This window comes from Lethenteron reissneri, unplaced genomic scaffold (assembly GCF_015708825.2).
Source record: "Lethenteron reissneri isolate LAM-NWPU_2019-01 unplaced genomic scaffold, ASM1570882v1 scaffold_216, whole genome shotgun sequence".
NCBI classification, from domain to species: Eukaryota; Metazoa; Chordata; class Hyperoartia; order Petromyzontiformes; family Petromyzontidae; genus Lethenteron; species Lethenteron reissneri.
In genome coordinates, this window is record NW_026891738.1 from 1,260,964 (window position 1) to 1,333,052 (window position 72,089).

The 72,089-nt window shown below is 46.4% G+C and overlaps 1 protein-coding gene across 1 annotated transcript; it reads right to left on the bottom strand.

The window, feature by feature from the left end:
- Nucleotides 1-8,687: 8,687 nt before the first annotated feature.
- Nucleotides 8,688-35,376, bottom strand: LOC133339746 (interferon-induced very large GTPase 1-like). The gene is made up of 3 exons (XM_061547908.1): nt 35,333-35,376; nt 24,931-25,030; nt 8,688-22,454 (listed from the first exon to the last, which is right to left on the bottom strand). Exon 3 carries the CDS (start codon nt 22,449-22,451, stop codon nt 15,204-15,206), a length of 7,248 nt encoding a protein of 2,415 aa, XP_061403892.1. The 5' UTR covers nt 22,452-22,454; nt 24,931-25,030; nt 35,333-35,376; the 3' UTR covers nt 8,688-15,203.
- Nucleotides 35,377-72,089: the final 36,713 nt, after the last annotated feature.

Here is a 72,089-nt window from a genome sequence, read left to right on the forward strand (position 1 = left end):
TAAGTGAGTGAGTAGGTGACTGCATGGTTGATTGTCTTAGAGTGAATAAGTAACTGAGTTGTGATTGGGTTATTGGACGAGTGAGTGAGTAACTGAGTGGGTGAGTGGGTCAGTGAGTGGGTGACTCACTGGGTGACTGAGTGCTTTAGTGGGATGGTGAATAAGTTACTGAGTGGGGACCTCATTTGCCAGTAAAAATATGATAATTGGTTCTTTACCCTTCTATCTGGCAACAAAACTGACACCTTTTTGCAAGGAGTCATGTTTGCATAGACCGCAATACCTGCAGTCATAAATACAAACAAAAGACATAACTCTGATAATGTGCACTGTCCTTGAAGTTGATTGGTCCACACCCGAGACAGCTTTCCTTCCTTCGAGCCTAGTCTCATATGGGTTGGACCAGATGACGCCAAAAGGCGCCTTTTGGCGTCATCTGGTCCAACCCATATGAGACTAGGCTCGAAGGAAAGCTGTCTCGGGTGTGGACCAATCAACTTCAAGGACAGTGCACATTATCAGAGTTATGTCTTTTGTTTGTATTTATGACTGCAGGTATTGCGGTCTATGCAAACATGACTCCTTGCAAAAAGGTGTCAGTTTTGTTGCCAGATAGAAGGGTAAAGAACCAATTATCAAGTTACTGAGTGGTTGAGTAGGTTAGTGGATGGGTGAATGAGTGAGTGATTTGAGACTAAGTGGGTTAGTGGGTGAGTGAGTGAGAAACTGAGTGGGTGAGTGGGATAGTTGCTGGGTTAGTGAGTGAGTAGGTGACCGATTGGGTGAGTGGGTTTGTGGTTTCGTGAGTGAGGGGCCGAGTGGGTTAGTGAGCGAGTGAGTGGTTAACTGGATTGGTGACAGTGTGGGTGAGTGGGTTAGTGGGTGAGTAAGTGACTGAGTGGGTGAGTTAGTCTGTGGGTCAGTGGGAAAAGGAGTGAGTGACTGAGTGGGGGCTTGGATGGGTGGGAGGGTGAGTGAATTAGTGGGTGAGTGGGTTAATGAGTGGGTGATTTGATTAGTGGGTTAGTTGTTAAGTTGACGAGTGAGTGGGTTAGCGGGTGAGTGATTAGGTGAGTCGGTGACTGAGTTGGTGAGTGGGATGGTGAGTAAGTGACTGGGTGGGTGAGTGAAGCTGATTTCATCGACGCACGCGTGATCGCCAGCAAGTTCCTTCTGCAATTACAAAATAGCTTCAACATTGCAGCACGCTTTTGGGGGGTCTTAACACCCCGGTTAAGATTAAAAGCAAAAGTTGACAAAATAGAACCTGGGCCCGAGAAGACATTAAAAGGGGCCGATTGCCCTGCGTTAATATTTGTTGGTGTCTGTAATAAGGTACGGACTGATACGTGGTTGACAGGTATACGTATACACTACAGAATACACTACACTATACACTACACTATACACCACAGAATACACTACACTATATACTACTCCATTACTACCCTATACACTGCACTACTCTACACTACTATACAGTATACTATACACTGCACTATATACTACTCTATATACTACCGTATACACTGCACTGCTATACACTACTGTAGAGTATACTACACAATACACTATATACTATGCTAAACACTACACTATACACTACTATACACCACAGTACTATACACTATAAACTATTTATACTACACTGCTACACACTACACTATACATTACATTACTATACACTAGACTATTCACTACACTACATTTTACACTATTTACTACACTGTACACTACACTAATACACAACACTATTCACTACACTACTACACACTACACTATGTACTACATTATACACTCCGCTACAATACACCATACACTACACTACTACACACTACACTATACATGACACTAATATGCACTACACTACACAATACACGATGTACTACACTATACACTACACTATACCTGTCAACACATACGGTTTAACCCATATTTTTGTACAGAGAAATTGAGGTCCATACGTTGAGATTTATCAGGGGCATGCGGTGACCAACGGGGTCTGAGTTGTTCTCTAATGAGGTAGCCAGCACCGATAAGGGGTTGACAGGTATTGGGTAGTGGAGTGTACAGTGTAGTGTATAGTGTAGTGTATAGTAGTGTAGTGTATAGTAGTGCAGTGTAGAGTGTAGTGTATAGTAGTGTGCAGTGTAAAATAGTGGTGTAGTGTAAAATAGTCTATTGAATAGTGTAATGTATAGTTGTGTAGTGTATAGTAGTGTAGTGTATATTAGTGTAGTGTATAGTAGTGTAGTGTATAGTAGTGTAGCATATAGTAGTGTATTGTATAATGTAGTGTAATGTAGTTTATGGTAGTGTCTAGTAGTGTACAGTCGTGCAGTGTATAATGCATTGTATAGTAGTGTAGTGTATGGTAGTGTATAGTAGTTTAGTGTATAGTAGTGTAGTGTACAGTAGTGTAGTGTATGATAGTGTATAGGAGTGTAGTGTATAATGTATTCTATAGTAGTGTAGTGTATATTAGTGTTGTGTATGGAAGTGTATAGTCGTGTAGTGTATAGTGTAGTATATAGTAGTGTAGTGTATAATGTAGTGTATAGTGTAGTGTGTTTCTCCCTTGTGACGGGACTTTGTATGGTGACCAATAGGCTCTGAATTCCTAAACGATCGACAGCCATGACGCAATCCCCACCAAGGTCTCTTGACACCTCCCGGTCTCTCCCAACCGCTCGGCACCCCCACGGGGTCCCAGCGGTGGCGGGGACGGGATTCTGTGCCGCATCTGTCCAGACGACAGCGGCCACCACCACCCCCCCTCACCATCCCCTGCCGTGAGCGGTGGCAACGCACGGGATGAGTGGAACGCCTCTGCCGCTTGCGACTGAGGGACGTTCGGCGTTGGGTGGTCGATCGTTGTCTTTGTCAACTTCTCCTTTTGAGATTCTCGACTCTCTCTTTTTGTTTACTGAACCTCTCTCTCTCTAGTCGAATTTTGACTTCAAACTTTCGTGACTGCAGGAATTAATATTCTTGGTTCTTTTGGTAAAGTTACACAGATAGGTTCAAAATAAATGTTTACGCATAAACTACGATGATTCCATCGCTCGTCATCAGGTGGAGAAAAAAACAGACGACGACAACTTGCATTCCAATTGCGTTGCAATTGAAGCATCGAAGTTTTTTGTGTAAAAGTTTTGAACCTCTCTAAGTGACTTTACCGATAGACCCAAATAATTATTTCTCTCTGTAGTCGCTTGGACCCTGGAGCTCCACGTTTGTGTCCTGCACCATTGGTAGGCGTGGGGATCCTAGTGTGGAGAATGCGTGTCGTGGATTTGGAATTGTCATCGCTGTGGTTGTCGTTGTTGGCTGTTGTTTGTTTGTTGTTGTTTGCTGTTGTTTGTTTGTTGTTTGTTTGTTGTTACCTTGTTCCGCCGGTGCGACTGGCGGTAGAGCGACCAGCAGCAGCATCAGCCGGGCAGAAGCCATCGCGATCCGGGCTCGGTCCCCCATCGCCTCTCACTCTCCTCTCTCTCTACTCACTCACTGAGCTCCCATCACCCCCACAGGGTACACACAGAGGAGGAGGGCGGAGCTATAGGGAAAGAGGGCGGGCGAGTGATTGACAGGGGCGGGGCCGGTGCTGAAAGGGGGCGGGGCCAATGGCTAAGAGGGGCGGGGCAAGGAGAGCGGTGATGCTCGTTGTTGCAATTACTGGCGAAATGTCACGGCTACTCCAATTGTGTTGAACTAGTAACGAACATAGCATGTTCGGTTTCCGTGACAAACCTCACTAATCAGCTGTGTCAGGTGGGGGCGAGTTTAATGGCACGTTTATATTTACGCAATTTAACCTTCAAAAACCTATTTTATGGATTCTTGGAAATGTTGTTTGTACAAGTCACGCACGGTGCTTAACAGGAACAAATATGCTGCTCCATTAAATCCGAAACACACGCGATCACCCCCACAGTACAGTAGTTGCAATATCTGTACACACAGTGAGTGGTGCAGTTTGATTGATGTTGAATGGATGTGGCTCTGCTGTCCACTTGGTGGGTGGAGTCTTCCGCGCAGGAAAGTGTTATTCTCACTGAGCACCCACATTGATTGGATGATTGTGAGTATTCTTTCTCAATTTTCTTAACTTGAACAAAATCTATACCTTTGTAGTGATGCCGACACACATTAGTACTTTACTCAGAGCCATCAATGCGGATACAGCACTATCTTATCTTAATGAGATTTAAATAGCGCCTTTATCAAGGTGCTTTTGAGCGATTATGAATATTGTACATAGCGTAACAATAATTTGAAATTAATTATTGGGTTATTGTCCACGGTGTAGTTTTATGCAGCAAAGCAAAATCGATTGCTAAAGAAGGGTTTGGGATAGGCCTGGTCGAAGTTGGGGGTGCAACAGAAATCTTGGAGGGGCTGAGAGGTCATTAGTCAAATTTGCATTGGGAAGACAAAGGGGGGGGGGGGCTGAGAGGGGCCTGTAGCCAGGAGGGAGAATGGCGTCCACGGCGATGGAGTCTCCAGCACCGCCCACGACGTCCACGACGTCCATGCGGCATCCTATCTTCGACCAATCAACGTCTTCCTCCAACCAACAGTCGTCAACCGCCGCCCCCTACAGACGACCCTCGCTCCCGCCTTCTATGTTTGAATCTCTCCTCCAATCGCTTTGAATATCCACCGATTCTGATCAATCGCCGTCCTCCTCCAACCGACGGTCATCAAACGTCGACTCCTCATGTCACTCATAATAGTAAGGTTTGTCATGTAAACACAACATTGTGGATTTCAAAACCCCACAACATTGTGGGTTTGGTCTCCAACACACCAGTGTGCTGTACTACTGTTGAGGTGCAATTTATGACTCCGAGGCAGGTTGCTGTTAGGGGCTCACGCCACGTTTATTTAAGGGCTTACGCCAAGTTGTTCAGGGCTTACGCCAGGTGGATAGGCTTACGCCAAACCAGCACCCCCCTAGCCAATAACTCCCCAGGGGACAGGGTACTGGGATCCCTACACCCCGGCTAGCTCGGCTCTCCACCCTGCCCCGGCCCGGGACCACCCCCAACCTCAGCCGGTCGGGCGGAGTAGCCTCCCCTAGTCTCGTGTGAGGATCAACTACCCGAGTCCCCACTTCTACCCCCGATGAACCCCGGTTGCATCCCGGGTCCCCCTTTAAATACCCCCCTGGGGGCATGACGTCATCGTCCTCCACGGCCCGCGTGACGTCACGTCCCACGACGCCACTCTCTCCGAGGGCGCGCGTGACGTGTGTCACCCTCTACACCTCTACACTAGTAATGAATTGGCACGTTCTGTTTACGTTACAAACCTTACTAATTGGCTGTGTCGGATGATGGCGGGTTTAATGACACATTTATTTATTTACACAATCTAACCCAAAAAAATCCTGCATTATGGATGCTATTGGTTTGCAAAAGCTTCCTACCAGGTGTTAAACGTTCAAGTCACTGCTGGATGAGGGCCTCCCCATGCCGTGAGGGGGTCGTGGGGGTTGTTTGACCATACTTCACCACTCGGGGGGGGGAGCAGGAACGTGGCAGCATTAGCGCAGCGCAACAATACACGCACCCTCCTCGACTTGCGAACATGATTCGTCCCTAAGATGCTTTCGTACATCGAATAGTTCGTTAGCTTGTACGTGAGTGAGGTTGTTCGTAAGGCTGTGGATGCTGCTGAGCTGCCCCCTGCTGCTGACAACGTGGCCCTGAACAGTTTTTTTTTTAAATAAATACTCTGAATTGTAGAAATACCAGAGAAGTTACGTTATCCGTCATCCATGGGGAATGGAGGGTGCTGGGTAATCAAATGTGCCGGTTATCTGAGAGTTATATTTACGGCTCACCAATGTAATTTTGAAGAAAGAACAAAGCCTACATTTTTACTATGATGCTAGAAATTACGCACTATTTTACACAGGTACGGGAGGCCTTTGACTTGTTAACGGGTTCCATTCATGAGGCGCGTTCGTAAATCGAACTGCTCATAAGCCGGAACACAACATGCAATTTAAATACAGTACAGACAGGGGTATTAAATGTTTTTGTAATTTAACAAAAAAAATTAACATTGTTATCTAATAATTAAGAAGAAATAATGTACATTTGTTTGTGATGCTGTAATAAATACCGTATAGTAAATGCAACATAATATTAATTAACATGAATAAAATAAAATAAATGTTTAAAAAAATTATCGATTGAGAGTCGAAATGGCGTCGCCAGGTTGGTAACGCAGCGCGCTAACCGTTGCAATACCGCTCCCCAAACATACACACACACACATACGCACATACGTACACACATACACACACACATACACACATACACACGTGTGCAACAACAACAACCGCTATTCGCCACTAAGTGACGGTGACATCACCATGACGCTTGTGCCAGGCCATGTGCATCTTGAGGCCACATGAAGTGTCGAACGCCCGCCAGCAGGAGGTCACGGGGCAGACCCAGGTGCCACGGGTCGACTGACTGAGATGACTGGCTGATGCACCACCTGTGCCCTCTACTGTGCCAACTTGATGTGCTTTAGTCACCCGGTGCTCCGCTCGTTGTTGTGAGCATCGCTCATTCGCGCTCCGTTGTTGTTGGAGGGCGACTGCCTCCAACTGCCCAGTAGCAGGGTCTTTCACGAGGCTTCTGCACAGAGGCCGATCTTTACACCACTGGTACCAGTCATCGGCAAGTCCACTCAGCTCCACATCCTCCTGTACCACATCACTCCATCTCTTCTCTAGCCCGTGCCGCACCCGTTTAGCCCTCTCGATCCGGCCGAACAAAAGCTGTTAAGGCATGCGGTGGCTGGGCATGCGGGCTACATGGCCCAGCCAACGCAACCTTTCCTGCCGGAGGAGCTCACCGATGGGACTTTGCCCACATCTTTCAAAGATTTGTGAGCTCCTCACACAATACAGCCTGGTTAAAGCAAGGATGGATCGTAGGCAGGCCAGCCTAAATGTTTCCAACCGGTGATGATGTTCCATTCGGGGGGTCCACGTTTCGCAAGAGCAGAGAAAGGAGAGTATCCATCACAGGGGCATGGAGGTGGCATCGCTTCTTTTTGCAGATGACGTTGTCCTCTTTGCCCCGTCAGTCTGTGATCTCTAGCATGCACTTGAATGGTTGTATGTCGAGTGTAAAGCAGCTGGGATGAGGATCATTACCTCCAAATCTGGGTCATAGTTCACTCCCGGGAGACAGTGCTTTGGTCTCTCCAGGTGAGAGGGGAACAGCTGCCCTTAGTGGAGAAGTTTAAGTACCTCGGGGGCTCTTTCACGAGTGATGGTGAGTGGGAGCGTGATAGCGGCCGGCGGATTGGTGCAGCGCCCGCAGTGTTGCGGGCACTGTACCATTTTGTGGTAGTGAAGTGAGAGCTGAGTTCCCTAACAAATCTCGTGGTTTACAGGTCGATCTGCATTCCCACCCTCACCTATGGTCATGAGTAAGTAAGTAAGAAGTAAGTAAGAATATTTGATATTGCGCAGTCTTATAAGTCGAGTCCATCAGGAATGCGCATTGCTCACACGTTGAAGTAGGTTCTCTGAAACAACACTGTTTTGTGTCTGTTGCGGAATTGGCTCAGACTCGGGGATGGATCCGGAACATCATCTTTGGGTAATAGGTTTCTCCGCAGGGTTGCCAGGTTAACTATCCATGATCGGATGAGGAGCTTGCTAATCGGGGAGAGCCTCAGAGTCAAGTTGCTGCTCCTCTGAATTGAGAGGAGCCAGTTGAGGTGGTTCGGGCACCTGGTTAGGATGCCCTCCGATAGTCTCCCTCTAGTACTCTACCGGGCACGCCCCACATGGCGAAGACTCCGGGGGCATCCCCGGACACGCTTGCCGGACTGTCAAGCTAGAATACGTGTCTAGAAGTGTATAGTAATGTAGTGTATAGTGTAGTGTATAGTATAGTAGTGTATACTAGTGTATTGTTGTGCATATAAGTGTAGTGTATCGCAATATGTAGTGTAGTGTATAGTGTAGAGTATAGTGTAGTGTATATTGGCGCATGGTAGTTTAATGTATAGTAGTGGAGTGCATAGTAGTGCTGGAACCCATTGGCAGGGAAAGGGAGGTTTGGACTGCCAGACTCAACATGCTGCCGCCGCGAACCTCACCAGAACAAGCGGATTGAGAAATGAATGAACGAATACAAATTGATGCTGCTTATGTCTCCAATGAGTCGTTAATACTCGGTAACGGATAAGTATCATCCCGAGTCACCTGATTTAATTGCCTAAGAACTACGCAAAACCTCAGTGAACCATCGGCCTTCTTTACTACAACCACCAGTGGGCCTTAGTGGCTGGTGGAGGCAGAGGTAAAATCTACTCTCTGCATTTTTTTTCTCCTTGAAGAATTGTTCTAATAAATACACAATCATTGAGTTAGACTTATAAGTAATGCGGATTCTTAAACCTGACCGTGTGGATTATTTAAAAAGCAAGGCAATTGAACTCGAAAAACAATGCAAGTAGAATGCAACTCTTTGTGCGACCTTTTTTGCAAAACAGAACCCAACGTCCCTCACATTCATTGCCATGTGGTCACTATCTTGATCGTCTCATTTATTATTATTTTCCATTTTCCCTTGGTGTGTTTTGTATTTCGTGTTTGTCTTGTTCACCACTTTGAAAATCTGCTTTCATTAAAGCACAAAATAATTGAATCCTTTGATTTTTATAAATTTATTGATTAAAACCGAGAGTTATGACCCCATTAAAACATTGAATTGTGACTTTGAAAACATTATTTTAAACGGATGTTTTCTATCTAGTTGCACAGCCACTATATCATGCTCATGCTCCAGAACATACAAACAAGTATTAATTAATACAAATAACTGTGACCCCTTCAGCATTATAAACATTACACAATCCAGATTAGCTTAACAAAAAAAATGCGACATCCAAACAATCCTTAGTTCATTGGTTGTTGGAATACCAACCATATTATTTAAATCACATTCTTATTCCCAAATAATATAAGATACACAGAAAACAAATATCATATGGCAGATAGCAAAGCACTATGCCAACACTCCACTTCGCAAATATGACTTAAATATGTGAAATATATTCCTGTATTGTATGCAGATAGTATAATCTTTATGTATATATGAAGTTGCATGCAATCGAAAATAACAACTCAAATTCCAGAACAACTCCCAATTGCTCACGCACCTTATTTACAATGACCAAATTGGCAATGGACGCAAATAACTTAAATTTGTTAATGTAAAATATGAAGCTTCGTGTAAAATAATTATATGAAAAGTCAATCATTTGTGTTGTCTTTGGAAGCGGTTGGCAGTTGTAGAACTTGATCTTTCCTCTCGTCCACCCTTCTGAAGCATTCGTCAGCAATGATGCCACTTTTATTCGTTGCTTTTTATGAATCCATCCATGTCGTTTTATTCATCGCCTTCCATATCCCTTCAAAGTGAGGAATTCCTGCCACCTGTATTCCAAACAATGCCCAGATGATGAATGTGTTGTTCTACTTATTGATCTCAGCCTATTCGTTGGTATTTATAGGACCTCTGCATTTGTCGTTTTCCTGATCCGGCTTCCACTCAGCATTTACATTTTCAAGTTGTTTGCTTTTGGCCATTGATCTTTATGATATGTTCCACTTAATATGCAGTTTTTTCCTTTGTAAAACCATCTTCATGCTATGCGAATTGTGGTGTTAAAAATAATGTAGACCTTGCAATAACATACAATGGATCTGGAGGAAAGGAAGATGAGTAGGCAGCGTGGACAATATTTGCTAATACGCTTATAAGGATATCACCTAAAACCATTCTAATGTACAAGTCCTCCCCTCAAGTCATACAGCATATTGACTTCGATGCATAAACGAAGAAATTGTATTGATTGTATGCAAAACTGTTATTTTTTCTTCACATTTACCAACCTGTGCGATTATATGTCCACGTATTAAAATGTTGTTATCGTCATTATCATCAGTTACTGAACGTTCAGCATAAAAAAAGCAATAGCACTGCCATAAATACACATTTTTATAAATATAAAACAGATTATTTGTGATAACGGCACTTTTTCATAGCACAAACAGAGGTCAGAGAAATAGAGTGCATAAGGGTTGAAGACTAAGAAATGTGAGTTTTGTTTATTTAACTTGTAATGTGTAGGTGACTTGTAATGTGCAGTGATGTATCAACCGATTCCACCTTCATCAGTCTCTTGTGATCTACATGTATGCATTTGATATTTACGTCTTAGGCTCGATGTTGATCATTGTCCAACCTCTCTTAACTTCGACTGTGCCCTATAAAATGTGGTTAATAAGTTCCTCTGGTCTTATACAGATATTTCACAGCATGCTGCCAACCTTACTATCAATTGTCTACTTTGTATCATAACATAATTAATTGAATACACTTCCAAAATGAATAGGGTTACAATACACATCTCTCCAATATCTGTACCTCAATATGAACATTCAACGAATATTTTTTCACATCCCATCAGCGACACGACATTTTGGAAGCACATGATTTCAGCAACATTGATATTGTAGGGAGTCATATTGGCTGCCTGTTTGTGTTACTCAGTTTAACACGTAGGCCTTTGCGACCAATATCTTCCATAATAGAGGTTTTTTGGGTTAGATCGCGTAAATTTGTGTTACTATTTGCAAAGAAGTTGCTAAGTATTTATTATGTTGCTGATTTTATTGACTGGTTCTATTTGATGAGTTTCCTAACAGTGTCAAGAGCTTTCTTCTGTTTCTGTCGAGAAAAAAATAGTTGAATGACTTAAACAGATTTTGACCTTATTTTGTATTTGTTTACATTGGCAGTTCTGACAGGGCTGTTTAGTGTATGATTTAATATTCTTTCGTCTTCTCCATCAGGTCTCTTGGATTTCAAATTCCATGACTAATCACTTCGGCACATTCCCCCTTAGTCACCCAGGCCTGTTTTAACTCCCGAGCCTTGTTAATAACATGTTTTGGCCCCTTATTGTGATATTACATGGAATCATCCGTAACTTAATGTAGCGCTAACATTAGTCATGGTGATAACCTTATTCAAATCATTGCTTCATATTCTGCCTTGATCTGTCGGCTCTGTAGCTTGTCCAAGTCATATTTCGCTCTCGTGCTATTTTCCCTGCAATTATTTCTTAGTTTGTTCGTGACCATCATCATTATTAAGCCACCGTCACTTCCAATGTCTGCCCAGAGAAATATCCACTCTGTTTATTTGACTGAAAATGGTTCGACATTCGTGTATCGTCAGTCCAGTAGTGAAATGCACCACAACATGAATGCTACGTTGATCTTCTTGATGATTTGTGAGGGTGAATGGTGTTTATCAGTACAATGTTGTTTAATTTAATAAATTCTATGAGCCTTGTAAACCCAGCTAATTTGTGCGTCCCATGTGGTGCCTTTCCAGTCATTGGAAGTATTTGTTCCCATTATGGATTTACAGTACCCTGAGGCTTGCTGAAATTCGGTTGTATTTACTCAGATATGTGTTATAGGTGGGTCTGAACGTATAATTGGAGAGCAAACGAGGTAATTGTACGTAATGGTGATATCATTATTTTAATGGGAAAAATGGCATTCAGCAAGACATAATTGCTGCTGTAAAGGTAAATAAGCAGCAAAGAAGAAGTTACTGGTAAAGATGTTTCAACATTTACTTAAATGTTATATTTGGCAGATATCCATGCTGAGAACGAAATACTTGATAATATTGGAACCTCCTTTGCCAGTAGCAAAATATGATAATTGGTTTTTTACCCATTTATCTGGCCCCAAAACTGACACCTTTTATTTACAAGGAGTCATGTTTGCATTGACCACAATACCTGCGGTCGGAATGCAAACAAAAAACACAACTCTGATAATGTAGCACTGTCCTTGAAATTGATTGGTCCACAACCGAAACAGCTTTTCTTAAAGCCTAGTCTCACGTGGTTTTGGACCAGATGACGCCAAAAGGCGCAATATTGGAACCTTTTCAGCTTTGGAGTTGACTTCAAATGGCCATATTCTATCGCATGAAAATATATTATTACTCTAATGCTGAAGCAATTTTGAATGAACATAAAGGTCTGAAATTAACGATTGTGAGGCAAAATACCAGTCTTAGGCATTCATTAGAGGGGATGGACAGCTGATTAAAGTTCTAGAAGAGAGTACCCAGGGGAGAAGGCTTTGCCTCATGAAATAGGGGTCCGACACCAACATGAAGAAGAAAGCGCAAGGCTGGAGAGTATTTGTGGGAATTTGAAGCACAAACTTGCCATTAAAACATGCAATAATGGTTTTAGATTTCATTTTAAAATTGTAAAGTATAAACACAATTTAATATTAAGCAAGTATTTAGCTGATGTGTAATTTACCACTTCCATTAAAATTTATATTCTTAATTTTGTATTTACATTTGAAGTGCATCACAAACAAAATGCACGTTTAAACAAAACAAGAGTATAGAGGAATAAACACATTGGAAATGATTGTAGATATATCTTTACAGATTACTTAAAAATATGGATATATTAATTTTGCGCGAAAAAATTCACGTCTTAGGCAGATAACACTGTAACAATTTTTTTCCCCTGGGCAGTAAGTGTTATTTCCTAATTGGTTATGCGTCAAAGGTACAGAAAATGGCTATTATTCCCCACAAACTTTGCTTTTGTGACCAGGACATTGACATTTTAAATTTACCTATTTTCCAGAACATTCCAGATAGATTCAGTACTGAGTAAACTTGGAGATACTTCTAGAAAATGTTTGAACTTTCCAGTAATATAAATAGTATAAATAGAGGGGCTGTAAGCCTACCAGTTCAGTTTAGTTCCAGCTGCCTAAGTGGATACATATCTGCATTTTTCTGTGATGGCATCAAAAGGCTGCAAGCGTCCGGCAGACGCATTTTTCTATGTCTGCGGCCAATTTATCAAGACAAGAGCGACAAAGTACTCTGTGGAAGCATCTGCTAAGATGTGTGAGGCCTACAAGGCATATTTCGGCATGCCTGTCGGGGATCAAGACAAACCCTGCGCACCTCATTTCACCTGCGAGCAATGCAAAACAACTCGCAATTTTATGTTATGAAATTTGTTACAAAAAAATTAAATTGTAAAAGTTTTTTATTTGAAAATGTTTTACAATTTTCAATGTTATTGGAAAAATATATCATCCATGAAAAATGTTGGGAGAATCTCTTACACGTTAGTCATGTGTGAAATAAAAATTCTGTAGGATGGCATAGAGGAGAAAAGAGAGTCATGAAGTTCGCTATCCGAAGAATTTGGCGGGAACCCACTGACCACTCAAGCAACTGCTACTTCTGCATGGTGGACCATTCCAAACGTCGAACTGACAAGAATGCACCTGCTATCACGTATCCGGACCTTCCTTCATTACTCGCCCCGGTGCCGCACTGCCATGTGCTCCCCGTTCCCACTGCTCCAGAGAGAGCAGCCATCTTTAGAAGGGAGCAGCAAGTCAAAGAGCGAGAAAACCTTGTAGATCCAGATGACAATTTCAGGGGTGGAGCTGAGGAGAGAAACCTATACTAACCCAACCAAAAAGACCTCAACGACTTGATCAGAGATCTTGGTCTCACCAAGTCCAATGCCGAGCTTTTGACGTCTAGGCTCAAGCAGTGGAACTTGTTGGATGAAAGTGTGCAAGTTGCAGACCAGAGGAAACGTCACCAACCTTTTTGCAGCTTCTTCACCCGTCAAGATCGGCTCTGCTTCTGCCACAATGTGACCAGTCTGTTCGAGGCAATCGGAATCGCCTGTAACCAGAATGAGTGGCGCCTCTTCATTGACAGCTCATCCTGGAGCCTCAAATCTTTGCTGCTTCATAATGGTAACAAGTACCAGTCTCTTCTCCTGGCTCACTCGGTGCACCTCAAAGAGGATTACAACAGCATCAAGACCTTGCTGGACGTCTTGAAGTATGATGAGTATGGCTGGGAGGTCATCGGAGACTTCAAAATGGTGGCATTCCTGATGGGTCTCCAAGGCGGTATTACCACGTTTCCCTGCTATATTTGCCTTTGAGACAGCAGGGACACCAAGGCGCACTATCACAAGCGGGGCTGGCCACAGCAGACCGAGTTCTCTGTAGGGAATAACAACGTCAAATGGGAGCCACTGGTGAACCCGCGGAAGGTGCTGATGCCACCACTGCACATAAAATTGGGCCTTATGAAACAATTTGTTAGAGCCGTAGATAAGGAGTTGGCAGCCTTCAAGTACCTTCAAGACTTCTTCCCTAAGCTGTCTGAAGTCAAAGAACCACAGAAAAAGAAGATCCTGGAGTGCAATGAATTCCCCAAGAAGTAAGGAAAAAGCGGCTTGGAACAGCTTTGCCGCAGTGATTCGTGGATACCTGAGCAATCACAAGGTCGAAAACTATGTGGAGTTGGTTGAGACTCTGGTGAAGAACCACCACACAATGGGCTGTAGAATATCCCTCAAAATCCATATCCTTGATGCTCATCTTGATAAATTGAAGGAGAACATGGGAGCATACTCGGAGGAGCAAGGCGAGCGATTTCACCAGGATATATTGTACATTGAATGCTGCTACCAAGGACAGTATAACGAGAACATGATGGGAGACATTTGGGGGCTGATTCTTGAAAGTGATTTACAGTATAATCGTGAATCTCGAAAACTACTCACTTCTAAATCTTTGTAGTAATTTTTGTATTACTTTAGTATACAAACATGTCTATTTTTATTCATGTTGTTTTTTTCTGACTTTATGTGAACGAAAAGACACAAATTTGCCCGTTTTCTAATTGAAAATAGGTAATTTTCAAAATATCACTGTCCTGGTCACAAAAGCAAAATTTGTGGGGAATAATAGCCATTTTCTGTTCTTTATGAACCATATGCAATTTGGAAATAATACTTAATACCCAGGAACAAAAATTGTGTCACATAATGTGATCAGTTTATTATAACACCCACAATGCCTCAAGTTAAGTGTATGTACATATGCATGCATGTAACGATCGTTAAATGTCATGCCATTTTAGAGATGTTGCTGTTTGATGATGAATTGTGTTTGTTATTAAAAATATTAAAAATGAAAGACTGTAGAGTTTGAAACAGAGCCACATATTCATAAGTTAATCTGTGACATAGGGTGCTCAATTGTAGTTTCATTAATCAACCTACAGATTCTCTAAATCCTTAATAACATCATCTTCTTTAATAGATTCCCAATCTGATGGGACTTTTCCCTTGGCTGAAAATTTTAGGTTATAGCGCTTTTCTAAGTCTGACTTGAACTTGCAGACAAACCATTTCCAATATGGCTGTGTGGTTAAGTCTGGTGTTATGCTCCAACAAACATATTCTGGTCCGGCTGTACGATAATCCTTATATGGTATATTTCTGTCTGGAAGCACTAAGCTGCAGTTGCTGGCAACTAAACTCGTGCAGATGTCGGTGACAAAGTGATCAGTTCTATGCCACTTTCCTCCACTCACTGCACTGGGGCGGTGAATGGGAACACTGTGGTCTCCGTCATGATTGAACATCGTGTTTGTGCAGATAGCTTTACACATCGGGCACTGCACCCAGCACCCACATAGCTGCCGAAATAGTATTTCGTGAGGTTGGTTCTGAACGTTTTGTAAATCATTTAAGCATGCTGAAGAAAATGTATCTTTTAATCCTTCAACCACGGTTTTTAGTCCTTTTGTTAATTCTTCTTTAAGAAATCCAATATCCGTTATGTCGCTGCAGTCGCCTTGGTCCAAAGTGTGTCTTGGGAACTTGATGACGTCATCAAGTTGTGTGCAAAATGTATCCAGCCATGAAGATGCATCATACTCGTTTTTTTGTACAACTTCCGTTCCCTTATTGATTGCACGAGTAATTGCAGCTGTGGTATCCCCAAGACTTGACTTTAACATCTCGTGAATTATTTCATTATCTTTTCCCTTGCAATATTCTTCTACACATTCCGTAATGTATTTTTGAAAGTGTTCTTTTGGATGGTGAATATATTCATCAAATGCTTTAAAATCTTTCTTTTTCGCTAAATCTATGAGAATGTAGTTTTCTAATTTTGATCGATTTCCGTTGAATGCCGGAAATGTGGACTTCATCCTGCCTGCAATGTCAATGCAAACTTTATCATAAACTGTCTGTTCAATGGATGCTTTCAGTTTGTTACACAAAAAATCCACGAAAATAGTTGTGGACGTTGCGCCTTGGCAGCGGATTTTGAAGCTGTTGAAGTATTCTTCTTTCTTACTGGTGAAGTATACTAATGGATCGTTTTCCCTCTGGAAATTCTCATGCATTTCCTGAAATCGCCCCGTAACCTCTGCTAATATGTGGACAGATAAATCAATTTTGAACTTATCTGTGAGCCAAAATCTTCGATTGGTTTTTGAAAATTCCTGTATGTCTGAATTCATTACCTCTAAAATTTCACGTATGTAGGATGGGTTGAAATTGGTTTTATGTTTCTCCTGGGTGGTAATGCAGCTCCTGACTTTGTATTTTATGTCAGTAATTTTTATTTTTATTAACTCAGTATCCTCATCTTTGAAATGGTGACTCCGAGCTCCAAGCCATGTCGCGTTCATCATAATGTGTTCGTTTTGATTAACGTTAAGTTCTGTCCCTAAGTGATAGTTCAATATCACTGTTTCTAGGTGTTGAGTTTGATTCTCGTAAACGTCGTAAAGAAGGTTTTTAATTTCTTTTTTTACATCAAGCGTTGCAGGGCTGGTCATACCGTCTTTTATCACTTTAATCCACTCCTTCCAGATTTTATCAAAATCATTCTTCAATTCTTCGTCATTTACTGTATTTCCTCTCAATATTGAAGCCAAATCCTTGCTCTTTCTAATAAGTTGATCTTCATAACTTGATCTCTGCAGATCAAGATTTCGTTTTTTGTGTTTTTGAGCCATCAGGGCAGAGTAGTTTTTGTAAGCATCAAATACTAGCTCTTCTTTCAATGTTTCAAATCCTTTTTCGAATTTAACTTTCCATTGAACCAACAATTCTGCATCATCTGCGCTATTGAAATGTTCTTCCATTTTCTTTTTAATATCCTGATAGTTTGACAAAATTCTTCGTTCAATCTGTAATCGTGTCATTGTATCTGTATTGTTATCAATGCTGTTATAGAGTTTGTTTTCCTGCTGAAGAACATGACTCCTGAGTTCCCAAGTCCATTTTCCATACATTTCTTCCAGTTTGGTATAAGCTGCGATCTCTATTGTGTTCTTAAAGCTAAAAACGAAGTTTTCTGCGAGCAAAGCCGTCCATAGATTTTTAATGCGTGATTTGAATTCTGATATCTTCAAGACATTGACTGTTTTTTCCTTTTTGGCATTTCTAAGTAACATTTCTTTAAGGTCTTTAATATTTTGGCAGTAGCTTGGATTTGGCGGAGCCATCGGAGGGTCTCCCTCCCAAAGATGAGCAAAGTAACGGATCTGAGAGTTCACGTCAAACCTGATCACTGCGTCAAATGATGCAACAGCGCACTGCTCCTGGTCTGCAGCCATGCGGGTCATCTCATCGAGTTTCTCCTGAAAGCGTCTCCTTCCCTCCATGTTCTTATTGTGAGCAGTCACATCTCCTACGTTTTGATGGACAAACACACAGCTCGGTGATAACTTCACCTGCCTCATTCTCAGAAACGCCTGCACAGCAATTTGTAGAATGTCTTGCATTTCAGAAGGGTTCTCTCCAAAAATGTTGATCACGGTCATGTTTCCCAGCCCAATCACAAACGTTGCCAGCTGATTGTCATGACTACGTGTTGCATTTGACAACTCTACAGAACGCAGTCCTTCTGTGTCGACTATCAGCACGAAGTCATATCCCAGCTGTTTACTGAACTCTGCCTCCACCTTCACTAACTGCATGTAGGCCCCTCGGGTGCATCTCCCACTGCCAACAGGAAACTGGAGACCAAACATGGCATTGAGTAGCGTGGACTTCCCACTACTCTGTATTCCCAGTATTGAGATAACAAACAGCTTCACGTTCCCAATTTTAGCAATGATTTCGTCCAAGATTGAGCTAATCCAAATGAGTGGGACATGTGCAGCATCACCATCCATGAGTTCAAGAGGAAATCCAGAGATCATCATTTCTGCAGCAATCTTGGGCAAAGTAGCTGGGAGTTTGTCAACTGATGGCGTTGTCTGTGAAGCTTCGTAGATCTGACCAACTTCCCTAAAAACGTGATCGATTCCAAAGGAAGAGGCTTCAAGTTCTTCTGATATTTTATCCAACTCTGATTGTTTTGTAGCAATGGCACTCGTGTTACAAGCTTGTATTTTCAACGCTTTTATTTCCATCCAGGTCTGATGATAAGTGAGATGAAGTTGTGATAAGCGATCTGCAGACATATTATCTAAGTATATGCGTAGCCAATGCAGAAAGTATGTTTTTACTGTGCATGCCTTTTGGTTCAAAATTTCAATCAATGATCTCATAAAATCGTTAAGAGGAAATGCTTTTTCAAGCTGTGCTTTCCTAATGCGTGTTTTTTCTCCTAAAATATTACTTTTGTATTCCTCAATACTTTGTCCCCCCCTTACCGTCATGCGTTTCAATTCTTTGTCTTTCTTGCACCACGACTGCCACAATTTCCCTTGAAGAGGCAAAAATGTCTCCTTTATGGAACACAGCGGCTTGTCACTTATAAGACTCAGCAAAACTTTCGCCATATCCTTTCCCTCTTCACATTGTTTATCATCTTCATCAACAATGAAGCCATGCTGTCTTGCAATAGCTGAGCAAGCCTCGATGTTTATTTTTATTTTTGAATTGTTTAAAAAAAAATTGATTATTGATGTCACTTCATCGATTAACTCAGCCTCATTTCGATTCTCGACAGCAATTTTCGCGTTTGTTCCAGATACTCTGCTGGAAACTCTCTTTTTGTCAGCACAGAGGCAAATTAGCGGCTTTGGAGATCTCAAACATTCGTCTAAGATACGTTTGCCTTCTTCATTGCGATCACCATCTGACAGTAAAATTACATTTATAGACGAAATCTCATGTAAAAATGTTACCTGTGTTTTGTGTTCTCTTGCATCTCCATGGAGATTAGTGAATGCTATGCAGTCATTAAATACATCATTGTCCTTCGCACCTGGAAGATACCAGGCGATCTCTGCAACTCCTTTCATTAGTTGACCATTCCTGCTGCTGCCTCGGCAGTGCCTATTAAAAAAAACTCGATGCGTTTGATTGCCGAGCAGAGAGTTCATTATTTGAGATTTCGATGCAGGTGATTCACCAAATCTTACGAAGGACACTAGCGGTGTGTTGGCATCAGTTATTGCACAGTTTTTAGATTGCCATTTTTTGGTAGATGCATCACGGTATTTCCAGCTCTTTTTAATCTGTCTGAATGACCATATAGGGAATTCTATTTCTGAACGACAAGGATTTGGAACTAAAAGCGGAAGTGCGAACTGGATGAATGAAAGTTTGGTGTAAATGTACTGCCTTACAAAATTGTCTCCACAATGGAAAATTGCCATTTGTAAGTCCATAGGGTGAATGTAGGTTTCAGTGTTTGTCCTAGGCCCATCGCTGTTATTTATTACGTCATCATCATTATCATCAGAAAAGAAGCTATCACTATTATGGCTTTTATTTGTATTCGTGGACTGAGATATGTTGTTTAATTTGCCTTGGTTTTGATTTTCACACTGAAAACTAACACATCTTGCTCGATAGTCAATCATCATCAGTTTTTGCAGATACGAAAGAGCAAGTTCTTGTTCTGTGCATCGATCAGGGTTAGTTTGAATTGGAGACCTGTTGATAACACATACATCACTTGTGTGTAATTCTTTGGGGTAGTATTTTATCAGCGAGAGTCTTTCAAGCAGATTAATTAACTTTTCATCATCATCATTTCTTTGTGGTTGAATAGATGGTTTATTTTGTAATTCTTCTTGCCTTGAATATGTGTCCTCTTTACACCCCCCCTGGGAAATTATTCCTGCATTTTGTATCGTACATTCTTTCTTTGAACTACATGTTTGTTCTTTGGAAGTTCCAGCGATAATGGATTCCAGCATCATATCAAGTTTATTCCAGTCAGTTGGCCCTATTTCACTGCATTTAATCACATGGGAAACTTCAGCACACATTGTTTCTTCGACCTGGGATCTCATGAAATCGAACTGTTTTCGTTTTTCGGCAAGAGTCCGTGCATTAGACAAACCTGTCCGTAACACGTATGCCTGAGCTCTGGATTTGTCTTGTTGCATCAGTCTTGAGTACTCTCCGTAAGATGACTCTAGTGCACGTTGAAGATGATCAATGTTGTCGTAATTCAGGGGATGCTGAAATCGTTTTTCTTTTACACAGTAGCCAACAGCAGAAGCAACTGAAATGATGAGTAGCTCTTGTTCGATGCGTTTTGTTGTTCTCAGTGATTGACAGAATGAATTAAATGCATGTGTGATTTCTTTGTTTCTTTTTCCATGAATTTCTGAATAAGTTGGTGAAAAGTCAACTTTCAAATGTTCTTTTGCTTTTGTTAAGATGTTCACGAGATCTTTAAAGTCAGATAATTGAGTAGGGACTCCTTCAGACTCATTCAGCCACTGCATAATGGAGGCGAATTGTGGAAAACTGTCAACGTCACAGCTGTTTGGCTCCATAATAGACCGCATAAGCTTTGTTATTTTCACCGTTTTGGCAGGTGCTGTAACAAGATTTGACCAAAATGATTGGAGGGCTGGGTGAGATAAACAGGTGTTTATCCAAGTTAAATTGCTTTTCGTTTCATCATATAACGTCTGTTTCAAATCAAGTATCTTTTTTAAATTATTTTCCATGTCGGATTCTTGCCAATGTTTAATATCTTGCATCACTGACCTGGCTTTAGCATTAGCAGAGACCAATATGGTCTCAAGACAAAAATTGGGATTTTGGTTTGTCAAAAGTGTGTATGCCTCCTTGAGCCTGCTAGCTATCAAGGTATTTTGAAAATCATCCTTGTGGTTAAACTTGACAATGTCCCACACTGGAACCAATGATGTGCCTAGATCAATGACAGACCACGTCTTGGTGTTGGATACAATGTCGGTTTTCCATTGTTGAAGAGAACAAATGCCAGGTGATCCACCTATTGTACCTACGGAAAATGTCACCTTACTAAGAAGTGGAGCATTGTATTTTTCAGAAAATTCCGTGGTAAATTCGGATGCCATCATGCTCACACCACCTGCACTACCACTGCTGTTGTAGGCAGAAGTGGAATACATTTCCACTGCCTCCGATAGCATATTTCTGTCTTCCTTTACCTCATCTGAACTGATGCCCTCTGCTGATGCTTTCCACTTAAATATCCCACCAAAGTGGACAGGGCCTGTATGGGCATGAGAGCCAAAGTTCTCAAAAAAACTTCTTAACCTGTTTTTTAGCACATGCGTTTTAAAAGAATCCTTGGCGGTTTTTAAAGTGTTTTCAACGCTTTGTATTTCCTCCAACGCCTCATCAGAGAGCTTGAGTTGATTAAAGTCAAGACTACCTGAGGCAATTGGTAGGTACAGGTATTTGGCGCTATGAATGCAGGTATCCGTGGGATTATCTTGTTGCTTTTTTTCATTGTATAATGCCTTGCTATGCTGCGAGTTGATTTCTTCCTTCAAGGACTGTAGGAAACCTTCTTCTGTCGTGATGGTATTGAATCCCATTACTTCCATTGCTGTCTCAAGTATTTTTTCCTCTTCAGATGATGAAAACTCTTGTTTCTTTATCATCGGCTGATGTACTGGCCCAGCAAGATCAAACGACATTGGGATGTTTAAGAGTTTGCCTCTTTTCTTTAACCTATCTTTTATTTGACCAGTTCGATACACCCCCTCCAAAGCAAGTCCTTTAGATGCATTTTGTAAAAGACTTAGATGTGAAAAAGTCCCAAGTAAAGTTGAAATGTCTGCTAAATCTAACTGCTTTAGAGAAGTGTTTGCCATATCATTGGAATGGCTGCCATCACATAATGGGGTTTCTTTTTCTCCTTTCAATTCCATTTGCTGCTCTGTCTCAGTCTCTACGTTGGCCTCACCACTGTGAATTAATCTTTTCTGATGGATTTGTTCTGGATGCTGCTTTGCTGGTGCATCTTGCTTCTGTTTATTTCCAATTGGCTCACATTGTTGTGATTGTTTTAAAACAACTTCATTGCCCGACATTCCCAATAACGTACACAATGCCTTTTTCTCCCATGAATGCCGGCAATATGGTTCTATGATTTCAAATTCCTCAGGGCCAAAATATTGCAATGCTTGTACATTGGTGATATCCAAAATATCTCGTAGTTTTGGAATCCAATAAGTTGTATTAATTCCTAAGTCTCTAAGTACTTTGGCAAGCTCATCCTCAGCTTTAATGTCATGTTCCTCCTCTTCAGACATAGCCTTGAATACACACATAGACATCGTCCTTAATTAGTAATACAACATTTAACAATAATACAAATCAATGTATAATTCAGTTGAATATTGAATGTTGTTTTAATCATAGCATAACAAATATTCAGACGAATAACCAAAGTTCATCACCTATTTAAATGTCAAACATCTGTGAAAAATATTAAATAAAGAATATGAATATTAAATAAAGTATTTCCTTATACCTACCATGCTTATCTACGTTTTTAATAATACAAATTAAATATATATACAATTTAGATATTTAAACAAACGATTAAGCCGTTGCTTGTTGAAATTTGGAATTTAACAGTACGGAATCAATTCCTTTAACGGGCCCAATTTTTTTAAGAGACTAATAGGAAGTGTTTTAATTTACCGTGCTATAACAAGCAGCACTTCAGCCATGGCACCAAAAGCTAATGGATCAATCCTGCCCAGCTCCTGTGCTCAAGTTCCACACGTGGTTCTCATGCCACTTGGCCCGAAACTCTTTTCCTAAAAAAACTACTTTCCAATTTCGATTTAAAGTTTTCGTGACTGCAGGGATTCATCTTCTTGGTTTTTTCGGTAAATTCACGTAGAAGGGAAGTAATAAAATAATAAAAATAAAACATAATAAAACAATTCTCACGACGTTTCGGCCACAACGCAAGCAGTCGTCCTCAGGTGAAAACCAGGTCTGTCAAGGCGACAGCGTCTGAATGAAACAGCACACGTGCTTGGAGCATATATATAAGCTGAGTTGGAAGGGGGGAAAAGGGGCGCCTTGACAATAGAATATGCATATCAAGAGGAATTTTGCATATTTATGGGAAATGCAGGTATTAATCACTAATCACATACCTGCATTTCCCATAAATATGCTAAATTCCTCTTGATATGCATATTCTATTGTCAAGGCGCCCCTTTTCCCCCCTTCCAACCCAGCTTATATATATGCTCCAAGCACGTGTGCTGTTTCATTCAGACGCTGTCGCCTTGACAGACCTAGTTTTCACCTGAGGACGGCTGCTTGCGTTGTGGCCCAAACGTCGTGAGAATTGTTTTAAGTTTTATTTTTATTATTTTATTACTTCCCTTCTACGTGACTTTACCGAAAGAACCAAGAAGATACTTTCCAATTGAGAACGTTTTTGGCTGCATGTCATTTCCCAATGAAAATGTTGATAAAAGTCGGTCTTTATCCAATGCTACACCGGTCCCTAGAGGTAGTAGTAAGGGGTGTACTGGGGTGGGGCCAACGTCATGTATAGAAAAAAGTGGTGCGGCGCTTGGAGTTGACAGATATGGGGATACTATGAGGTCTGGTCTTAGAGATCGTGTGTCTACTGTGCAATTGCAGGATCTGGTAGAAGTTAAAAGTGGTGGTACTAAGGTTTGGTGGTATCAAGAGCTTTGACCGTGATGACATCTTGATCTGAAAGCCAATGCTCTTTGTGCCAGAGTGAGCTAAGGCCACACACGCACACACTGTGTGCCCCTGCGCGAGAGTAGGGTGGTCTTAGGCACTTCTCAAAGCTACAATCACACTGGGGTCAATCGATCGCATAGGGATAATATGTTGGACATCACATTACATTATTCCAATCTGATATGTACAGTACATTATCCATTGTAGTGACTGCTGAAGTGGTGATGGCCATTTCTTTTTCGGGGGCTTGTATACATTGATTACCATCACATGGCCAACCATGACGGTTATTATGCATGTGCCGTCACTTGTGGTACTGGACTTAAAAGCACAGGCCTTTAGGCCTTGCCTCATGCAGGTGGTGAGGTGATGTTTAGGTTGGTTAATGGCAGCACCAAAAGTTTCACCATTTTTTCTGTAACTTGCTATCCGCGTGCTGGCACAGAATGGTAAACTCTTCTTTGAATGAAAAAATGTGTACGTCTGCTTTTAAGCTCATCAAAACTACAGTATCATATGAACAATTATTTGTTTTGACTGTAGTCTCCTTAATTCTGTATTAAGTGTTTTTTTTTCGAATGCGTAATCCACTTTGAAGCTGTGAATAGCAATTATTATATGCATAAAATGCTTTACAACGAAAACAAATATCAAATCATGAATATATAATGGTCAGCACCAATGATTGGTGGAAAACCCACCACCGCCACAGTCGCTGCCCACCACTTACATTGGCTGCTGACATTTGGGCTATGCCCATTTCAAACCTTTATAAACAGTTGTCATTAGAAGCTAACCCCCTTTTCCTGGTGACGACCGCTTGTGTTGCGATCAAAACGTCGTAGTTTTTTGTTATTCTTTGTAATTGTCTTTGGACCTATCTACGTGACTTTACAGAAAGACCCAAAGAATATGATTTCAATTATTTGTTTACTACAAATGCATAATTAAACATGCCATATACATGACAGAGACTTTTCAGTCGTGATGCCAACAGCAACCTTAATATTCACAATGCAAGTGCCAGAGTTGACCATCTCATGGACTCACCTCTCGCTTGCTCAGAGCACAAAGGAGGCTGGAACTCTCTTCCTGACCCTCTTTATAGACAGACAAGTGCGAGGGTGCGATGGAGTTGCATTGTGTCCAGCTTGAAACAATAAACAAACCAAACACGTGATTAATTATTTTCAAAGTACACCACAAAGTAACCACAGTTTCAGATAATTGTGAACTATGCATGAGTTTACTGACGCACATAGACTTTCATTTAAAGGTTATTACAACAACATACACATTGAAACAGCATCTAAATAGCAGTTAATCTGAACAAAACCATTTAAACCGGATGAATCCCAAAAGCATGGTGGGAGGTGTTAGTCATTGCAATACTCAAACCCGACAAGCCAACCGGTGACCTGGGAAGCTATGGGCTAATATTACGCATGTAAACGACCTACAAACTCCTGGAACGTCGAGTCAGTGATCCCTAGAGATCAAGCAGAATGTGGGGACTTCTCATCGGACTATAGCACAGCCTGGAATAAGGACTTGATGTGGACGCTCACAAGGACCATCCCTTGCCAGAAAACAATCCTCGTGATATGGCCTTCGCTGATCAATAGGTCTCTGCGTGTTTATATGAGCAACAAAGCCAGCTCACCCTGGCTCCTTATTGTATATACAGTCGATCCTTCTACATCGCGACTTTACCCATCGCGGTTTCGATATATCGCGGGGTCGGCATAAGAAATAAAATGGGAATTCTTTTGGGGAGTTTTGCGAAAACCGCAGACGACATGCGAAGGCCGGCAAATCACACACAAAGAGTTTAGTAACGCAAAAATGCATCACATATATGCATAATATCAATGTATTTATTCTTTAATACCATAAATATACACAATTTTTTAAAAGTAAAATTCTATGAAAAGTTATTTTGCGAGTTGGTTTGGAGGATGCCAAGCTTGTTTACGGCAGCCTCTCGCGTGATATCTCACAGCCCCTCCCCTGTACCCCCTGGCTGGAGGTGCTCGCTTCGCTCGCCAAGGGGACCAAAACATTTAACGCGTTTTTTACAGATCGCGGGGGGGGGGGGTGCTGCGCCCCCAACCCCTGCGACGTGAAAGGGTCGACTTAGGGCTGAACGATGAATCGATTTCAAATCGAAATCGCAATTTGAAACAATGCAATTGGCAAATCGCGAAGGCTGCGATTTTTGGTGATTTGAACAGTCCTATTACTTTCTTATTGAAATTGTTTTATTTTTTATTATTATAACTTTCTTTATTTAACTTAGCAATTGTTCTATGTTTGCTTGTTCTAATTGAATTAAAACATTTTAATAAATACATGTTTGAAGGAATTCATATCTTTTAAGTTCTCATCCTTGCATTAGACTATATAGGGCAGTTCATATTTTTATGGTATCATGTGGTATTGCTCCATCACATATTTTAAATTTATTAACACAGTGAATATTGAACTGAAGCTTGACTTAAACAATTTAATCGCAAATCAAATCGCAATCGCAACATGTCAGAAAAATCGCAATTAGATATTTTTCCCAAATCGTTCAGCCCTAGATCGACTGTATGACTATTATAATTTTTGGAATGTCTTGTCTATTTTGAATGTCGCAGTTCCTGACAGACACATATGCATTCACTGCATGCCAGAAGTCGGGAAAACCAGATGGCTAAGCCACAACAGTATTAGAATGAGAAGTGGGTAAACAGAATGAATGAGACATCTATCAAATTGGTATGATGAGAATAACCAGAGCTGAGGAGGGCCTGGAAGAAGGTGTACATTTTGCTTCCCGGGAATTCACCGAACTCGTGTTGTAAAGGAGGAAGACGTTCATGACAGGCCATAGAGGAATAACTCTTGCATGTGCAAGGATTGACCCAGGGAAATTTCTGAGAGAGAATATACGCAAGGGTGGACCCATGGCAAAACACCATAAACTTGCTGCTCACCCAAGGGCAAATACAGGCAAAAGAGACAAGTATGCACCTTGCCGATTCACTCTCTGAATTAACAAACCCTGGTGCCTGGAAAGTTGAAACGTTCAAATGCCAACCATGCATATGAACATTCTTAAACATCATGGTATTAAAAATTACCTTTGGTGATACTAGATATTTTAAAGTGACAATACAGCATATAGTCAGGGGGTTGTGAATACAACTAGTTACATGTTCTATTAACATCCACTTATCAATATGTAGTGACATAAGAAGGGAGGGGCTGCTGGGGGCTCTGGGACCCTGGGCGGGCCGGGCGCTTAAGCCTCTTGGCGTCAGGCGTTGGGTTCCCGGGTGGCCCAGGCGCTTAAGCCTTGGTGCCGCCAAAGGGGGGGGCTGTGTGTGCTCTGTGGGAGATCTGGGGGCGCACACGGCCCCACCCCTCGTTCGGGACTAGGCATAAAAGCGAAACTCCCTGGACGATCAGGGCCTGTCGTAGCTCAAGACCCAAGACCCAAGACCAGCCATCTGAGGACCCTGGGACGTTGTGAGAGCCAGTGGTGGGACTCTGGAACTCCCGACTCTACGACCTTGTGAGGGCGAGTTCTGGAGCATAGCCAGAGTGTGTACCTAGGCTGTGTACCTAGGCTGTGTACCTGGGAGCTGTTACAGAGTATCAGGACTGTTGGACTGTTGGTTGGATTGTAATAAAGAAGTTACCTCTACAAGTGTCTCCGGAACCCGTTACATTTGGCGTCAGAAGTGGCTATGGAGACAAGAAGTAAGCCACGTACCTTCGGTCCTGACGGCAATGTCGAGGAGCAAGCAGCGATGGGGCGGCCAACGCCGGCCGACAGTGACGCTGCACCGCCGGCCGACAACCACACCGCACCGCCGGCTGAGCAGCTGTCTGCTCCGCCGACCGTCCCCTCTCCAGCATCGAGAGCAGGGATGGAGGAGGCGCTGCTTCGCCTCGCAGAGCTGCTCTGCGCCACCGCCTCCCTCCTGGGCGAGATGCGGTGCTCGCGGCCGATGGCGGGAGGGAGAGAGGAGGCGCGGCGCTCGCCCGAGCCCGCCGCCGCCGCCGCCACAAACATGGTGAACGCCGCCGCCATTCCCGCCACCGGCGTTCCCCCCAACGGATGTGAGGGATACTTCCGGGAATGACATCACTTCCACCGGAGGAGCAATGACCGCTGGGAGCAACGTCACTTCCGGGCCCAACGTGGTCCAACCAAGCAACGCTGCGTCATCAGCGCTGCGACCTTCACTGCCGGACGACAGCTGGCTTCAACCTAGCATACCGCGTCATCAGCGCTGCGACCGGACAGTGAGGGCACCATTCTTACTGTAACCGGCGCCGGGGCCGGCACATCGACCGACACGCTGGTCGCCGCCTTTGCTGCTCTGGCCAAAGGTTGGAGGTCGGGAGACCAGGCCCCTGACACTTCGTCCATTTACGCGCTCCGGATTAATGATTTTTTTGTTGACATTTTCTTCGTTGTCGTCGGGGAGTCGTGACTGTTGTTGGGTAAACTGTGTGGAGCTTCGCTCGTGAGTGTTGTCAATGTGTGTGCGAAACTTTGCTTGTGATTGTTAACAATGTATGGTTTGTATTGAGCTTTGTTCGTGATTGTTAATGTATAGCTTGTGCTGTCATTGTTAACGATGTATAGACTGTATGGGGCATTTATCTTGAGATTATGACATGCTGCCAAGGATTTGGAATTGTCAGGCTGGCTCTCAAATATCCTGGGGTGCAGATCCTGACCAGGATGGCCCAGCGGGTGTTGCGTGTCTAACACGAGAGTTGTGGTCCCGTCATGCTATGGCTGACGGCTTGACCTGACAGCCCGGAGATAGAGACACTCCGTGGCATGTCTAGCCTAGTGGGCTGTGCGCTCACATGGCTCGGAGAGTGTGGTCCCGTCATGGAATCGCTGACGGCTTGACCTGACGACCCGGAGGTTGAGACCCTCCGTGGTGCGTCTGGAGCAGTAGGCTCGCCCTGACGGCCCGGAGATTGAAACACTCCGAGGCGCGTTGAAACAGTGGGCTGGAGATTCGTGGTGTTCAGGTGTAGTTGTCCCGTTACGTTGGGACTGTATCCCTCAGTTGTTAGGGTGCATGTTGTGCAGGGAGTGAACGATGGGTCGTCTCAGCTTGGTCGGTACAGCTATATGCTGCGATGCGAGTCTTGGAGAGAGATTGGGTCTCAGCTCGGTCGGTACAGCTATATGCTGCGATGCGAGTCTTGGAGAGAGACTGGGTCGTCTCAGCTCGGTCGGTGCAGCTATATGCTGCGATGCGAGTCTTGGAGAGAGACTGGGTTGAAGCCTCCCGATATGGCCGACGTGCGCGGTTTTAGGATGAAGACGCCACGTTGGGGGGGGGTGCTAACGGTTGACATGTAATGTCGGTGGTGGTCCTCATTGAGGGCTGCTGAGACGCAAGCACGGCATGCCTTTTGGAGATGCGGTTCACGCGTGCGGCCACCATTTATGGACAGGAGCAGGCAGATTTATTTTGTTTGTGTCATGTCAATTTTATATATATATTTTAAAATGTAGATACTGGAGCAGCCCTGAAGTGCGACTTCTTTGCCCAGTACGACTTCTCGACCCGGGACGTAGACAGACGTCCGGATTAGTGTGTGTAGAGGGATGCTTGACATGTTGGTCTTCGCCTTCTCTCCACCTGACGGATGGGAGGCTGGCAGGGTGGTGTGGAACCCTGCCATCCATGCGGTGGTTGTGCATCCAACGCGTCGGAATCTGTATATTTGTTGTTGTTAATTCCCCGTTTTCTATGCGGATCCCGAGGAGGGTTAGGTGTGCCGCGGGTCGTTTGTTCACGTGTCATTGCTTCACCTTTTTGTTGATTGACGCTTGTATATAGTGTAAAGTTGTACAGGTTGGTTATGGTATTTATGGTTGCTTTCTTGTTCTCTTTTTCTTTTCCTGTTGAGGCTCGCGTATTATTAACAGCCGGGACGGCTGGAGGCTACATAGAGGAGGATAATGTAGTGACATAAGATGGGAGGGGCTGCTGGGGGCTCTGGGACCCTGGGTGGGCCAGGCGCTTAAGCCTCTTGGCACCAGGCGTGGGTTCCCAGGTGGGTCAGACGCTTAAGCCTCTTGGCGTCAGGCGTTGGGTTCCCGGGTGGCCCAGGCGCTTAAGCCTTGGCGCCGCCAAAGGGGGGGGCTGTGTGTGCTCTGTGGGAGATCTGGGGGCGCACACGGCCCCACCCCTCGTTGGGGACTAGGCATAAAAGCAGAGCTCCCTGGACGATCAGGGCCAGTCGTAGCTCAAGACCCAAGACCCAAGACCAGCCATCTGAGGACCCTGGGACGTTGTGAGAGCCAGTGGTGGGACTCTGGAACTCCCGACTCTACGACCTTGTGAGGGCGAGTTCCGGAGCATAGCCAGAGTGTGTACCTAGGCTGTGTACCTAGGCTGTGTACCTGGGAGCTGTTACAGAGTATCAGGACTGTTGGACTGTTGGTTGGAATGTAATAAAGAAGTTACCTCTACAAGTGTCTCCGGAACCCGTTACAAATACATAAGTGCCATGAGATCTGGGTTAAGCATATCAACTTGATAATGACGTATGGAAGTTTTGTATTGAAGTCTTGAACCAAAGGATCATTCAGAAAATATACGTAATACGAATAACGTATATTCTCCACGACAAGAATTGCATGCATTCCAGGGGTATAACCAGAGCCTGCCAACCGTCTTTGTCTTCCCAGTGACTGTCATTGCATGCTGCAGCAGGAATTAATTTTAAGGATGAGTCGACCTAACGAGGGAGGAAAGCCGTTTCACAATAAACATGGCTACAGACACACACAACACCTAGGGGCAATTAAGTGTGTCTGTGCTCACACATATCGTGGGATGACCTCCAAAGGGAGTAGTTTGATAGGGGTTATGACATCAAGTGCCAGGATGTCTGTGGAGCCAGAACCAGGGATGATCTCAGGCTGACCCGATGGATGCACCACGTGTGCAAAGGTGGGAGGAGAATGTCGGGCCGTAATGTATACTAGGTAATTAATCACATTAGCTAGAAATCTTCTTCTTTTTCTTTCTTATATATAAAAGTCTCCACGCGCTCGTGCTTTCGGGGGATTTGGCTCTCGGACGGTGGCCTTCACGTAGAAAAAGATTTACCAGGCGGCACACCCCAAGCCCCGCGGTGGGAATAGGCTATTCCGTTTTCCCATCCGTAAACGTTAAAGTAGTTTAATTAACAAATTTGTGCCGTTTCTATTATTAATTATTTACTTATTGTACGCCGTCGACCGTAGCAACTGACGCCAATTGCGTGGGGGGGGCGGAGCCTGCCAAGTGAAGCGCGTTCGCTGCAGCTCACGGGGGACATTTCCTTTTACGCGTTTAACATGGAATAAATATCCACATCACGCTGCCGATTTCTCTTCCCCCCCACCACCCCAATGCGTACAGTTACTGCTATAAAGTTCTTAGATATTAACTTAATATTCTTAAAGCGCTTACATAGTATTATTCTGCCTCGGACGGGGGGATGGTGGGGGGGGGGCGGGAGTAGCGGCCCAACCAGTAGCCTGGCAATGTCTCACCTCCTCTGGCTTGCCAATCTAGGCGAGGCCGCGGGCTCTACATGGGACGAGGCGTCACCACGCCAATGTAAAGTACAATTTTATTGCATTTTTTGCTAAGAACTGACGTTTATTGCTTACTATTATTAAACAAATAAGTTTACAAATATTACAATTATAATGTTCTTGTGCAGAAACTACATGTGTGTCCCTAAAGTCGATGTCTGTGTGTTTGTGTGGGTGTAAATCGATGGGTTTCTACGTGTGTGGGTCCATGTCTGTGTGTAAGTCCATGTGTGTGTTTGTCTTTTTCAAACGGACAACGCCCCATGTGTGTGTATGTCAGTCCATTTGTGTGCATATCAGTCGCTGTGTGTGTGTTAGTCCACATGTGTGTGTAAGTCTATACATGTGTGTGTGTCACTCGATGTGTGTGTGTAAGTCAATGCGTGTGTGTGAGTCTATGTGCCTGTTAATCCATGTGTATCTAAAGTACATGTCTGTGTGTCACAGTCCATATGTGTATGTGTGTGTAGGGCAATGTGTGGGTCAGTCTATGTATGTGTAAGTTCATGTGTGTGTGTCGTAGTTCATATGTGTGTGTGTAAGTACATGTGTGTTTACGTCAATGTGTTAATGAGTCCACGTATATCTGTTTGTGAGTTGATGTATGTGTGTGAGTCGCTGTATGTGTATACGTCGATATGTGTGTGTAACTCCATGTGTGTGTATCTCAAGTGGATGTCTATGTGTGTGTGAGTCCATGTGTGTGTGAGTCGATGTGTTCGTGTGTGAGTCGATATGTGTGTGTGTGTGTCTCAGTCCATGTGCGTGTGTGTTAGTCGCTGTGTGCATGCCTCCATGTTAGTCAGTGTAAGTCCATTTTTTCGCGTGTCTGTAGGTCCATGTGTGCGTCTTAGTCCATCTGTGTGCTTTATTGACCTGCTCAAGGCCTATGATACCATCAGTAAGCCTGGGCTCTGGGTTGTTCTTCGTACTTTCTGAGTCCCTCGCCCTTTGCTCACGATCCTTAAGGACCTTCATGATGGTGAGCGGCCACTCGTCAAACTATGTGGCTGTCAGTCAGAGCCATTCCCTCTACACCTTGGGGTGTGACAGGGATATCCTCTGGCTCACACATTATTTAACATATCTTTTGACCACGTAGTTCGTGAAGCTTTCAATGGCTGTACCGGAGGAATTACCATATGGTACACATACAATGGGAGGTTGATCGATGCCCGGGTGCGGTCGAGGGATGCCTCCCTATTGCTCAACCACGTTATGTATGCCGATGATCTGCTACTTGCTGCTCACTCGGAGGAGGAGTCCGAGGTGCTGCTGCTGAACCTGGAGCTTGCCACTAAGAGGTGGGACCTTACCATCGGCCCCACCAAAACTAAGCACCTGCCTGCCTATTTTGTACCATCGGACACTCCACCCCCACAACTCCCAATTGGTGATGGGGCAGTTGTGGAGACAGTGCAGAATTTCCCATACCTTGCCAGTGTGCTAATGACCGGCTCCGGTTTAACAGCAGAGGTCTCACTCCGAATCAGTCGAGCCGCATTATCTTTTCATTGGCTGCGTAATGCTGTGTGGAATTTACCTGGTCTATCACTCCGCAGGAAGCTTCAGGTCTTCTCGGCCACGGTCATTCCTTCCCTTCTCTACGCTTGTGAAACTTGGACCCCCCGAATGGAACATCTTCGCCGGTTAGAACATTTAGGATGGCCTGCCTACGATCCATCCTGGGTTTAACCAGGCTGCATTGTGTGAGCTCACAAATCCTTTAAAGATGTGGACAAAATCCCATCGGTGACCTCCTCCGGCAGGCAAGGCTGCGTTGCCTGAGTCATGTAGCCCGCATGGTCACCCACCGCATGCCTAAACAGCTTTTGTTCGACCGGATCGAGGGGCTAAACGGGCGTGGCACGGGCTGGAGAAGACATGGAGTAATGTGGTACAGGAGGACTTGGAGCTGATTCCACTTGCGGATGACTGGTACCAGCCCTGTCAAAATCGGCCTCTGTGGAGGAGGCTCCTGAAGGATGCTACTGGGCAGTTGGAGGCAGTCGCCCTCCAACAACAACGAAAGGCGGAGGAGCGCCGCTCACAACAACGAGCGGAGCGCCGGGTGGCTAAAGCACAGCAAGTTGGCACAGTAGGGGCCACAGGTGGTGCATCAGCCAGTCGACTCAGTCAGTCGACCTGTGCCATCTGGGTTTGCCCCGTCACCTCCTGCCAGCGGGCGTTTGACACTTCACGTGGCCTCAAGGTGCACATGGCCTGGCACAAGCGTTGTCGTGACATCACCACCACTTAGTGGCCAATGGTGGTTGTTGTTGTTCAGTCGATGTATGTATGTATGTGTGAGTCCATTTGTGTGTGTAACTCTACGTGTGTGTGTCAGTCGATTTGCGTGTGTAACTACATGTGTCTGCCTTTTTCGCCCGGGTAACGCCGAGTACTAACCGCTAGTTACATATAAACAGCACGCAATAATATTTGTTAATTCGGCACGGGCAGACTCCGGGACTTGCCCTCGTGACTGGCAACAGAGTTTAGTTCCTGTTGAGGCTCACTAAGTGTCACGAGAATGATTCTATTACGTTTTTTCGTTTGGTTTTGGGCCGCTTGCAGAGCCAAGGACTGCGCCTGTAGTATTGCAATAAGTTACGTGGTAGAAGAAAATTGTTAATGAGAGCACCCTAGTGGCGAGGTCGTCTTATACAGCTCTTTAATGCCACTGTCGTGCGATGGAATGTTTTGTTACATACTGCACATTCATTGGAAAGGGCGCAGACTCAAGTGCAACACATACAGGTTTCCCTCGATTTGTGGTTGTAGATGTGTTCCAAGAAAAATTGCACACAAACCGAAACCACACAGGGCAGCTTACCTGCCAAACAGTTCATAGAGTACACACACACACAATGGTGTCCCACGTCCGATCACGAAGCCGTATATGAGTGAATTTAAATTGCATATAGCGAATTTTGGGTAGAAATGCATTCGTCCAATATACATGATATTACACAAACCGAACCCGCATAAAGTGAGAGAAACCTGTAATGATTAGCGGCAACCTTAGTCTACACCACGTCATTTGTATGTGCAATTATTTACGTACACATACACACCTCACTTGCATACTTTGGTGTTTAGATTGTGTCCTGTTTTTAAACTGAAGCTTAATTTGATCACCACACGTGTACGTGGTTAATGCAGACATGAATCCTTGAAAAGATTATAGTTTAGTGTTTTAACATCTTAACACCTCTTTTATTGCCACAAAGAGTAAAAACTATTTTTATACCCCGAGTTATTGTTCTATATTTTTCGTTAATGACCACATGTCCGAACACTGTCAAAGCAGGTAGTATGCACTGTGATTGGCATATCAATAGATAATGCGTTTGATAAATAAATACTATTAAGGGAGTCGCAAACATTGCGAAGGGGCTAATGTTGTTTTTCGGCTATGGCTAGTATTACAAACCAACATCAAGGTTCGCGTAAGTGCAAGTGTTCAGGCAAGATTAATGTTTGACATATTTTTAAAACGTAATTTTTTTGTTGCCTAGACTGTAATAACTTATAATATTTCACTATTTTGGTGTGTTTGCATGCAGTCCGATATTACAGGGCCATGTGTTCAACCTATTTAACATCGCTAACCCATTAGACATTAACATGCAGTTTAATATGGTATTATTTTCTAAACGTAGCCTGTTAACATATTTGATTTACAATACCCAGCCTATATTAACCACACATAGTCTATACAATGTACGTTCTAACATATATACCGTACATAATTTACCTGTAACTGATTTCAATAGTTTTAGCCTATTACTGGCTAATGTGCAGCCGACTTGCATCTCTTATAATACTCACGATGTTCAGGTGATGGAAAGCCGTAGAGCGCAAGTCATTCGCTCCGTTTCTTCTGCTCTCTGGATTCACCCCGGCTTTATATCCAGAGTCACAAAAGGTAGAGCTTCCCAGACTCCACCCAGTGCTTGATAACAACGAATGGGCGTGTGTGTGCCTGTGTGTGAGAGACAGACCGCGTGTGTGGACGTGAAATAAAGATTGTGAGCGTATGCCTTTCGAGTTGTTAAATATTGCATATTACCTAGGCAGTGAGGATAACGTATGAAGAATGAGTGTCTTGAGGAGTCGGGCAATGAGATATAATTTCCAAATGATACTAAGGCTCTCAATGCACTAAAACTTAAATCGTACACGAACTTGGTATGCATATATGTGGAGCATCATGGGCGAAAGGACAAATAAGCAGAACTCCATTATATATCCACATATAAATAGAAAAATAGTTTAGTCCATTGACCGTTGATTTTTCCATGCGAACATCAATCACCAAGCGGCATTTGTAAGCAGTCAAACTACAGACTGGTCTCGATGTGCTGATCATATCCAGCATTTCAGATTTTTTTGTCTCAAATACAAATTTTCGTGAGCTTTTCTTGCTTGGAAAGCATCCCACTGTTTCAGAAGAAAGCAAAACAGCCAACCCCACATTTAGAGCCTTAAAGTGCACCTAGCCTGGCACAGGCGCCGTAGTGACGTCGCCGTCACTTTGTGGCGAATGGCGGATATTGTTATTTGTGTTTGGGGAGCGGTAGTGTAGCGGTGAGCGCACTGCGCTCACGACTAACATCAGTGCCCGGATATGGTGTGTAAACATCGCCACTGGGGAGACAAAGGGGGCCGGGTGTGGTGTTGGCCACCCACTCCCTCGTGTGCCGTGCCGGCCTTCAGAGGCGCTGCTCACTAACAGCACTTGCCCCTATAGCCTGTTCAGGCTACACGGGGAATCATTGTCGTCGTGATGTGTGTGTGTCTTTCGGTAAAGTCACGTAGGAAAAAATGACCGTCACAGCCAGATAATCTGGGACCGTCACAGCCAGATAATCTGGCTGTGACGGTCCCACCTGATGACGGAGACTTGTGTTGCCTCCGAAACGTCGTGATTTTATTGTTTTAATTTTATTAATTTTAATGTAATTTTTTACCTACGTGACTTTACCGAAAGAACTAAGAGTATGAATCCTTGCAGTCACGAAAGCTTCAAATCTATAAGTGTGTGTGTCTGTCTGTGTGTGTGTCTCTGTCTGTGTGTGTCTGTGTGTGTGGGTATTTCTGTCTGTGTGTGTGTGGGTGTCTGCAATTGTGGTAACTCATTGCCCCCCTTTTGACTATTATCAGGACTCAAGGTATTATGGAAATAAAAGTGTTTTATGTTACTTTATTTCATGTTTTATTTGATTTATAAGACAGTATTTTGTATAGTGTTACATGAAAAAGTACCATATTCTTAATTGTGAGTTTGACAGTTCTTCCCTTTTTGTTGAACCTTAGCACATTTCTTAACACTGACCATATTTAAAAATTGTTGATTAATGTGTTCTGACTCATGAACCGTTCGATTTATGGACGGGTCACAGGAATGAATGATGTTCGTAACCCGAGGACTGCCCTATTTCTTCATGCCTGATTAAAAACATACAATTATCTCCTAAACAGCAGCATCCCTGCTTCCACCCCTGATGATCATGGTTGGCTCCATACGGTGCAAAAGATTTTCAACATAAATAAAACAAGTCTGTACCATAGCCTGTCAATCAGTATCTGCATATGTAGACAATTGAGGGTATTTATGTTCATATATTCCTGAACGCTTGGTTTATAACATTGAAAAAATATCAGTCCTGCTTTAATAACAAAAAAAATTTGTTTATACAAATGGATGCCACCATGCATGCATACCAGTTTTCCATTTTGTTATTTTCTAAAGTGGTAGCGAATGTGTGTATGGATGGGCGTGTGCTGTCTCAGAATTCGTGGTTTGTCCAGAATCATGTTAAAATGTTCTTGACATTTGCCATGCTTATAATCTACAATGCCATTATTATTTATTAAAGCTATTTTGTTAAGATTGCGTAAAAAAGATTTCACCCCTCCAGTCTTGCCTTTACAATACATTCCTCCTTATAATCACGCGTCAACATGTTCTACCATGACTGATGTGAAAAATCCAGTTTTTTAAACATTTTTGCTTGCATTGTGACTTTCATAGAATCTTAAATATGCCGGTGCCTTCCATCAAATGTCTCAGAACGTAGTCTTTTGCCTGACAGGTGCATTTTATCATGCACTCTTGTACATAAGTAGGCAGATGTTGGTCATTTTAAAGTGTTTTGTTCGCATATGTGATCACCAGCATTTGTACATTTAATTTCATTTTCATCTTTACATTTTCTCGTAAAACCCTTTTTAGATGTGTGTAAGCATCAAATTACTTCCTTTGAAAGTTAAAAAGCGTTAATCTTTACACGTATATTCATTGGGATTTATAATGTTTGACTCGAGACAAACACTCATTGCAGTTTCCCTGATGTGCGTATTCGGCTGTATGACAGCATATCGTGAATGACTGAAAACTTTACTCACACTGGGTTACTTTAACTCATCATCGTTTTAACTTTTCTGTAAACTTGAGCAACTTGCTGCACCCTATAATTTTGTCAAAGTATGTTTGTGTATGTTTGTGCGCAAGTCCACCACCGCAGTTCACCTCACCAGCATGTGTGTCGCCAGGGCCTCGACATTTGATCTTTGAGAATTAAATTTCGATTTAAAGCTTTCGTGACTGCAGGGATTCAACTTCTTGGTTCTTTCGGTAAAGTCACGTAGAAGGGAAATAATAAAATAATAAAAATAAAAATATTAAAATTAAACGGCTGCTTGCGTTATGGCCGAAACGTAGTGAAAATTTGAGAATTAACTTTAAGGCATTAAGCAGGAGTTGTAGGTTATCAAAGGGCTGTTGTAGCTATAGTTGTAAATCGTTACATTTATTTCGCACCGTATGTAGCCAACCACGCTCATCATAGGTTCGGGGGAAAGACAACAAACTAAACACAAAGCAGTTCTTAAGAAATTAGTTTCCAATCTTGATTTAAAATTGCATAGCTCCAGTAGTTTCCTAATGCCGAAAGGAAGAGCATTCCAGATGGACAAAGACGTGCACCTGATCGCATGCGATGCGGTGACCATCTTTATTCGATGACCAGTCAAAATCCACTGCAAGGATGAGCAGAGGTCACGTGATGGTTTATGATCCTTGACGAGATTAGAAAGGTATTGTGGTTCATTTGTGGCAATCATTTTGTGTGTAATGGCTGCAAACTTATAATGTATTCGTTTAGCAACTGAAAGCGAATGGAGATTGGTGAGCACTGGGTGGACGTGGTGTGATCTTGCAGTACCCGTCACGACACGTGCCAACAAATGTTGTACAGGCTGCAGCTTTATAATGTTTTTGCCAGACGTCTCGTAGAGTAGAGTTGCAATTATCTAACCTCATCGATACGATACTACACGCCACCGTGTTGGCTATGTCATGACTCAATGGTAGTCGAATGTGTTGTAGAGCCATGGAATTAAACTTGCAAGACTTGATTATATTTCGTATTTGGAGATCATACGGCATATTCTGTATCGATAATGATGCCGAGGCTCTTTAGATTAGTAGACAACTGAATCCTGACGTCTGCAACCACCACACCTGATCCTCCCAAAAAATGTTTAACCTCAGCCTGAATGCACACAAGCGGAACCTGCGAATGTTCTGGATTAAGCAGCAGTGGGAAATAAGCATATTGATGGAACTTAGTGACATCGACGAGCGGAAAGACTTCTGTTGAAAATAGGAAGGACCTGAGGACAGACCCCAATGGTGCACCAACCGGATTGGTACTGACCTTTTTAAAGTTAAATGTAAAAATAATCTAATTGACTTCTCTAAAAAGACCAGACTCAGCCAAGAATGTATATTAAGTGTGGAAATGCTCACGTCTTACATTGCACTGCTAGACAGTGTGCAACATATTCACATTATAATTAAACCTGAACAAACTGTTCCCATATCTGAATTCTGCCGAGCCCTATATATCCACCTGAGTAAAATCTCCCACATCCAATATTCCTTGCAGGATCTTTCACTTAAGACCCTCCCCCATGTTGTCATCACATTTTGACTGATCTACTACAACTCTATCCTCTAGAGTTTGCACAAATCCATCATCTCAGAGCTCCCAATAATAATAAAACATAATGATAATCTATAGAGTGCCTTTACATGCCCTATCTGAACAAATAGCAATCAAATTAATCACGAGTCTATAGGAAATTGAAGTGAGAAATATATGTAGTATCATTTATAACTTAAAAAACGTGAGTTTTTGAGTGGGATATTGAATGATAACAGCTTGAAAAAGCAGTGCCAGACTGGTTCAAGCCGGCAAGAGCAAAGGTGCGGTCCCTAAACACTATGGACTGCATTCCAAGCGAATGCCTTCAAGGCACTTGTCCGTTTCAGAATCTATAAAAGTCACAATGACGTACGGGCGAATGGATAACACCAGATTACGAGACCGCACGCACACACACACACAATCACATGCATTTCTTCCAGGGGCGAGGCCAGGTTTTAAAAGATGATTTATGAAGATTGTGAGCGTATGCCCTTTGAGTTGTTGAATATTGCATATTACATAGGCAGTGAGGATAGCGTATGAAGAAGGAGTGTCTCGAAGAGTCGGACAATGAGATATAATTTCCAAATTATACTAGCTGTACTACCCGGCTTCGCCCGGGACTTGTATCCACCCCAGTGGCGATGTTAATACGCCACACCAGTTACTCGTTTTGAGGCAGAGTCCCTCCCTCACCGCTCTTCCTCCCTCACCGCTCTCCCTCCCTCACCGCTCTCCCTCCCTCACCGCTCTCCCTCCCTCACCGCTCTCCCTCCCTCACCGCTCTCCCCCCCTCACCGCTCTCCCTCCCTCACCGCTCTCCCTCCCTCACCGCTCTCCCTCCCTCACCGCTCTCCCTCCCTCACCGCTCTCCCTCCCTCACCGCTCTCCCTCCCTCAGCGCTCTCCCTCCCTCACCGCTCTCCCTCCCTCACCGCTCTCCCTCCCTCACCGCTCTCCCTCCCTCACCGCTCTCCCTCCCTCACCGCTCTCCGTCCCTCACCGCTCTCCCTCCCTCACCGCTCTCCCTCCCTCACCGCTCTCCCTCCCTCACCGCTCTCCCTCCCTCACCGCTCTCCCTCCCTCACCGCTCTCCCTCCCTCACCGCTCTCCCTCCCTCACCGCTCTCCCTCCCTCACCGCTCTCCCTCCCTCACCGCTCTCCCTCCCTCACCGCTCTCCCTCCCTCACCGCTCTCCCTCCCTCACCGCTCTCCCTCCCTCACCGCTCTCCCTCCCTCAGCACTCTCCCTCCCTCAGCACTCTGTAGAGGACGTGACACTTTGATAAATTTACCTCAGAGTCGCGTGGTGGGTGTGGAGGCCTAGCACAGTGCAGAGCCTCCGGCCTCACATGATGTTCCCACCCGGCTGACGCAGGGTACGGGTGGCGTTCCCCCCCCCCCCCCCCCCGCGCTACAATTATACTGTCTAATTGCTATAATTTTATAATCTACCGAGCCTATAATAGTAATTGCACACATTGTGGTGGGGGGGGAGTGAAGAGGATGTGAAACTTTGATGAATGTACCTCAGAGTCGCGTATTAATGCGTGCGCCTATTTTTAACGGGAATAAAAAATGGCGTCCACCCCGCGGCGAAGGCGTCGCTACCCGTTTTCAGGGGCAACCGCCGTCCAATGAAAGCGGCGAAGGCGTCGCTACCCGTTGCCAGGGGCAACCGCCGTCCAATGAAACTGCAGCCCACGGCGAAGGCATCGCTACCCGTTGGCAGGGGCAACCGCCGTCCAATGAAAGCGGCGAAGGCGTCGCTACCCGTTGGCAGGGGCAACCGCCGTCGAATGAAACTGCATATGGTGCGGCGACACACACAGACACACAGACAGACAGACAGATTAGCGATTTTAAATATATAGATTTATTACGGAGTGTTAGAAATAGGTAAGTCAAGAGTGTGTTTAAGTGAAGTGTTTAAAGATAATTTATTAGGGAAGTTTAAAAACAAATCAATGAGAACTTGTGGGTACACAATGTTTTTAGTGACACCGCCAGGTGCGTAGACAAATAAGTTTTTGGCGGATCCGACGCGAGAGCAGGCCACGTATAGTTGGCCGTGGGCAAAGCAAGGCGTTTGTAGATTGATCCCAGCAATTAGCAATGTTTGACCTTGAGATTTGTTAATGGTCATTGCATAAGCCAAACGAATGGGGAATTCTGTTCGCTTGAAGGGAAATGGGACATCTTCGGCAATAATGGGGATCCGTGGCAATAGCACTTCAACCCCTTTGTCACTGCCGGTCAACACAACTGCTTCAATTAAGTTAGGAAACAAAGACTTGACACAAAGTCTTGTACCATTGCAGAGTTTTGGAGCATTGAGGTTTCGCAACAAAATTATAGGTGCGCCAACCTTGAGCTCCAGTTTGTGTTGAGGCATGCCTGGCAATTCTTGAGAGTCAAGAAATTCAGTGGGAAAGCGGACTGCATCGTCATTTTCAAGTGTCTTGTTGAACGACTTGTACGTGACAGCAGGCTGTGGCAGCAAGCCCAAAATATCAGCATTGATTGTATTGACATCATCGTTCCGGGGTGCCAGTATAGCTCGTGCACATAGCCAAGTGTACAATTCATGTCCCATAGGTTTGGTGGCGATATCAGGATAGACTTTGTCTTTTAAGTCGCTAGGAGACGACAACATATGACAAAAGTCGATAGGGAGTGCAACGTCATCGTTATGGATTGGCTGCATAGTCCCATTCCCAATGTGGAGTAATGTGTCGGCAAAACGTTGAGCCGACACATCGCCACTGGTCAATAGGCGCATGTTAGTAGTCAACTTTAGCTTATGGACCTGGGTCCAAAGCCGGCTTTTCTTCAAGCATGCATGGACCTCATCCGCCATGGTTCCCCGGGTAATGATAGGCAGGGTCTGACGAAAGTCCCCTGATAAAATGACACAGACTCCTCCCATGACTTGAGCGGGTTCGCGGATATCGCGTAAAGTCTCATTGAGGAGTTCTACAGCTCTTTTGTGTGCCATGGTACATTCATCCCAAACAATGACTTTGCAAGCACGTAACAATTTGGCAGTAGCACTTTGGTTGGAGATATTGCAAGTGGCATGTTCGCGTGTCAAATTCAGAGGTAGCTTGAATGTGGAATGAGCTGTGCGTCCCCCATCCATAAGAGTAGCAGCAATGCCAGAAGAAGCTGTTGCTAACACAATATCTCGTTTTGACCGGACAGAGGCTAATATGGTGTTGATGAGAAACGTCTTGCCAGTGCCAGCAGGTGCGTCGAGGAAGGTGACGGAACCTTGTCCGGAGTAGATCTTCTCCATCAAGGATACATATGCCGTATGTTGCGCAGGCACATTCTGCAATAGAGGCAGATTGTGGTCCACAAAACGTGAGAGAGCAATAGTATCGTAGTTCTGCTCCCGAACAATTTCTGCACAAAGGGCCACTCCAAGGTCTCGTCGAGGTGGATCCAGACCAAAGTGGTCCAACGGCCGCCCCGCCATAGACAAAGTGATGTTCTCAATCATGATCAAAGCCTCATTAGTCATAGCATCGGACAATTGAAGTCCTTGGTTGTTGGACTCATTTTGCAAGCGAAACAGAATGTCTTCAGCCATGTGATCTTTGTAAGCATCCCACAGGTCCCTCGCATTAGCTGGAGTATACGTAGTCAAAATAATAGCGAATAGATGGCGGATTTTTGACGGTCCTCGACAGTCTACTGCTTCTCGCATGGCCTGGTGCAAATGATCTTCGCTTTCAAGAAGGGCCAAACCTTGGCACGCTTGTTTAAACGTATCACAAAGTTGTCCATCGACCCTTTTAATGAACTCAAAGGATGTTGGGCCTCTGACGTTAATCAAAAGCAAACGGAGATAATAGCATTCCGTTTGGGACATATGAACGGTATACATCCGACCCAATGCGTGGTCCTTGCAAACGCCAGGCCAGCCTTCCACTGGTAGCCCCTTGAGACGACGGTTCCAAGTGTAGTTCTTCCAAGTGTAATACGACGGAATGTCTGAGTACAGTAGCGTACGCGCAAACTCATCGCTTTCGCAAAGTTGGAAGAATGCAGTCAACGTAGTATTGCGACGCACTTGAAGGACTGTGTCGACGTTGCCCGGTGTAAAATACACGCGTTCACCGTTTTCGAGATGCACATCAAGATGGACAACGGCAGGAAACCGATCATGGATCGAAAAGCTGAAGATTCTCCATATAGCCTCGTTGCTGCTTATGTAGCGGCCCTGTTGAAACTGTCGAACCTCGTCCAAATTTTCAGTGCCTCCAGTGACCTCAAAGGCAGCTTGGTCGCTGCCTTTGTAGACATACTTGCAAATGTATTTGATAGCCTTCACAGACTGGCAATATTCGACATTGATGTGCGCATGGAACATCTTGCACAAAATAGGCGAGTATGGCACAACATATCGGTTGTCGTACGTAAATTCTTTCCCACGGATAGTCTTTTTGAATGTATGACCACCATGGTTCGAATCTTGTCTTCTGTACAAAGGATACCCTTCTTTGTCAGTTTGTGTTTGGACAATGAATTGCCTCGGGTAGCGCTTCGAACAAACGCCATTTAGCATGCACGGTGAGGAAGGATTGTCCCTTCCGCATGGACCATGAAGCAAGTTTGTAGTGACAGTTGTGTACAAAGCAGGGTCGATGTTGGAATCTGGGATCTCAGCAGTGATAATAAGATCGACTTGATTCGGGCGTATTTTTTCAGCCAACCAAACCAAGATGTGCGCATGGGGCAACCCACGTTTTTGCCATTCCACCGAATACATGTGGCAAATGGTGTCACCAAATATCTTTCCCTTGGAGATGACTTCCATCATCTTTTTAAGCTTGAGACGAAAGACCCGAGCGATCACATCGTGACGATGTGTATGTTTTTGGTTTTGGAATAGATGACGTTCTATTTCCTCCCACTTGGGGTTGCATGTGAACGTAACAAAAAGATCAGGTCGCCCGTATTTGCGCACATACGCCATGGCATCTTGAGCGTATTTGTGCATGTGTCTCGGGCTACCAGTGAACGTAGCAGGCAAGACGACACGTCTCCCAATTTTGGCGTACATGTCGACCACGAACTGATGGAACAATTCACGAAAGTACAGCAATAGGTTTTTAGTACCATCGCGAATCATGAGCATGTAGCAGTAGAATTGCATACATGACACCTTTTTAGCACTTTGCCCTCCGTTTTGATAGATATCAAAGTGATAACCATCATGTCTGTTCCAAAAAATCAAGGGGTACTGCAGTGGATCATACGTAGGATTAAATTCGGAAATCCGCACCAAAACACCGCTTGATTTCTCAAGCACAATGTCCCTTCTCTTTCCGTTTTCTCCACAGATGATGACTGCGACGTGGGGTGCCGTTGGTGCGTTGTACCGCCCACGATGCTCATCCCCAGGTGTTTTGTCCCCACGAATGATCAAGCGCTGGCCTGGTGTAGTCAAATTCCCAAGATGGTTTTTGAACTGTCGCACCAACTTGTTGTGGTCATTAAGCATGTCTTGAAGCATCACAACCACCTCACGGTCCTTGTACCGATCTCGTTCGTTCTGAACTGTGAAGCTCAATCGAGCATCGGTGGCGGTGTCGATACCATCGCAAAAATAAATCTGCAAGAACTGAGGATTATTATCACCGAAAGGCAACAATGACCCTATTCTATGGTACACTTGACCCTTGACGCGAAACGTTGGCATAAAGCCCCCCTGATCCTTAACGTCTGCACCAAAGCTGGTCATCTGAAATGCAGAGTTAAAGCGCCGGATATTGTTTTGGAAATGCCGATCCAAGTCTCCATTCCCGTACAACAGTTCAATCAACGGCGAAGGGGGTTGTGGCAAAGCAGGCAATACGACCTTGCCACTTGCACAACATAGACCCTTGGGTTCTCCTGCAAATGTCAAAGCAGTGCATTGGACACACCGCTTGTCCATGAGACCAAGTTGGAGAACGCGCATATCGGCATATGGGTCGTCGGGTGAATAGACGAATGCGGCGCCAATTAGGTCTCGATAGTTTGTCGAGACCCGGAGAGCTCTGCGCTGTGCATCGTCAGCGCGTCGTGCTGAGAGCTGGCGTTCATCTTTATTTCGCCGTGCCACGGCAGTTCCCTCGCGATCCACTCGGCGTCGCGCTTCACGCTCTTGGGTGCTTTCGTTGGCACGTGCGTCCGACGTAAGTTGGCGGTCGCGGAGGCGTCGCGCCTCGCGTTGTTCGTCGGTTTCGTTAGAACGTGCGGCCGACGTAAGTTCCCGGTCGCTCTGGCGTCGCGCGTCGCGTTCTTGAGCGGTTTCGTTTGCACGTGCGGCCGACGTAACTTCCCGGTCGCTCTGGCGTCGCGCGTCGCGTTCTTCAGCGGTTTCGTTAGCACGTGCGTCCGACGTCACCTCGCGGTCGCGGAGGCGTCGCGCCTCGCGTTCATCGTCGGTTTCCTCGGCACGTGCGTCCGACATGAGCTGGCGGTTGCGTTGGCGTCGCGCGTCGCGTTCTTCCTCGGTTTCCGCTGCACGTGCGTCCGACGTAACCTCACGGTCGCGTAGGTGTCGCGCCTCGCGTTCTTGGGGGGTTTCGTTGGCACGTGCGTAAGACATGAGCTCTCGGTTGCGTTGGCGTCTGGCTTCAAGTTGTTTGGCAGTAGCTTGGGTGCGCAAGCGCGCCTTGCCAATTGCTTTATTCTCGCGGCTTTGTTGCAACGCTTCTGCCGTTTGCGCCGCATGCATAAACGCCTCCCGTTCACGTTTCTGTTTCTTTTGGTCTTCGGTCATAACGCGCTTTGGTGCAGGTATGGAGGCTGCTTTGTCGGTCGTTGTACGGGCTTTCTTGTTGCCTTGTTTAGTTGTCGTGGTTTGCGCTTTACGCTTTCCCTTGCTTGATGTAGACATTGATACTTGTTTTCTATGGAATAGAAAGGAACTTAGAATTAACTCCAGCAAGTTCACACGTGCGTGGGAAAACACGACCAATAGCGCGTAACGCCAAAGCGTCAACACTATTAGTTGGTTGACAGTCGTGTTGTAAATGCCTACCAATGGGGAAACACAAGTGTAGTTTAGAGTGGTGTTGTAGTTCCCTAGCAATGAGGCAACACGACTGTGGCGCTGTAAAGTCGTGTTGGAGATCCCTTGCAATGGGGCCCTTCCCATGGGGCAAGACGACTATGGCGCTGTGAAAATAGTGTTTGCGTGCCCCCGATTTATGGGGTCCGAACGAAACGTTGACCTGACGCCTTTCGGTATGACCAGTCTCTTTGCACTTTGCGGTGTGAACACGTCTCTGCCATTGGCCATACAACTGTAGTTGTAGACGGTTGGCTCGGATCATTAGCTTTAGGTGAAGTGCGGTTTGGTGCACGAAACAATATAGCGACGCAAGACAAAATTCCCGGCCACATGCAAAATGAGTGTGTACCGGCTTGGGGATCCTTGAGATATCCGTACGTGCGGAAGGTACATGTGGGCAAACCCATGGTACAGAAAACGCACATTTGGCCGCACCCCCCTGGGGAGAAGTTGATGTGCCAGGACATGAGGCAGTGAAGAATTTAGTTGTGCGTTTAGTGTATTTTTAAAGCATTTTTAAGGGTCAAAAAAATGTTCCCCTCACTACCAGCGTGGCACTTGCCATGAGCCGTCTCCCCCACGAAAGGCGCGTGAGTGGGGATGGTCATGCACATGAATAAATAATAAGTATAACCCGTAAAAGTTAAGTTTATAACTCAAAAATCTTAATATGCGTGGCAGCGAACTGAATATAAAAGATTTGATAATATATTCGCCTGTGAAGGACGCGGGGATCGATGCCGCAATTTTTGGCATGGGAAGCGCCGAGCGGCGCGGTGGAATTAATGAATAAATTTGAATATAACAAAATAGATCATTAAAGCACTTTAAAGGTGAAGGATTAAAAAAGTGACATGCCTATTCCCATCGCGGGGCACGGGACGTGCCTCCCGGCAAATCCCTCGCAAGCGATCGTACACAGATGGACAGACAACTGAACAGTACGACGTTTGGCTGGTAATTTCATCCAGCATCAGCGAAAGGACGTACTCTGAAATGGGAATTGTTGTGGTTTTACGCTTGTACACACCGGTGGGCCAAAGCAGAGACTTATGAGTGTTTTATCAACGGGACACTTTTTGACTGATTGGCCGTGTGGGGTGGTGGAGGGTTACAACACATTAATAATTAACGCGAGCGAAAGCCAATAAAGTTATTTTTGAAGAATGGTTGCGAAAGAGTACGTGTTACAAAAAGACTCACTTTACTTAAGAAGCAGGCTAATGTGTACATGATAGACTGTCAGTACAGCCAGCCAGAAATATAACCAGGCTACACTGTACATTCTAGAGTGGCAGTACGCTCAGCCAGCTTAATGAGTATTTGTTGAGTGAACATTTAAACAAATCCATTATTGGCGCGTGGGGTTTAAACATAATTATACAGTTGTTTTTTCATGAGAAATGGTAATTGTTGTGGTTTTCCGCTTGAACACAGCGGTGGGCTAAAGCAGTCAAGTCTTAGTCTTTTATGAACGTGACAATTTTGTGCAGATTGGGCGTGTCGGGTGGTGGATAAGGGTGACGACACCTTAATAAATAAGGCGATCTAAACGCAATAACGTTGTTTATGAATAATGTTTGCGAAAGCGTACGTGTTACAAATTGACTAACTTTAATTCCTAACCAGGCTAATGTGTACATGATAGACTGGCAGTACACCCAGCCAGCTGAATAAGCAGGCTGCAGTCAACATAATAGACGGGCAGTAAGCTAAACCAGCTTAATGACTATTTGTACAAAGAACATTTAAAGAATCGATTATAATAACCAGGCTACAGTCTACATTATAGACTGCCAGTACACCCACTCAGCTTCATAAGCAGGCTAGAGTCTACATGATAGAGTGGCAGTACGCTCACAGAGCTTAATAAGCAGACTACAGTGTACATAATAGACTGTCAGTACGCTCACCCAGCTTAATGAGTATTTGTACAGTAACCATTTAAAGAATAGATTATTGGCGCGTAGGGTTTTTACTTTAGAGTGGCGTGGTGGGTGTCGAGGCCTAGTAGCGTGCAGAGCCTGCGGCCTCGCCAAAATTGGGCACCCGACAGAGGCAGGGTACGGGTGGCGTTCCTTCCCCCCCCCCTCAGCGCTCCAACAATACTGTGTAATGGGTATTATTTAATTAATTACGGAGCCTATGAAAGTGGCGAAGGCGTGGCTAGCCATTGGCAGGGGCAACCGCCGTCCAATGAAAGTGCAGCCCTTGGCGAAGGCGTCGCTAGCCGTTGCCAGGTCCAATGAAAGCGGCGAAGGCGTCGCTAGCCGTTGGCAGGGGCAACCGGCGTCCAATGAAAGTGCGTATGGTCCGGAGACACACAGACACACAGACAGACAGATTCACGATTTTATATATATAGATAAGGCTCTCAATGCACTAAAACTTAAATCATACACTAACTTGTTATGCATATATGTGGGTCATCATGGGCGAAAGGACAAATAAGCAGACCTCCATTCTATATCCACATATAAATAGAAAAATAGTTTAGTTCATCGACCGTTGATTTTTTCCAGGCGAACGTCAATCACCAAGCGGCATTTGTAAGCAGTCAAACTGCAGACTTGTCTCGATGTGCTAATCAAATCCAGCATTTCTGATTTTTTTTTTGTCTCAAATATATATTTTTGTGAGCTTTTATTGCTTGGAAAGCATCCCACTGTTTCAGAAGAAAGCAAGACAGACAACCCCACATTTAGAGCCTCAAAGTGCACCGAGCCTGGCACAGGCGCCGTGGTGACGTCGCCGTCACTTTATGGCGAATGTCGGATATTGGTATTGGTGTGTGGGGAGCGGTAGTGTAGGGATGAGCATACTGCGCTACAAAAGTGGCGACCCGAATTCGATTCTTGCTCACGGCTAACATCAGTGCCGGAAGCCCTGGTGTGTAAACATCGCCACTGGGGAGACAAAGGCAGTCGGGCGTGGCGCTGGCCAATCACCCCTACGTGTGCCGTGCCGGCCTTCATAGGCGCTGCTCACTAACATCACTTGCTCCTATAGCCTATTAAAGCTACATGGGGGATCATTGTCGTCGTGGTGTGTGTGTCTGTGTGTGTGTGCCCGGCAAAACAACCTCCTACCTCCTCGCGGTGCCGGATGGGCAACACTGTCGTGGACATTGCTGTGGGAGGAGGGCCAATGTCACATTGGCCTCTCCCCTCATGGCGTCTGTGACCACCACAGTGCCTAAACGGGGGCTTTGGACGGGTGCGAGGGGCTGGTAACCCCTCCACCTTCAATAAATTACCACGAAACCACGAATTAAACATAAACCTGTAACTAATAAGCTTGTGCCGGAGGCCCCGGGGGGACAGGCGTCTATGACGTCTCCTGGCCAAACCCCAATTGGTGGAGCCAGGAGATTGAATCTTCACCCTCGGGGCTCCTCCAGAAACAACGAAAAGCCATTACGGATGGCCACGTGGAATGTTCGAACGATCACTGCGGAGGAGAGGCTGCCACTCCTCTGTCGGGAGCTGGACCGGTACCGCCTGGATCTCTGTGGCATTCAGGAGGTCCGGTGGACCGGTTCTGGCTCCTGCCATCATGAGGGGTGGACAGTCCTCTACTCGGGACAGGAGACTGACAAACAACAGGGTGTGGCTCTTCTTTTGAACAAAAGAATGAAGGGGGCGTGGGAGCGTGGCGGTGAGGTGTGGGAAGCTGTAAGCCCCAGGATACTTTGGGCTCGCCTTCCCATCAACCAGAGGCGAGGAGTGGTGGTCGTGGTTACTTATGCCCCCACTGAAGACGAACATCCGTGGAGGGATGCAGGCAAAGCCGATGAGTCAGATGCCTTCTATGACCTCCTGTCACAGGTGCTGGCTAAAGTGGCCAATCGTGACAGAGTCATCTTGTTGGGTGACTTCAATGCCCGAGTTGGTCATGATGCTGGCACCTGGTCTGGAGTGATTGGAAGGCATGGGCCAGATTAGCTGAATAACAACGGTAGGAGGCTGCTAGATTTTTGTGCAGCCCATGGGCTTGTAATTACAAACACGCTCTTCCCGCATCGGCGCATCCACACAACATCATGGACGCATGCCGGGTCCAAGCAAGAACATCTGCTGGATTACATAGTGACGGACCAGCAGATGCGAGCCCATGTCCTTGACACCAGGACCTACCGTGGAGCTGATCTGCCCTCTGACCATCGACTAGTCATCAGTAAGATGCGCCTGCCATTCTTCCACTCCGGTGGTGGGTGTACACCCAGGACCCCATTCCAACCTAAAGTGGCCTGGTCTCAGTTAGCTGATGAAAGTTGCAAGCGAGAATTTCATCATCGCTTGCAGCTGGGGTTGGCATCGTCCCCCACTCCTCCTGATGTCGAGGGTAAATGGGCGAGATTTAGGACTGTGACTCATGCAGCGGCAATGGCTTCTTTGGGTACGCGGTCCAGACCTCCCCAGAAACCCTGGCTGACAGAGGAGGTGTTCAGGTTAGTTGAGAAAAAGCGACAGGCCCACTCTCAACGGCTACAGCATCCCACGTCAGAGAATGAGGAGGTTTACCGCAGCCTTCGCTAGGAGGTTCGGAAAGCCGTAAGGCGCTGCAAGGATGGGTGGTGGTCGCGGGTTGCTGAGGAGATTGAGTCTGCCTCAGTGGCCCGCGATCACAAATCACTATTTAATTCCATCAAAAAAGTAACCTGCAGCGCCACACCTATTACCATCATTAGGGGAAAAAACGGTGATCCAATCTCCGACCCCCAGGAACAGGTTTGCAGATTTGCTGAGCATTTCTGTGAGGTCCTGGGGGAGGGGAAATCCCTAAGTCAGGAAAACATCATGGCACAACATGGGGATAACCCTGCTGAGGCTGCGGTGCCTCAAATATTGGAAGAGGTCACCCCCTGTGAGTGGCTGGCTGAGGTGCCAACTGTTGAGGAAGTACTGAAGGCGATCCAGAGTCTGAGACTAGGAAAGGCACCAGGCAGAGATGATCTCCCAAGCGAAATGATCAGGGAGGGTGGCGTTTGTGCACAGACTGCTGTTGTATCTATGCCCTGTTTTTCAAAAATTAATATTAAGAATAATAAAAAAAAATGTTTTTTTTTTATCTATATATATATGTTTTTAATTAAATAATGAAAACAGCCCCTACTCCTCACAAACACACGAGGAATCTGTGAAACGGGGAGGGCCATTAAACGACAAGACTTTAGAGCACAGAGAGGTCAGAGACATCCAGATGGACAAAAAGGCGATGGCCTAACCTTCCCAAGACGTCTGGAAATGCACAGATAAGGTGCAGAGCAGAGAAACACAACTGTTGCAACTCGCGTTTTCTTTAACGTTTTCCTTAACGAAAAGTATAAACTTAACAAAAAGAATTAACCAGCAAACAATAGGGGCTTGTTATTAGATATTCCCTTATATTACTCGTATTCACCGCATATATATTATTTTGTATTGTATGTTTCTATCTACATGACCTTCCTAAAAACTAAAGAATACGAATTCCAGAAAGCTTAAGTGGAAACTTAGTTACACTTAACCTCAGGACATTAAAATATAACTCAGAATAAAACACCAATCCCTGGAAACAAACGCATAACCAAACTTGGCAAAGCCTTCAAAATAATGATGTAACGAGGATCATTACGAATATTCATTAAACATAGACCGAATAATAACCACAATATACTAAGACCGAGGGAACTCATAAGAAATATCAAGAATAAATGTAACACACAGGACCACATAAATGTATTGCAAAAATCTCCTCAGCCACCTTTGTCTCCAACGGTCCGGCACAAACAGATGGCCCCATAAATACTTAGGGGGTTAGAAAGGGTCGCGAAGGGGGGTCTGTGCTGACATTCCGAGGGCGTCTGTTTTCTTGTTTGTTTCCCTCTCGCAAGAGACGCGGAGAGAGGAGAGGGTGTTCACGTTTTTGAGTTTAAGCACAAACGCGCAGAAGAGTGAGCAGTCTGGTTCGAGTCGCGCTCAGTCTTGTAACTCGGCTTGCGACGCGGCGTTGCGACGGGGCTCGCAAGGGAGCTGTGGCGGATCGTGCCTCGAGGAGAGATGGGACGACGAGGGGTCGTTCGATTCGCAGAAGTCTGAGTTCAACCTGGGTCGAGGCTGGGTTCAGCCGTGCTCCGGCTGGTGGAGCGTCGTGAGGGAGCAAACACCGATACCGATGGCAGGTGTCGCTTCTCGCAGAACGAAGTGTCGAGGTGTGGTTAAGTGCGAGTGAAGCTGGCAGCTGCACGAACAAAGGAAAGCACGGAGAAGAGAGAGTGACGAGTGACATCAAGCAATCAACCTGTAGAAAGGGTGGAAATCGTCAAGCGTCGACCAAGCGAGCATCGAAAAGGACGAGCAGCAGCGGATGAGCAACAAGAGCCATCGTTCATCGCCAGAGCGCTCCAAGCCGGTGAGCGCGCACAGCCGCGTCGTCCAAAGCCTGAGCCAACACAGCCTGAAGTAAGGGCGAGTGTCCGTATGAAGTTGGCAGCGATCAAGGAGAGAGCGACGACAATATCATCGCGCACCGCCAAAGGCGAGCATCGTGCCGACTCAACAATCATCCAGCATTGGAGAAGCCTGGAGTTGCCACCAAGAGAGAGAGAGAGCGCCATCGAATGCGCCGTGTGTTTGATACACAGACCGACCAACACCCAGTGAGAACAGACAAGACGTCCAGCAGCGACGACGGAATCATCGCGCACCACGTCGGCGAGCGTCGTGCCAACGCCGCTCAATCGAGCAGTGGAGAGAGAGAGCGCACGAGCAGAGACACGCCCGAGCGAGGGAGCAGCACGGGCTCGCTGCGGCCACGCCCAAGCGAGAGGAACCTCTCTGGCCGCTGGTTGTATCCTCCCCCACACCACAAGCTCCGACACAGCGCCCTGCCTCTGCTTAAAATATTAATTATCAAGGGAACAATACAACGCACACACAACACGCACACGAATAAGACTTTCAAAAAGTTATCTTGTGTTTCAAAAAGGGTTGCCATTTCAAGGTGGTGCGTTCAATATCAACTGATCGTGCAAAGCAGTTGCTGCCGTCGAGTTACATGAATAAGAATGTTTTAGTCATTTATTTTCGTTATATAATCTTGCCGATGAATCTAATGACGTATACTTTTGCCTTTGCATATTACAGTGTCATATGTTTGTTTAGAATAAAAATTGCTTTACACCAAGTGTTCGAGTGCTTCTTTCCAAGTCCATGCAAAACTGTCTTATTTATAAGAACTGTTACCTGCGATGAGATATGAATTTGGAGACCTAACATAGCATAAACACACTAAGATAATCAGTAAATGTTTAATCAAAGATAATCGTTTTATCCTGATTGATACAACTCTGGATAACGAAGCTAAGCCATAATTATCATAACTGCAGACATTAACATAATCGCAAGCATTCGCATAAATTACTACGATTATATCGGTGATTATCATAATTTATACATATGTATGGGGTGTTAGAGAGAGAGCCCGTTATGCATGGCAGCTTATGGCAAACAAACACAGTGGGCGGGGCTACGTGAGTGCACGGGGAGGTGCTCTCTACGACGTCCGCGCCAGGCACCCTGGGGGGGCTGATTCGGAGTTATGATCCCCCGGGGCCCCACCCCTCAGCGGGGGGTTGGGTATAAAAGGGGATGTGTCGGAGGGCTCGGGAAGAAATGTTAAGCTAACCGGTGAAGACTGAAGACGTCTTAGCTAGAGCCCTGGACTCCCCTGGTTCGCCGTCCTTATCAGGGCCGAACAGGACCGAGCCAGCGGCGTGGTCCCGAGAGCCAGAGCCGGTGCTCTTGTCAGAGCTGGTCTGGGACTCAGGGTACCGGGCCCGACTTACCAGTGTCGGGCCAGATAGCCTCCCCTAGCCCGTTAGTGGAGGACTAGGAGGCAGGCTAGGAGTAGCTAGCGCGTGTATCCCCAGCTAGCCGGGTGAGGGGGCCGACACCCCCTCTAGTGTTGTATGCCACAACCGTGCTGTGTGAAATAAACCCGTGTGCCTCCAACTCCGGCGTCCAAGAGTCGTGAACTCTACTACATCTGGTGTCAGAAGTAAAAATCTACGAACATGGACACGCGCCGGACAGCTCGAGTCAGGGTACCGGAGGCGGAGGACACCGTTGCAGTCGGGGAGCCCGGGACGGCTGAAGAAAGCACAGAGCAGTCGGGGCCGGATGCGTCCACACCGCAGCAACAAGAGAATGGGGAGCCGTCGACAGAGGGGCTGAGGCAGGCGCACGCTAAGCTGGCGGAGCTGCTGTACGCCGCTGCCACCATGCTGGACCACATCACACAGCTGGGGGCTGCTGGACCGCCACGGGGCGACGGCAGCCGACGACCACAGCGCCTTCCCGCCATTTCGACGGAGCACCACTTTGAAAATCCCGCCATCGCCGCAGCTGCTGTTGAGGGCGTGGCCGGTCTGAGCATCGCGTCCAACGGCGGGCGTACAGTACCTGCTGCGTCATCACCAACGGACGGAACGTCACCACGGGTGCGACCGGCGATGCCATCGGTTGTTCGCGCCGAGGCAGAGCCGGGTGAGGGGGACGAGGGAGTGCGACCTTCCGCGGCAGCCGCTGCGCTACATCAGCGACTACCTCCATTTAAAGAATTTGTGGGCGAAGAAGGCGACTGGGGCGGCTTCCAGCGGCGCTTCCTCGCTCACCAGGAGATGGCGCAGTGGACGGACGCCGAGGCTCTCCGCGCGCTGCCGGCACTCCTCGACAGCGACGCCCTCGCCACTCTAACATCGGCACCGAAGGAGAGGCGCTCCACGCTGCAGACGGCGATGCAGCTGCTGGCTGCAGTCTACGGTCCGCCGTCGGACTGTCGGCAACTCTTTTACGATCGCCAGCGGGGGGCAAAGGAGTCGCCCTTGGCGTACCGCACAAGCCTCCTGGCACTGGCAAAGGCGGCCTTTCCACGGATGGACAACGAAGGTGTCGACGCCATGGTTACGGAGAAGATACTCCTGCTGGCGGACGACTTGGATATCGTCATCGTCGCACAGGACGACGCGGAGATGTGCTCCCTCCAAGCGGCACGACTCCTCCACGCAAACCTGCTCTCGCAACGACGGAAGGCCAGTAAGGCGGCGAGCGGGCGTGCCATGGCTGCAGCCACCCTCCCGGCGGAAGAGATTTGCGCCATCGACCATCAACGGCAGCAGGGAGCGGGAGTAGGGGCCGACCGGGGTGGTTCGAGCCATCTCGACCATCCATCGTCATCGCCAGCGCTCCCGCGCTGTTACAACTGCGGCATCCGGGGCCATGTCGCCTCGGGGTCACGCTCTCCTCGGCAGCGCGGGACGACACCTCGACGGGACGCCGGCCCTCTTCCCAAGCTCCATCATCATAACCCGGCGAGTCGCGGCACCCCTCAAGTTTGGCCCACGCACACGCCCGTCAGACACTCAAACACCGCAGCGAATGGGGGGCCGATATTGCGCACCATCGCACCAACACGCACCACTCTGGGTACTCATATCGAACCCAGCCAGTGGTCCGTGTTGGCCCATCGCGTTGTAGCCGCATCGTCGGGGTCGTCTGCCGTTGTGGGGCACATCGACGGGGTTGAGGTGCGCATCCTGGTCGATACGGGAGCATCGGCGACCATTATTTCGGAATTAATTTACAATATTCTCCCTGTCCAGAGCCGTCCTTTGATGCCCGTTAACGTGCCATTCTATGCTGCTAATGGGGGCTCACTTGGCATCATTGGACAAATTCGAGCCCAAATTTGTATCGGGGATATTAAATTGTCTGGGCCGATTTTTGTTTCCTCCTCGCTGGCGGTTCCGTGCCTGCTGGGGACGGACTTCCTGGCCAAAATGCCGATTAGGATATTAATCGACCAGGGATGCATTGAGCTCCCGTCGGGCCGACGCATGGCGTTTCTGCCATCCCCCGTTACGAGTCGGACGGCGTTCGCGACGGTGCCGGCGTTCGTAGATAGAACGGTGCGCGTTCCTCCGGGGGCACAAATGTTGATTCCTTTGAAACTTCGGCGGCCCTTCGCTAAGGGCATTGGGGCCCAGGGGGTTCTGCTGGGGCCGTCTAGGGCCGGGGTTAGTGGACCTCATTTACTTCCGGCCCAGACCATAGTAAGAGGGGACGGAGACCCCTTCATCGCGGTCCTCAATGTGGGCTCGTAGACGGTGGTGGTCCCACAGGGGACCGTGCTTGCTCACGCAACGCCGGTGCCCTGTGAGGAACCCGTCGCGAATCACGTGAGCGCTGTCCCTGCGCCGCGACCACATTCGGACAGCGATAAAGGGTGGCTCGAGGCGCTTTGTGCGGGATCGACGGACCTGTCAATTTCAGAGCGTCAACAACTTAAAACACTACTGCGGGAATTTTCCGACGTTTTCAGTTGGGACAAATACGATTTGGGCTGCACTCATCTGCTGCGTCACCATATTGACACGGGTGACAGCGCGCCAATACGCCAGAATCCTTTTCGGTTAAGTCCCGCCGAAAAGGACCATGTCAAATCGGCTGTTGATGACATGTTAGCCGCCGACATCATTTCTACCTTCCACCAGCCCTTGGGGAGCGCCGATCGTCCTAGTTAAGAAACAGGACTGGCTCGTTGCGGTTTTGCGTTGATTTTCGGCGCCTTAACAAAATTTCGGTTGCCGACGCATACCCGCTCCCACGGATGGACGAATCGCTTGACGCCTTGGCGGGAGCGCGATTCTTCTCTACATTGGATTTACTTTCGGGATTCTGGCAGCTTCCTCTGGACGATGATTCAAAGCCTAAAGCTGCTTTCCGTACACCGCACGGCCTGTTCCAATTCAACCGGTTGCCGATGGGACTCCACTCAGCGCCGGCAACTTTCCAGCGTTTGATGGAATTAGTTTTGGCTGGATTGCAATGGGATTCGTGCTTGATTTATTTGGATGACGTTATCGTCTTTAGTTAAGCATTTGACGAACATCTCCAGAGGTTGCGGGCGGTTTTCCAAAAGATGCGGGCTGCTAATTTGAAATTCAAACCCCAAAAATGTCATCTGTTACGCGAATCGGTGCGTTATTTGGGACACATCGTGGGACGCTCGGGTATTGCTACCGATCCCGCCAAAACGCAGTGCGTCAGCTCCTGGCCGACTCCCACCTCGGTGGGAGAGGTCAGGAGTTTCATTGGCTTCGTGTCGTATTACCGACGGTTTGTCACGGATTTTGCGACGATTGCGAAACCCCTACACGCTTTAACGTCAAAAGGGGTTCGGTTCCACTGGGGACAGGAGGAGGAGGCTGCTTTCCGCTCCCTTCGGGACGCTCTGGTAAAAGCTCCTCCCTTGGTTTACCCCGATTTTTCTAAGCCCTTTTTGCTCGACACCGATGCGAGCAACACGGGTATTGGGGGCGTGCTTTCCCAGGTGGTTGACGGCGTGGAACGGGTGGTCGCGTACGGTAGTCGGGTGTTGTCTCCTGCGGAGCAAAGATATTGTGTCACCCGTCGGGAACTGTTGGCAATTGTCTATTTCATCCAACAGTATCGCCCATATCTGTACGGTCGGCATTTCACCGTCCGCACAGATCATGCAGCACTACAGTATGCCCTGCGAGTTCAACAACCATCGGGACAACTGTCTCGATGGTTGGAGATTCTCCAGGACTTTGATTTTGAAACCACCTACCGTAAGGGCGTTCGCCACACCAATGCGGACGCTCTGTCGTGCATGCCAACCACCTCCGAATGTGCATGCCTCCTGGGGTCTGGACGTTGCAGGCCTCCGGGGGACATATCGGTTCCGGTCTTGGCGGCCGCCGACGACGACGAAACATTGATTGCTAATTCGATCGCACAACAGGGAAAAGATTCCCTGTTGGGGTTGCCCGTCACTGAATGGGGGCGCCTCCAGATGGAGGATACCTCCCTCCTCGGGTGGCGTCGTCGCGTCGGCGGTGCTGGGCGGGGGAGGGGTGATGCCGACGCATGGAAAATGGTGCAAGGTCTGCTGATGCATTGGGACGGGAAATCCCATCGACACCGGCTGGTGGTCCCTTCTGGGTTGCGGGGCAAGGTGGTGTGGGCCGCTCATGAGCGCCTCCTACACCTGGGGACCCAAAAGACCCTCGCCTTGCTCCAACTTGATTTTTTTTGGCCAGGCATGACGAGGGATGTCGGGGATTTATTGGGGTCATGCCCTCGGTGCGCGCAACGAAAACCGCCAGCACGGGAGTCTAACCCACCCTTGCATTCAATCAAAGTGTCCAGAGTAAACAAGCTTGTCGCGCTGGATATTTTGGGCCCATTCCCCGCCACCCCCAGCGGCAATAGGTATTTGTTGACTGGTGTCGAGTATTTTACACGCTGGCCTATGGCCTGGCCCCTTGCCAACCAGTCGGCAGCAGCCATCGTGGAGGCCTTTGTTCAGGGATACGTCCTGGACAAAGATGCTCCGGAGCGGCTGCTGACCGACCAGGGCAAACATTTTTCTGGCAAACTACTCCAACAAGTCTGTGAGCTCCTGGGCACGATGAAAATTCGTACCTCCCCGTATCACCCGCAAACTGACGGGATGGTCGAGCGTCTGCATCGAACCATCACGTCAATGTTGTCACAGCAGGTTTCGGACTCACAGACCGATTGGGACCTGCAAATTCAAGGGGTCTTGGCGGCATAGCGGATGGCCCCCCATGCAGCTACGGGATTTTCCCCCTTCTACCTCATGTACGGCCGCGAACCTGACCCGCCTGTTCGTGCCCAGCTGCAGATCCCCGCGCCGCAGGGTAAAACTAAATTGGCTGACCATGTAAAATTTAATCTGGCCAAATTAACAGAGGCACGGGATGCTGCCATGCAAAACTCTGACCTCCGTCAGAAAGCGAATGAGCGGCTCAGACTGGGTCGGGCGCACATGCTGCAGTGGAAGCCGGGGGACAAGGCATGGCTGCACTGTCCCCAGGTGCCAATTGCAACCTCCTCTAAGCTGGTGCGGCCGTGGCGGGGCCCTGTGAAGGTGGTCGAGGTTTTGCGACCGCAGTGCGTGCGCATCAAATGGGGGAAGCGGCGGTGGTTCGTGCACACCTCTAGATTAAAACCCTTCGTTGCGGTACACATCCCCACTTCACACACGCGTGGCCAAACATGTGGGGGGTCGACCGACTCACTGGGTCCGTCTCTGTCGCTCTCACCTAATGCCTTGCCGGCTGTGCCACTTCCAGGTGCATCAGGAGTGACGGGCTCACGGCCGATCACCCCTCCTGGGGATGCCAAGGGTCACGCGGCGTCGGATGAGGACTCACTCCGAGACGGACAGTTGCTACCTGACGGTCCGCCACCCGGGGTTACCCCGTGTGAGGGGCCCGCTGCAAGGACGCGCGCTAAAATGCGCAGACTGTTGTGAGGCCGGAAGATGTGTACATAGGTTGTGTTCATTGTGTGTTGTGTGTGTGGTGTGTTCCCTGCTCATTGGATGTACATATGTTGGGTTCACCATGTGTTGTGTGTGTGGTGGGTTCCCTGCAAATTGTATATAGGCTGTTTTTACGGAATTCGTATTTATTCGGGGGGGGTGCGTCGGGTTGTTTTCTCTTCTTGCTGTTGCGTTCTTGTTGTGTTCTTGTTGTTGTTCTTGTTATTGTTGAAAAATAGTGAGGCACACGCGCGGTCAGGGGGTAAATGCACTTTTATTGTCATTTTTTTTGTATGTTGGCAGCCGGGACGGCTGCAAGCTATGCGGGGGGGGGGGGGGGGGTGATGTAGGGGTGTTAGAGAGAGAGCCCGTTATGCATGGCAGCTTATGGCAAACAAACACAGTGGGCGGGGCTACGTGAGTGCACGGGGAGGTGCTCTCTACAACGTCCGCGCCAGGCACCCTGGGGGGGCTGATTCGGAGTTATGATCCCCCGGGGCCCCACCCCTCAGCGGGGGGTTGGGTATAAAAGGGGATGTGTCGGAGGGCTCGGGGAAGAATGTTAAGCTAACCAGTGAAGACTGAAGACGTCTTAGCTAGAGCCCTGGACTCCCCTGGTTCGCCGTCCTTATCAGGGCCGAACAGGACCGAGCCAGCGGCGTGGTCCCGAGAGCCAGAGCCGGTGCTCTTATCAGAGCTGGTCTGGGACTCAGGGTACCGGGCCCGACTTACCAGTGTCGGGCCAGATAGCCTCCCCTAGCCCGTTAGTGGAGGACTAGGAGGCAGGCTAGGAGTAGCTAGCGCGTGTAACCCCAGCTAGCCGGGTGAGGGGGCCAAAACCCCCTCTAGTGTTGTATGCCACAACCGTGCTGTGTGAAATAAACCCGTGTGCCTCCAACTCCGGCGTCCAAGAGTCGTGAACTCTACTACATATATAACAAAATAAATTAACATAATTTATGCGAATAACGCAATTTTTCGGAAATTTATTCGTAATTATTTTTTTTATCAAAATTTCATAATCCGACATATATAACATAATGGGTGGCTCGCCGGGATCTCTCGCAGACAGTGTTTTGCATGGATTAAGGAACGAATCACTACGTGTTAACCAGAGTATTGTGATCCAACATTGCATTGTGATTGCAAACAGGCGTAAAACTTATAAAAAACGCCCTCTGAGGCGAAACTCCAGAATAGCAGGTTGGAACAAATACAGCGGGATTAAGATAATATCATATCGAACCGATTGCATCCTGTGATAAATGGTGTTAGAGATACACACTCTGAATCGGAAAATAACAGAATAGCTCGAGTCAAACTGACTACACTCTCTGAGATAATGGTTTTATATGCACTCTGAAAGGGAATGTCAAAGTAGCTCCTGCCACACTTAAGATGCTAGGATTAAGAATAATTTTTGAATGGATTGCGGAATACTGGGAACTCGTATTAAAACGTACCGACCGATCTGCTACAAAGCAGGACAGTCAGAGAGACATATGGGAAGGGAGCTGTATCGATAACACGAACACACCCCGAAGGAAACTAATTGACTGGATAAAATGTAACGAAGGCGAACACGATGCAAAAACTGCAGAGAAGGCAGGACGGGACTCATGCCTTCCCACACAGGCATACAGACAGGGATTGCGGAATGAGGAAAAATTCTTAAAGGAAACGGGAGAGAAATCGTCTCTAATAAACGAGGAAAAATGTCCTCACACCCTCGTAAGGGAGGAGAAATCAGTGCTCGCGACACCAGCGAAACTCACAGACGTTGACCCACAGAATAAATATGAAAGTAACAGTAAATCACACTCTTGGGTACGTGGACATAGTCCAGGGACAGATCGCACAAAAATTATGGGTATCGAACAAAATATCATTGACAAAGAAAATCACTCACAATTCGAGAGAAGGGATGGAGAGATACAGATGCAAATTAAAACATGTGGGACTGACAACTTCGCAGCTATAGGGAGGCAAAATGTTAAAGTAAAGTCGCCAGGATATGTTTCACTAAGGGCAGAGGCAAAAACTGCAGGAAAATGGCAACACGCCCGACACAGCACAGATCAAAGTGACAGCTTGTCTGATGATAACTCGTCTGCCGATGACTCTGACGACGACCAACTTTATGAATACTCGTTCAACAGTAAAACCCTTAAATTGATGGACAAAGCTCTCGTCAAAATTCCCGATTTTGACCCACACAACAAGAACATGGACATACACACACACATCGCAACAGTAGAAGAGGAGGCAATGATTAGAGGGCTGATGAGATGGGATGAGAAAGCGAGTCTGTTGAAAAGGAGTTTACATGGAGAATCTATACCATGGGTAAAGTCGCTACCATACAAGATTAGGAATGATTTCAAACAACTGAGCCTGGCAGTGATTCGTAAGTTTGGAGAATATTCGACACTCACTGAGGGGTTTTATGCTGTAAAATCAATGACCCAGGGCATGGATTAGGATCCGCGAGATTACCTCCTCCGATTTAAAAGAGCGTATTACGCAGGCAATGTGAATCGGTACCACAAAGGGGACCATATGTTCAAAATTATGCTTTTTGAATCCTTGAGCCCAGAGATTACAGAAAGTGTGAGAATGGTTTTGAACCCAGAAACAGCTTCCTTACACCGCATAGAGAGCAAGGCGTACATGGCATGGTTATACAGAGCTAAGAATCATAATTCGGATCCAGAACACAGGGAGAGGGATAATGAACCCAGCCTCTCAGAGAGAAATAAAAATCACCAAGCAGTCCCACAATGCAGAGAGGAGCGAACACGCACGCACATATGGCAAAATAACCCAGAGAGAGGTTGGCACACAAATGAGAGCGACACAAAGCCGAACATTCCGGAGAATCGCAGAATGTGGAGGCCAAGGGCAGAACCATATCAGCACCCCATGCCCCGTCACACGCAAGGTAAAAATTACACACACAGATGGCAAGGTGACAATCCAGGAAAAAGGTGGCACACAGACTGCGGAGGTACGGAGGCAAACATTCAGGAGGTTCGCAGGATGGGAGGTCAAACACAATCGGTCCAATTCCGACCGATTTCCCCACCGGCTATACCAGGGGGAAATAGAGAAACAAATAATAAGGAAAAACAACTTGGCTTGACGGAGACACGAAATGCGGCACAAATACGTGATGAACCACATACAGTAATTGAGAGCGAGCTGCCCATACGCGCCCCACCCACTGAGTTGAAGCGGAATCCTGGCCCCATTGGAAAATGCAAGCAGGCTGCAAGTGACAGGGCAGACACATACCGCCACGATCGGGAAGCGTTAAATGCATACGATGCGGTAGGAAACGCGAGCATTGCTCCCGTAAATGACGCGCAGATCGAATGCAAGGACAGGACTGCATTGAAGTGTGATCGGACAGTAGATAACAGACAGCAGAGACAAAGAGGACAACCAGAGCGCACAGGAAAAACAGTGCAGCACGTCGCAGGAGCGCGCGATGGTGGTGCAGGGAGATGGAACACAGAGACACGCCCTGAGAAATGCAGGCGTGAGCCTTTGAATGGAAAACATCCCAATGAAACCAAATATTACGTGGATCGGAGTGCTAAAATGGAGACGAATGTTCATGACATATCGGGAATGGTGTTGGAATCTAACACACTCGTAAAAACAAAGAGGGCAACATTACGTGGCACGGAATTGAATCGACACATTGACTCGGCAAATGTGCTTGTAATCGCAGAGAGTGCAAGTGCCACTGAAAACAAAGTGCCAAAGTTGGTTGTGTGCGCGAGTTCTGGTTATGTGCAACACAATTTCACACCACACACTCCCACGACGCGAGAGAGTGATAGAGGAAATTACAAAAACGAACCTGAAAACCGTGATCGAAAGATCAAAGCGATAAGCACTACGAACCAAGTTAATGATGTTGGGAGATTGCATGAAAGAGTAAAGGATTACTCTAAAATATCTGGCCATGAGAATATTGTTAATGGACAGGAAAAGGCTATAGATGAACCAAGTCTGAAGGACAATGCATGGGAAGCAGCATGTCCACATAAAACTAGAAGTGGCAAACCAGATGATAATAACTTGGTAAAAATATGGCAAGGAGGCAATAGGAGGAAAATAACGCATACATGCGTTCGAAACCGCTACCTTGCGTTTCCCAGGAACTAAAAAAAAAAACAATTTTAATAAAAAAACATGTTTTGCATTTTTTAAATTAAAAATTAAATACAAATAAATTTTTATTTTTTTAAAGTAGTTATGATGGATAAGAACCGATGTAACATGTGGTATCGATGTTTAACATTTTGTTTTCTTTTATTTGCTTATTTCAAATGTAACCATGCTAAGATTGTGATACGACGCGCGCGTTGTAAGGAGTAACAGCCGAAACACGAGGGCGGCTGATGGGTTCATAACAAAAAAAAGGGCATTTACTTTGTTTGAAAATTCGCCAGTGGCCAAATCGACCCCTGATAATTTTCAAAAGGGCGGATTGTTGGATCTATGCCCTGTTTTTCAAAAATTTATATTAAGAAAAATAAAAAATAAATGTTTTTTTTTATCTATATATATATATTTTTAATTAAATAATGCAAACAGCCCCTACTCCTCACAAACACACGAGGAATCTGTGAAACGGGGAGGGCCATTAAACGACAAGACTTCAGAGCACAGAGAGGTCAGAGACATCCAGATGGACAAAAGGTCGATGGCCTAACCTTCCCAAGACGTCTGGAGATGCACAGATAAGGTGCAGAGCAGAGAAACACAACTGTTGCAACTCGCGTTTTCTTTAACGTTTTCCTTAACGAAAAGTAGAAACTTAACAAAAAGAATTAACTAGCAAACAATAGGGGCTTGTTATTAGATTTTCCCTTATATAACTCGTATTCACCGCATAAATATTATTTTGTATTGTATGTTTCTATCTACATACCCTTCCTAAAAACTAAAGAATACGAATTCCAGAAAGTTTAAGTGGAAACTTAGTTACACTTAACCTCAGGACATTAAAATATAACTCAGAATAAAACACCAATCCCTGGAAACAAACGCGTAATCAAACTTGGCAAAGCCTTCAAAATAATGATGTAACGAGGATCATTACGAATATTCATTAAACATAGACCGAATAATAACCACGATATACTAAGACCGAGGGAACTCATAAGAAATATCAAGAATAAATGTAACACACAGGACCACATAAATGTATTGCAAAAATCTCCTCAGCCACCTTTGTCTCCAACGGTCCGGCACAAACAGATGGCCCCATAAATATTTAGGCGGTTAGAAAGGGTCGCGAAGGGGGGTCTGTGCTGACATTCCGAGGGCGTCTGTTTTCTTGTTTGTTTTCCTCTCGCAAGAGACGCGGAGAGAGGAGAGGGTGTTCACGTTTTTGAGTTTAAGCACAAACGCGCAGAAGAGTGAGCAGTCTGGTTCGAGTCGCGCTCAGTCTTGCAACTCGGCTTGCGACGCGGCGTTGCGACGGGGCTCGCAAGGGAGCTGGGGCAGATCGTGCCTAGAGGAGAGATGGGACGACGAGGGGTCGTTCGAGTCGCAGAAGTCTGAGTTCAACCTGGGTCGAGGCTGGGTTCAGCCGTGCTCCGGCTGGCGGAGCGTCGTGAGGGAGCAAACACCGATACCGATGGCAGGTGTCGCTTCTCGCAGAACGAAGTGTCGAGGTGTGGTTAAGTGCGAGTGAAGCTGGCAGCTGCACGAACAAAGGAAAGCACGGAGAAGAGAGAGTGACGAGTGACATCAAGCAATCAACCTGTAGAAAGGGCGGAAATCGCCAAGTGTCGACCAAGCGAGCATTGAAAAGGACGAGCAGCAGCGGATGAGCAACAAGAGCCATCGTTCATCGCCAGAGCGCTCCAAGCCGGTGAACGCGCACAGCCCCGTCGTCCAGAGCCTGAGCCAACACAGCCTGACGTAAGGCCGAGTGTCCGTGTGAAGTTGGCAGCGATCAAGGAGAGAGCGACGACAATATCATCGCACCGCCGAAGGCGAGCATCGTGCCGACTCAACAATCATCCAGCAGTGGAGAAGCCTGGAGCTGCCACCAAGAGAGAGAGAGAGAGCGCCATCGAATGCGCCGTGTGTTTGATACAACAACAACAACAACCGCCATTCGCCACTACGTGGCGGTGACGACACCACGACGCTTGTGCCAGGCCAAGTGCACCTTGAGGCCACGTGAAGTGTCGAACGCCCGCTGGCAGGAGGTCATGGGGCAGACCCAGCAGGTGCCACGGGTCGACTGACCGAGATGACCGAGATGACTGGCTGATGCACCACCTGTGCCCCCTACTGTACCAACTTGCTGTGCTTTAGCCACCCGGTGCTCCGCTCGTTGTTGTGAGCGTCGCTCCTCCGCCCTCCGTTGTTGTTGGAGGGCGACTGCCTCCAACTGCCCAGTAGCGTCCTTCACGAGCCTCCTCCACTGAGGCCGATCTTGACACCGCTGGTACCAGTCATCGGCAAGTCCACTCAGCTCCACGTCCTCCTGTACCACATCACTCCATCTCTTCTCTAGCCCGTGCCGCGCCCGTTTAGCCCCCTCGATCCGGCCGAACAAAAGCTGTTTAGGCATGCGGTAGCTGGGCATGCGGGCTACATGACCCAGCCAACGCAGCCTTGCCTGCTGGAGGAGCTCACCGCTAGGACTTTGCCCAGATCTTTCAAGGATTTGTGAGCTTTCGATGAGCCACTCTGTCTACAGGAAAGCCACCCATACGGATGCTTACCTAAAACCGGATTCCCACCACCACCCATCCCAGAAGAATTCCCTCATCAAGACTCTATATCATAGAGCCCAATGCATCTCCGACCAGGAACACATTGCCAGTGAACTCAAACACGTACGCCAAGCTCTTAAGGCTAATGGTTACTCCGACTACACAATCCGCAAAGCCATCACTCCAACCATCAAGAAGGATCCGGTTGAGGAGCCTTTCAAGACCATCACCTTACCCTACATTGCTGGGGTCACAAAAAAGATCTCCAAAATCCTGATTAAACACAAGATCCAGGTCCGATTCAACACAGTACATAAAATCCGTGATCTGGTACCGTCTGTAAAAGATGTGGTTCCAGACATACAGTACCCTGGCGTCTACAAACTAAGTTGCTTTTGTGGTAGCAGTTACATTGGGGAAACCAAACGACATGTCTCGGACCGCATCCGTGAACACAAAGCAGACCTGAAACACGGTAGGACAAACACCTCAGCCGTGGCAGATCACTGTTACAACTCAGTGGGCTCACATGACATTGACTTCTCCAAGACAGAGGTTCTCTGCAAGCCATCTGGCTATCATGAGAGATTCGTTCATGAGGCGATCCACATATACAAACACAGAGACAATTTTAACCGAGAAGATGGATTCTGGCTTAGCAATCATTGGAAGGACGTAATTAACCATTTCGGATCTTAACTGATTGTGTTCACGTTTACGGTGACTTTCAGACCGCGTTCCACTCACTGGCATTGTATTCTCCGCAGGGAATGGATTCTTTGCTCCGCTGCAAGTTTTTCCCCCCACGACTCACCCATTGACACGACGGTCAATGGTACAGCGTATAATAACAAACAGTATAACATTTATATGCTTAATACAATGTACAAAGTAATATATAGTATCGTAATTGTATAGTAAACATATAGCAGTGTGATACACATTAGGGTGAGTAGAATAATACATAGTGTTACATTAAAATGTATAAGGTATAGGGTGGTTTATAGCAATACAGTATATTATTTAATGTTGGGTTTATCTATGGCAGTATATAGTACGGTGTATGCTCGTGTGATGTAAGAGAATAAAGTTTAGATGGAAGCATAATATATAATTTTTACGACGTAGAATTGTAATGTATTACTTGCTGTTAGTAACTCAGCTTATTGTAGAGTATAGTAAGTATACTGATGGTGCTATGCAGTTTATACTTTAGTTTTTTATGTAGTTTATACTTTAGTTTTCTACGTGGTTGTTTAGTAACTGCAGCTACATACTATTAACATTCCTTTCCTTTGTTAATGCTACTCCCTGCACCCCCCCTTGGTGCTGTTGATCCTGCATAATGCATGGGCATAATATGACTATGAAACCCCCCCACCCACCTCCTACGCATTTCCCATGAATATGCTAAATTCCTCTTCATATGCACATTCTTTTTGTTAAGGCGCTCTTCCACCTCCAACCCAGCTTATATATAAGCTCCTAGCTTGGTAGTGTCTCATTCTTCACCTGAAGACGCCTGCTTGCGTTGTAGCCGAAACGTCGTGAGAATTATTTTATTATGTTTTATTTTTATTATTTTATTACTTCCCTTCTACGTGACTTTACCGTAAGAACCAAGAAGATTTGTGAGCTCCTCACACAATCCAGCCTGGTTAAACCCAGGATGGATCGTAGGCAGGCCAGCCTAAATGTTTCCAACCGGCGAAGATGCTCCACCAGGGGGGTCCACATTTCGCAAGCGTAGAGAAGGGAGGGGATGACCGTGGCCGAGAAGACCTGAAGCTTCGTGCGGAGCAACAGACCAGGTAGCTTCCACACAGCGTTACGCAACCGATGAAAAGATATTGCCGCTCGACTGATTCGGAGTGAGACCTCTGCTGATAAACTGGAGCCGGTCATAAGCACACTGCCCAGGTATGGGAAACTCTCCACTCTCTCCACAACTGCCCCATCCGCGATTGGGAGTTGTGGGGGTGGAGTGTCCGATGGTACAAAATACCCAGGCAGGTGCTTAGTTTTGGTGGGGCTGATGGTAAGGCCCCACCTCTTAGTGGCACGCTCCAGTCTCAGCAGCAGCGTCTCCAACTCCTCTTCTGAATGAGCAGCTATTACCAAATCATCGACATACATAACGTGGTTGACCAATAGGGAGCCATCCCTTGATCGCACCCGGGCGTCGATCAGCCTCCCATTATATCTGTACCAAATGGAAATTCCCCCGTTATAGCTATTGAAGGCTTCACGAACTACGCAGTCGAAATAGATGTTAAATAATGTGGGAGCCAGAGGACATCCCTGTCGCACCCCAAGATGTACAGGGAAAGGCTCCGACTCCCGGCCACGTAGTTTTAACCGGGCCCGCTCACCATTATGAAGGTCCTTAATGATCGTGAGCAGAGGGTCAGGGACTCCGAAAGCACGAAGAACAACCCAGAGCCCAGGCCTACTGATGGTATCATAGGCCTTGATCAGGTCAATAAAGCAGAGATGTAGGTCTTGTTGGAATTCCCTACACCTCTGCTGTAGCAGACGGACAGAAAATATGGCATCTGTACATGGACCGCCCTTTCCTGAAACCGCATTGGGGTTCCGAAAGCCTCTCCTCAGCGTGGCTAGCAAGGCGATGTTGAATAATCCTTGCCAGGACCTTTCCCGGCACACTGAGGAGTGAGATGCCCCTGTAGTTGTTACAGTCTGTGCGATCCCCCTTCTTAAAGAGGGGGACCACCAGGGCATTCTTCCAATCCTGCGGTACCCGTCCAGCGGTCCAGACTGTTGTTATGATGTCATATAGGGCAGTCTGTGCACAAGCGCCACCCTCCCTCAGCATTTCGCTTGGGAGATCATCTCTGCCCGGTGCCTTTCCTGGTCTCAGACTCCGGATCGCCTTCAGTACTTCCTCAACAGATGGCACCTCAGCCAGCCACTCACAGGGGGTGACCTCCTCCAATAGTTGAGGCACCGCAGCCTCAGCAGGGTTATCCCCACTTTGTGCCATGATGTTTTCCTGGCTGAGAGATTTTCCCTCCCCCAGGACCTCACAGAAATGCTCAGCAAATCTGCAAACCTGTTCCTGGGGGTCGGAGATTGGATCACCGTTTTTTCCCCTAATGATGGTAATAGGTGTGGCGCTGCAGGTTACTTTTTTGATGGAGTTAAATAGTGATTTGTGATCGCGGGCCACTGAGGCAGATTCCATCTCCTCAGCAACCCGCGACCACCACCCATCGACCAACACCCAGTGAGAACAGACAAGACGTCCAGCAGCGACGACGGAATCATCGCGCACCACGTCGGCGAGCGTCGTGCCAACGCCGCTCAATCGAGCAGTGGAGAGAGAGAGCGCACGAGCAGAGACACGCCCGAGCGAGGGAGCAGCATGGGCTCGCTGCGGCCACGCCCAAGCGAGAGGAACCTCTCTGGCCGCTGGTTGTATCCTCCCCCACCCCACAAGCTCCGACACAGCGCCCTGCCTCTGCTTAAAATATTAATTATCAAGGGAACAATACAATGCACACACAACACGCACACGAATAAGACTTTCAAAAAGTTATCTTGTGTTTCAAAAAGGGTTGCCATTTCAAGGTGGTGCGTTCAATATCAACTGATCGTGCAAAGCAGTTGCTGCCGTCGAGTTACATGAATAAGAATGTTTTAGTCATTTATTTTCGTTATATAATCTTGCCGATGAATCTAATGACGTATACTTTTGCCTTTGCATATTACAGTGTCATATGTTTGTTTAGAATTAAAATTGCTTAACAACAAGTGTTCGAGTGCTTCTTTCCAAGTCCATGCAAAACTGTCTTATTCATAAGAACTGTTACCTGCGATGAGATATGAATTTGGAGACCTAACATAACATAACATAAACACACTAAGATAATCAGTAAATGTTTAATCAAAGATAATAGTTTTATCCTGATTGATACAACTCTGGATAACTAAGCTAAGCCATAAGTATCATAACTGCACACATTAACATAATCGCAAGCATTCGCATACATTAATACGATTATCTCCGTGATTATCATAATTCATGCATATTACTACATAAATTAACATAACTTATGCGAATAACGCATTTTTTTGACATTTATTAATTATTATTATTTTTGTCTAAATTTCATAATCCTACATATACAACACTGCCCTACATGACATCATAACAACAGTCTGGACCACTGGACAGGTTCCGCAGGATTGGAAGGATGCCCTGGTGGTCCCCTCTTTAAGAAGGGGGACTGCACAGACTGTAACAACTACAGGGGCATCTCACTCCTCAGTGTGCCGGGAAAGGTCCTGGCAAGGATTATTCAACATCGCCTTGCCAGGCACGCTGAGGAGAGGCTTGCGGAGCCCCAATGCGGTTTCAGGAAAGGACGGTCCTGCACGAATGCCATATTTTCTGTCCGTCTGCTACAGCAGAGATGTAGGGAATTCCAATAAGACCTACATCTCTGCTTTATTGACCTGGTCAAGGCCTATGACACCATCAGTAGGCCTGGGCTCTGGGTTGTTCTTCGTGCTTTCGGAGTCCCTGACCCTCTGCTCACGATCATTAAGGACCTTCATAATGGTGAGCGGGCCCGGGTAAAACTACGTGGCCGGGAGTCAGAGCCTTTCCCTATACACCTTGGGGTGCGGCAGGGATGTCCTCTGGTTCCCACATTATTTAACATCTATTTTGACCGCGTAGTTCGTGAAGCCTTCAATAGCTGTACCGGGGGAATTTCCGTTTGGTACAGATATAATGGGAGGTTGATCGACGCCCGGGTGCGATCAAGGGATGGCTCCCTATTGGTCAACCACGTTATGTATGTCGATGATTTGGTAATAGCTGCTCATTCATAAGAGGAATTGGAGACGCTGCTGCTGAGACTGGAGCGTGCCACTAAGAGGTGGGGCCTTACCATCAGCCCCACCAAAACTAAGCACCTGCCTGGGTATTTTTTACCATCGGACACTCCAACCCCACAACTCCCAATCGGTGATGGGGCAGTTGTGGAGAGAGTGGAGAGTTTCCCATACCTGGGCAGTGTGCTTATGACCGGCTCTGGTTTAACAGCAGAGGTCTCACTCCGAATCAGTCGAGCGGCAATATCTTTTCATCAGTTGCGTAACGCTGTGTGGAAGCTACCTGGTCTGTCGCTCCGCACGAAGCTTCAGGTCTTCTCGGCCACGGTCATTCCTTCCCTTCTCTATGCTTGCGAAACGTGGACCCCCCTAATGGAGCATCTTCCCGATTGGAAACATTTAGGCTGGCCTGCCTACGATCCATCCTGGGTTTAACCAGGCTGGATTGTGTGAGGAGCTCACAAAGCCATGAAAGATCTGGGCAAAGTCCCCTCGGTGAGCTCCGGCAGGCAAGGCTGCGTTGGCTGGGTCATGTAGCCCGCATGCCCAGCCA

Excerpts from the sequence above, each read along its gene's own strand:
- LOC133339746 (XM_061547908.1), bottom strand. The coding sequence starts at position 22,451 with ATGTCTGAAGAGGAGGAACATGACATTAAAGCTGAGGATGAGCTTGCC.